The 72,089-nt window shown below is 36.9% G+C and overlaps 3 protein-coding genes across 3 annotated transcripts; 1 reads left to right on the top strand and 2 right to left on the bottom strand.

The window, feature by feature from the left end:
* Positions 1–37,135: 37,135 nt before the first annotated feature.
* LOC131145454 (uncharacterized) lies at positions 37,136–44,872 on the top strand. Its single transcript, XM_058094538.1, has 3 exons — positions 37,136–38,096; positions 38,621–38,692; positions 44,617–44,872. The coding sequence occupies exons 1-2, from the start codon at positions 37,259–37,261 to the stop codon at positions 38,653–38,655; spliced, it is 873 nt and encodes a 290-aa protein (XP_057950521.1). The 5' UTR covers positions 37,136–37,258; the 3' UTR covers positions 38,656–38,692; positions 44,617–44,872.
* A 1,022-nt stretch (positions 44,873–45,894) lies between these two features.
* On the bottom strand, positions 45,895–46,635 carry LOC131146445 (transcription factor MYB44-like). Its single transcript, XM_058096057.1, has one exon. The coding sequence runs from the start codon at positions 46,633–46,635 to the stop codon at positions 45,913–45,915; it is 723 nt and encodes a 240-aa protein (XP_057952040.1). The 3' UTR covers positions 45,895–45,912.
* Positions 46,636–49,007: 2,372 nt separating this feature from the next.
* LOC131145897 (agamous-like MADS-box protein AGL61) lies at positions 49,008–49,421 on the bottom strand. The gene has a single exon (XM_058095077.1). It carries the CDS (start codon positions 49,419–49,421, stop codon positions 49,008–49,010), a length of 414 nt encoding a protein of 137 aa, XP_057951060.1.
* Positions 49,422–72,089: the final 22,668 nt, after the last annotated feature.

The following is a 72,089-nucleotide window of genomic DNA, read 5'->3' as shown; positions in this document are numbered from 1 at the left end:
GAACCCTTGACTACTGAAGAGCCTTGGCCGGTGAGGTAGCTGTCAATGATGGAGTTCGAGCTGCGATGACCGAAGCAGAAGAAGTTGTTGCCAGGAGACTTGACAACAATGGCGATCTCCACGCCGCAGAGTACGCACACCTCACTCGCAGCCTTAAAGAGGCCTTGTCGGCGCTTTGAAAACGTAACTTGGCGCTTTCTTTTATCTTCAATCTTCTTCATTGCTACCTTTCTTCGACCTGCTGTTTTCTTCTTTTTCGAATTATCCATCGTCTGTACCTTTGTGAAAACCATAACATGCATGCATCATAGAGATATCATTTTTTAAAATAAATAATCCATGGTTTAATAAATAATTAAAATCATGATGGTAGAGAATAGTGGTGAAAAAAGGAAATTATATATAAAAGCTAATTTTACTTACGTTGGAACACCCCAAGAAATCAGCCAAAGGAAATGAACAAAAAAAAATCAATAAAATAGCATGTGCCGGAAAATTGCTACAAACTTTTTCTTGGAGTTGAACCAGCTCGGGCTTTTAGGGCTTGCAAGGTAGGTTTTGTAATTTCCATGTTCTGTTAGGGGTGACTTTGGACGAAAATTTCTGCCTTTTAATTCCTGTTGTTTTTTTTTTTTTTTTTAAAAGATTCAATTAAGTAAGATGTAATTCATTAAAAACCTAATACATTACATTAATAACGATATGCTGCAGGAATTATATGTAATTCATAAAAAAAAATCAGAATTGCTAAAACTGATAATCAATCAAATAAGTAGAATTGATCAAATTCACCAATTGAAAGAACAACGATAATTTTCACAAAATAATTAATTAAGGAGAAATGTAGAGGAATTAATTTTTTTGGGAATAAATGATAGCAGAAAAAAAATACATATATTACCGATAGAGAATTATTGGAAACATTCCGGTGGATCGTCTGATCGACAACAGAGGAAGAAGTGGAAGCCATGGAGTACTCTAAATTAGATTTCGGATTGTTAAGCATAAATAAATTCCAATCTTCTTTGGGTTGATGATCATCACTCCTAAACAACAGCTCGTCGTCGTCCATCCTGCCCGTGATGTCAACCACCATCTAATATTTATTTAAACATATTAGGACAACAGTAAAATCTCATATATATATATATATATATATATAGCTAAATTAGAGCTTGAGTCTTAATATATAGACATAAGACGGAAGCACATTTTTTTCGTATTAAATATTATTAAAAATAAAATTTATTTCAACATAATTAAAAATTAAAAATCAAATACTAATTGTGTATAAAATTAAAGTTTTATTTGTTAATTTCCTATATATTTTGTTTTCTTTCCATTTTTTTAATAATTAAATATAAAGATGAATTCTTTAATTTTTGAAAAATATATTTTCTAGATTTCAACGGGATCTTAACAATCGGTAATTCGACATTTGCATTTTTTGAAAAAAGAAGAAGAAGATAAACATAGAGAAAGTATAACATGAATAAAGATAGGTAGTATATATATATATATGGCTTACAAAGCAAAATAATGATTTAGGAAGACAGCAACAACTGTACAGATCGATGCCTTCTTGCGAGTCCGGCACCAAAACTGGATCAAAACAATCTGTGCAAAACTTTTGTTTTCAAGAGTTTTTTCTGAAATTAATTTTAATTTTATTCATGTGCACTTCCATGTCGTCTCCATCCTCCGCACCCAATCTCCTCCGCCGCCGCCGGTCGGGTCCAGCGACTAGAGCATCGCCGAGTAGAACTTGAGGCCGTTGACGAAATCCCGGCAAAAAGAGGACGTGCCGGCGTCCGCCCACTCTTCGCCGTCCACGAACACCACGACGCGAGGCGAGAGGCGCCGGAGATTGCTCTACAACTTCACGATTCATCAGAATTCCCTCGGCGGCCGGATGAGTTGTTGGGTCTACCCTGTGGGGTTGAGGATACTTGTAGAGCATCCGCCGCCGCTGGTGCTCTGGTTCTGCCTTGCAGGGCTGCTGCTGCAGCGCTTGAGGCCGACGAGAGACGACTGAACTGACGAAGGCTTCGAGAATTTGAGCTTTGATGCGGCCACTCACCTCTGTTCTGGACGTCCGCCGGAGCCCCAGCCCCGCCGCAGACGTTCCGCCTTCTGCTGCTGGAATACTGGCCTCGCTGCCCGACGCGTTGGCCCACTCCGACGACCTTTGGCATGGTTCAATCAACGGTTGCAGACTCCAGCCTGGAAGCCCCCCAAAAGGGCTGCGTTCTACTTCAAAGAAGCTCTTCACTCTCTCGTCGTCGGTTCGAACTGGCCTAATCGTTGTTCTTCTTCTTCGGAAATCGTTCAGACGATCCGAGCTTACAAGGCCTTCTCCGGCATCTCCCCAATTCCGATGTTCTCTCATTTTGCCGCCAATCAAGACGGCCGTTCACATGTCGCTGGCGACCCTCGCGCGCCTAGCCCGATGAACGGCGTCGCCGCTTTCCTGACCAATCTCCGGCTCCTGTCTCCTCGCGTCGTGGTGTTCGTGGACAGCGAAGGGTGGGCGGACGCCGGCAGTCATCGTTTTGCCGGGATTTCGTCAACGGCCTCAAGTTCTACTCGGCGATGCTCGAGTCGCTGGACGCGACGGGCGGCGGCGGAGGAGATTGGGTGGGGAGGATGGAGACGAAAGTGCACATCAATTGTGGAAATAAAGTGCTACCCAAACTTTTCTTAAATATTTTAAATTAAATTAAAATCAATTTCAGAAAACACTCACAGTTTCAAGGCAGAAACAGGAACGGAGGAAAGCGAACCGGAGGTCTGAAATTTGTAGACTTTCACCAAAAAGAAAGCAGGCCTGCAACTTCATCAATTATATTAAACCAACCAGTTTCGTAACAACATTATCCAGCCAATCCATTGTTATGAAGTGCGTACCTCAAATTAAAAAAGCTTCACCCGCTAATCCAGACACGACTTGAGATCAGAGAGAGTGAGCGAGGGATCAAGAGAGAGAGAAGCTTCACCGGCAAAAGCTGAGGCCGCCGGATATATAGGGACACTATGTCGGTGGCCACTGATCGCAACGGTTAGAAAATAAAAAAAATTAGAAAATAAACCTACTTTTTTGCAAGGTAGGTTTCGTAATTTCCATGTTCCATTAGGGGTGATTTTGAAATTTTAGCCTTTTAATTCTTCTTGTTTTTTTGTCACCACTAGCCAAAAATATTTATAGAAAAAAAAAACACATATTTATAAATTAAGATTAAGAAAACACATATTTATAGAAAAATATGAATATTTTATTACCATTATAAATTAAAGTTCTGATAAATATTTACTAAAAATATACATCTATTTTAAAAGTATTATTCTTTAATAAATAACATATTTCAATTATAATTTTTTAAAAAAAAAGCTAATTATGATTAGCAATTGCTTGTTAACATGAAATATTAAAAAAATATTATAAGAAAAAGACAAGATATATATAATATCATATTACTCTCAGAAAAATTATTATTATTATTATTTTTAAATGGAAAGAAAAATCTCAAGTGATAAGGAATGAATGTTATAATTATGTATATCACATGCATATCCCTTTAAATACTAAAAATTATCCTATGTTCAATTCATCCTATTGTAATTTATAATTGTTGGCTATGAATTCGATCATAGTTTTTAACAAGCAATTCCCTTTAAATACTAAAAATTTATTTAGGCTGTTCAGTTGGGAAAAAAAAATTCCAATTTGATTGAGAATTGGACAAAACTAGATAGATTTTAATTAAGTATTGTTCTTTTTTCAACCTCCTGCAACTTTTTTTTTTTCCCATTAAGAGAACTATAAATAGGCCTACAAAAAACTAGAATTCGTTAACTTCCTCTCTTAAATGAACTATTAACAAATGATAGATATACTGATATTCAAGTTAAATTCATGAAAGGTCCTGTTCTTTCTAATTTATTTTTTGATAATAAACTTGTTAGCTCTTATATGTTAGCTATTTGATTATTAATGTATTCAATGTAGTGATCTCATGCATGGTTACATTGAAAATTTAGAAAAGTGAAACAATATTTGGTATCTTTTGATTTTAATAGGATATCTAATTTAAAAGGATTGATTATTAGATTTTATAATTTGTATGAAAACACATGAAAGATTTTTAAGTAGAATATTATTGTATGCATTGCTCAAAATCAAGGAGGTACCAAACCAAATACAACAATTGGGAAGAGATTCACATAGACACCAAAATTACAAATAAAAGAAATAAGTTGCGCATACCTCATTTTCATTTATACTATCTATTTGAATATCTTTTTGAGCCTCTATAACCCACTTTTAATTTAATTGTTACCTGTTTGATATAATGCTAGTTCTCAAGGTTAATTTTGTTTCAACGCCTAGCCTTTTAAGGATTGTTTAATTTGCAAGGTCAAGACCTTTGCTTGGAAAAAAAATAAAAAAATAAAAAATATTTTTTTATTTTACTTTCTCTCTGTATCAAATACTATTATTAAAACATATTCTAATATGATTAAAAATTAAAAATAATTAAATATTAATGATGTGTAAAATCAAATTTTTATTTAATTTAACATGTAAGTATAGATCATTTTCCTTCTCTATTTCCTTGATAACCAAACATGAAAAATTGATTTGATATTCTTTCATATTTTTCTTATCTTTCCAATTCCAAACTAGGGCTTAGTGTCATGAAAATTGTAATAATACGTAGCTATAGGTCCCAACGATGAAATAATCTCGCACTAGTTAGTTTACTCTCATGGTTATCCAAAACTTACTTAAAAAAAAAAAAAAAAAAAAAAAAACCCTTTAGTGATGGACGAAAACCATCACTGCTACTTAATTGTGACAACTTAGTGACGGGTCAAAATTGATTACTATATTGACCATTTCAACTGACTATTAGTGATGCTTTCAAGAAACGTCATTACTAGGTAGTTAATAGTGACGGTTCTAACCCACCACTAAAAATAGAAAACTATTACTAAAAACTAAAATTTTTTGAAACAAAAATTCATCACTACTACAATGATGAGAATCAATAAGCACCATGGAAGGATCGATTATATGTTTCAGTTGGGCCTATCATCAAAGCGAGATCCAAGAAATCAAAGAAATACTTCACGGGCTGATTCAAGATATTTGAGCTTATTCAAAAATGGGGCACTCCAAGCATGGCCCAAAGAAAGATGAAGACTTACTTAACTTAATTCAAGTTTGTGATGGAGCTAATCTTGCTTAATGGCTCTAATCTCCTTATTAATAATTGTGTGCTAATTCAAATATGGGATTTGACTTAATGGTATTGCAAGACAACTTAGCTTGCATAGGTTTTTAGTAAGTTGTGAGAGTCATTAATGTGTTTAGTAAGTTGGTATATTTAATGTCCTTGTCTCCCATGTTTGTGTGGGAATTGCTATGTATTTAATGTCCTTGTCTCCCATGTTTGTGTGGGAATTGTTATGTATTTAATGTCCTTGTCTCCCATGTTTGTGTGGGAATTGTTATGTATTTAATGTCCTTGTCTCACATGTCTGTATGGGAATTGTTAAGTGTTTATTATCCTTGTCCCCCATGCTAGCTATATATATAGCCATTGTAAGAGCTAAATTATTCATCGAATAGAAATCAAGAAAAGTGAGGATTTGTTTCTTCTTTGGTTCTTTTGAGAACTTGCGAACTTATCAAGGATTCTTCCTTGTGGCGTTCAAATTTTATACCTTCGGTTCATGATTATTCTATAATCATTGGGTCGGAGTTTGTTACTTTATACTTACGGTTCACGTTTCACTTATAAACGTTGGGTCGGAGTTTCCTATCAAAATCTGAATTTTAGCTTTCTTGGGCAAGCATTCCAACATTGTTTGCTGGGTCTCAACGCGTGTCGTTTGGGGTTCGCATCATTTGGTATCAGAGCTTAGGCACTAAAATCAGGTTTACTATCTTTTATCTTATGTTTTGTTTCATTGTTCTTGTTTTGTGACGTGTAGCAAGTTGGAAAAAAAAAAAAGAAGATACGTCAGAAAAGAAAAAAAAAAAAAAAAAAAAGGAGACAGTCAAAAAGAAAAGAGAGCAAAAAGATTTTTTTTTTTCCTACTCCTTTGATTCGTTGTTTCTACAATATTTTCTTGTCTTATTGGTTTAATATTACATGGAATGGATTCGAGGTCGAATCCTTTTGAAGAGTGGGGGAATGATGAGAATTAATAAGCACCATGGAAGGATCGATTATATGTTTCAGTTGGGCCTATCATCAAAGCGAGATCCAAGAAATCAAAGAAATACTTCACGGGCTGATTCAAGATATTTGGGCTTATTCAAAAATGGGGCACTCCAAGCATGGCCCAAAGAAAGATGAAGACTTACTTAACTTAATTCAAGTTTGTGATGGAGCTAATCTTGCTTAATGGCTCTAATCTCCTTATTAATAATTGTGTGCTAATTCAAATATGGGATTTGACTTAATGGTATTGCAAGGCAACTTAGCTTGCATAGGTTTTTAGTAAGTTGTGAGAGTCATTAATGTGTCTAGTAAGTTGGTATATTTAATGTCCTTGTCTCCCATGTTTGTGTGGGAATTGCTATGTATTTAATGTCCTTGTCTCCCATGTTTGTGTGGGAATTGTTATGTATTTAATGTCCTTGTCTCCCATGTTTGTGTGGGGATTGTTATGTATTTAATGTCCTTGTCTCCCATGTCTGTATGGGAATTGTTAAGTGTTTATTATCCTTGTCCCCCATGCTAGCTATATATATAGCCATTGTAAGAGCTAAATTATTCATCGAATAGAATAAAAATGTGAGGCTTTGAGGCTTTGTTTCTTCTTGGTTCTTTTGAAGAACTTTTCGAACTTATCGGGATTTCCCGCGGCGTTCACCAATGACTTATCAAACGGCTTTCCACCACCGTTTGTGGCGTCTTCCTTATACCAAGGTTCGTGTTTCGCACCAAACAACGGGTTGAGGTCGTATATACCAAAGTTCTTGTTTGTCGTAAACCACGGGTCGAGGTCTACCATTCGTATCTATCCAAAAATCTGAATTTTAGCTTTCTTGGGCAAGCATTCCAACTTTGTTTGCTAGGTCTCAACGCGTGTTGATTGAGGTTCGCATCAACTGGGCTTTAGTTAAATTCGTCACTACTACTTGACTTTTAGTGATGAATTTGAAACCATCACTAAAAGTACAATAATAGTGACGAATTTAAATCCGTTGGTAAAAGTTTAATATTAGTGATACATTAAATCCATCACTAGTGTTGGATTTTTAGTGATACTTTCTAAAAGTCGAGTAGTAGTGACGATTCCTCGTCACTAAAAGTCCACTTGTAGTGATGAATATTAAAGGATCACTAATAGGCCTATAGTTTAATAATGACGAATTTAGATACGTCACTACTTAATTAGAAAATTCCAAATTTTTTTTTTTTTCGAATTCAGGCATTCTAGTGAAAACCCTGTAAATAAGTATTATTTATTATACATCCTTCAATTATAATTCTTGGTCAATTGATAATCATCTAGAAAATAGAAGATATGTACATAAACATAGGAATTGTTTAAGTTATTTTACATGTATTCATACTTATAATTCAAGTTTAATTAAAATATTAGAATGTATATAATCACATCTAACATGCATGACCTAACTAACTTTCAAACCAATGTGAACTTTGGGGCACTGTGAGTTCCGACACTTCCACACTGACCTTATGGATGTGTTGGAACTAACTCACTCAATTTAGGCATCAAATGCTTGACTTGGATACTTAAGCTATAAAATGAATAAAATATGTAAATTATGGTACTTGTTTAAATTCAAAGTATCTAACTTTCAAATCTGGAAGTGTTTTCAAGTATTGTTAGCTCCAACAAATCCATTTTGACCTCACAGATGTGTAGAAATAGACTCTACTTAATTTGGACTTCATTGGGTACAAGAGTTTCAAATGAACTAAGTAATTTTAACATTGAAAGCTAATTTGATTTTAAGTATTCAACCTTAAAACTAAGATAAATTTTAGGGCATTGTGAGTTTTGACACTTGCGGTTTGATGCTATAAAAAGGGGGGGGGGGGGGCAGTCCGGTGCACAAAACTCTCACGTATGTGGGTTCAGGGGAAGGGCGGACCACAATGGGGTCTATAATAGATAGTCTTACCTTGTATTTTTGCAAGATGCTATTTCCTCGCCTCGATTGACCCCATTCAATTTGGATCTTGTATGCCTGATTTGGATACTTGAATTCAAAATGAACAAAGTACCAAAACTATAAAATTGAGCTTGGTTCTAAGTGTTCAACTTTCAAATAAAGATTAATTTTGGGTATTGTGAGCTCCAACACTTCCACTTCGATGTCATGGACATGTCAGAATTGATTCTATTAAATTTGAATCTCTTATACTCGATTTGGACACTTGAGTTTGGAAATGAATTAACTACCTAAACTATAAAACTCATTTTGGTTTTAAGTCTCTAACTTTTGAGTCGAAAAAAGTTTTTAGGTACCACGATCGATCTCTAAACTTCCACTTTGATCTCATGGATGTGTTTGAACTGATCTTAGTTTATTTGGATTTTGTATGCCCGATTTGGATACTTGAATTCTTAAGTGAATAAAGTACTTAAACTATGAAACTCATTTTGATTTTAAGTGTCTAACTTTCAACTTGAGAAAAGTTTTGGTTGAAACCTTAGTTCAAATTTTTGGAAAAATTTTGAGCGGAAGCCAGATTTGAAAGAGCATATCTATTAAAAAAAACTCACATTTTTTAACATTCCCACACTTTTACATCCTAAATATCATCCAAACAAGTAAAGCCATGCACACCTTCGTTCAAACCCAAATTAGAAGATAATATATTAGAAAAAAGGAAGAAAGGGTAAGCACGAGAGCTACTGTTGCTATGTCTTGCCTTATGCTACAACACTTTCATTGCTACTACCTGATCGCCACTGCATCTTGTCATCACCGATTAGTCCGAAGGTTTACCCTTCTTCTCCTTTTCCCTCTTTCTTTCTCTACCTCTCTCCTCTCTCTCTCTCTCAAAAGATCTTCTCTAATGATGATACATAAAAGAATCTTCGTGCAATTGCATATGCAAACTTTCGGTGTAAAAAGCTGCTCTGATGAAACCCTAGCCGCCATCATGACGAGGAAGACGACGACGGCCTGGAGCGCTGTTCTGTGATGACGGCGTTGGTTGTTGGGTGTCCTTTCTCCGGCGTAATTTCTAGCTGATCGAGAACGTCGACAGAGTTGGGAGTTTTTCGCGATAAGGAAGACGAACCATGAGCTGTCGCCGTGAAGGAGACGACGATGACCTAGAGCGCTGTTGTGACGATGGTGTTGGTTGTTGGGTGGTCTCTAACCGATGTCAAGAACGACGACGGAGTTAGGACTTTAGCGACAAGGAAGACGACGAGCCGAGAGGTGTTGTTTCTTGTCGCCGTTGCGAACAACGGCGGAGAGTTTCGTCTTCTCTGGCTGCACGCGTTGGAGCTGTCACCTAGACGGCGTTTAGGGGTCCACTCTGACTCTCTTTCTGGCTGTGAGGTTATTGTGTATCTCTTGTCGCCGTCGCGACCCACGAAGACGTAGGTCTACCGCAGGTTTGGTTTTTTATTATTGTTTATTTGTTATTTTGTTTTTTTGGTATTCAATATGGAATAGATATTAGATATGACCACGCCGTCTATGGTAGATGTTACCGAAGGGTTGAGGGGAGGTGTCGACGCTAGTTTACCGGTTGAGGGGAGTAGTTCGGGGGATAATAAGGTCGAAAAGGGGGAAGGTTTCGCTGGGGGAAAATCATTTGCGGAAGCCTTGAAGAGGCCAATCCCAGCTTCAAAATTCAAAATCTCGTTGAGGAAATCGGAACTAATTAATGGAGAATTAGGTTTTGTTTTCTAAGATGTGGAGATGGAAAAGGCTGTTGAGGATCTAAAGTTTGCGTTGGTTCTTAAATTTCTTTTTGCAAGGTCGTCTATTGATGTCCTTCGGAGGCATATTATCCAATCCTAGGGTCTCTCTGAAGTCCCAATGATAAGTTTTATGGACAACTACCATGTTCTGTTGAATTTGGTAAACGAAAAGGATTACATTCATGCATGAGCACGAGAAGGAAGATGGGTGGCAGGGTGCCAATTTCAGTTTTTTAATTGGTCTGTGAATTTTGATGTAAACAAGGAGCCATCGATCGCACCTCAGTGGATTTTCCTACCAGGTTTGCCTTTACATTTATAAAGAATGGACTATTTGCAAAGTTTGGCCACTAGGTTTGGTAGATTCCTGGGGATAGATAATGCGACATTATATAGAACACGAGCCACTGGTGCGAGATTATGTGTCGAAGTGGACTTGCGGAAAGATCCTGTGGAGGGTTTTCCATTGGTGGTAGAACAAAAGCAGAATTGGCAAAGGGTAATATATTTGAAAAGAGGTTTCTATTGTAATAAATTTTGTAGACAAGGTCACACTAAAGTAGTATGCCGATTTGGAGTTAGGCCTAAGGATAAAAGAAAGGTAGGTATGAGGAAGGAGGGAGATGAGAGGATTTGGAAAGAAGTGGGTAGAAAAGAGAATATGATAGTTGAAGAGGAAGGTCATGTTTTAAAGATTCAGGTTCAGAGGATGGAGGAGAAGAAGGATGGAAACGTGAGTGGGTTGTCGAATAAGATTGAGAAAAATAAAGAAATTGTGAATGAGGTTAATAATGTGGGCACTAAAAAAGTTGATGAAGTTAATTTGGTAGATAAAAAGAGTGGAGAGAAAATCAATCATTGTCAAGACCAGAAGTCAGAGGTGGTAGGGGTGCAAGTAGAACTGGGAGGTTGCTTTAGGTCTGCCCAGGAAATTGGAGTTGCTGATGAAGGAGAGAGGGGAAAAGTTGAAAAGGACAAGGATGGGGAGGTGATTTTGGTGGAGGAGATGGATGAGAGAGAGAGAGTGATGTGGAGGGTGTAGGGTGTAAAGAGAATTATGATGTGTTGTTTGAGGGAGATATGGAGGTTTGCATTGATACTCAAAAAGAATATCATTCTGATCCAGTTAATGTGACAATGGGTGAGTCGGAAGGAAGATATAAAGATAATGGTCAAGTGAGAAAGTCTAAGACGGTTAAGGTAGTGCCTTAAAAAGTTGAACTTATGATGGAAAAAAATATGTTTTGGAATTTAAGAAGGTTGGGCACGTCGAAGAGAAGATTGAAACAAATTGTGAAAGATCAGAAAATTTCGATTTTGGAAGTTTCAAAACCTTTTCAAGATATAGAAAAGATAAGAAGGTGGGTAGTGTTTTTACAATTTACTATATTTTGCTTTAATGTAGAGGAAGGTGTGAAGATTTGGCTATTTTGGAAAGAGGATGTTCAAGTGGAGTGGGTGGGTGCCTCTAATCAATGTGTGACAGTTTTGTTAACATAGGATAGAGGCCCCTTGCTTCTTACTTTTGTATATGCCAAATGTTATCATATTGAGAGAATAGAGTTATGGGAACAACTTCAGGGGCTATCGAGTTTTGGTGTGGCTTGGGTTGTTATGGGGGATTTTAATGTAATTCGGTCAGATGAGGAAAGGGTTGGAGGTAGACCTCGCTTGGGTTCTTCTATGGCTGAATTCAATGGTTGTATTAATAGATGTGGTTTATTGGACCTCAAATTCGAAGGAAGTCAATTTTCATGGTGTAATGGCCAACAAGGTTTGATGAGAAGCTGGGCGAAACTGGACACGATGCTGATTAATAATGTTTTTTTCTATAAAATATGGTGAAGCTAAGACATCTTTGTTGAAAAGAAATACTTCAGATCATTCTCCTATCATTTTACAGCTGTGTGTGGATATGGAGAGGTATGGGCCAACGCCTTTTAGGTTCCAAAACATGTGGATGTTGCATGGGGATTTTTTGGAAATAGTTGAATCTTCTTGGAAAGAACACATTGTGGCAGATTCAGGATTGTGTAAATTGGTGGGTAAAAATTGAAAAGGTTAAAACAAAGACTTAGGGTGTGCAATAAACAGACTTTTGGGCATGTTGGTGGTTTTATTCAAGAGTTGGAGGAAAGGGTGGAAAAATATGAGAATTTACTACAGACAGAGTACTCGGAATCGGTTGAAGAAGAGTTCCTTGTTTCTAATACTGAATTGGAGGTTTGGTATAAAAAGGAAGAGGCTAGGTTGGCTAAGCAGGAAAAATTGAAATGGTTGATTGATGGTGATCAGAATTCAAAGTTTTTTCATGCTGTGATTACGTAAAAAAGGCGTAACTCTTGTGTTAATTCAATGGTGCTCCCTGATGGTTCGATGTTGGAAAATATGCAGATGGTCCACAATGAAACTGTAAATTATTTTGAGCAATTCTTGTGGCAAAATAGTTCTGTGCAAAGGTCAAATCTAGACGGTCTTATCCGTCCAGTGGTTTCTGAGGAGGCTATAGGTCCGTTGAGGGAAGGACCGATTGAGGAGGAGGTTTATGAAGCTATTTCTTCTATTGCCATGAATAGTAGACCGAGACCGAACGGGTTTGGGTCTTCTTTCTATAGTACCTGTTGGAGGATTATTAAAAATGATGTGATGGATGCGGTAAGAGAATTCTTCAGAGGTGATATGTTGCCTCGATATTTTTGTTCCTCTTACATAGTGCTTATTCTTAAAGTAAAGGATCCTCAATCGTTTGATAAATTTCATCCGATAAGCCTTTGTAATGTAATTTATAAAATTTTCTCTAAAATCCTTGTTGGTAAGCTTTCGTTGGTGATGGGTGATTTAATATCTTTAGAACAAGGTGTTTTTGTGAAAGGGAGGAGTATTTTTGAAAATATAACGCTTGCTCAAGAGATGACAAAATTATTACATAGGCGGGTGAGAGGAGGTAATATAATGTTAAAGCTTGATATGAGCAAAGCGTATGATCGAATGGAGTGGCAGGTGGTAGATCAGATCTTCCATTCTTTTGGTTTTCCAGACTGGTTTTGTAAGTTGATTCAGAATTGTATTTCTACTCCTTGGTTTTCTATCATGATGCATGGCACGTATAGAGGCTTCTTCAAGTCAAAAATGGGCTTGAGGTAAGGTGATCCATTGTCGCTATATATTTTCATCATCATGGAAGAAGTTTTTTCTAAATTAGTTAAAAAAAGGATATCTGAGAAGAGGATTTTACCATTTGCACATCCGTGTGGTGCACGTATTATATCACATTTAATGTACGCGGATGATGTTGTTATATTTTCTAATGCTGGAAAAAAATCTGTTAGACAGATAATGGAGGTGATCAAGGAGTATGAAAGTTGGACTGGCCAAAGGGTGAATAAAGATAAATTAGCTATTTTTTTCTCAAAGAAATTGGGTGTTCTGAGGAAAGGAGAAATTCTTCAAGAAACTGGTTTTAGTGAGGGTAAATTTCATTTTACGTATTTGGGTGTGCCAATAGTGGATGGTAAATTGAAGGGCTGTCATTTTGACCCTTTAATTCAAAAAATAAGTAAGAGAGTTGAGGGCTGGAAAAGTAGACTGTTGTCTCAAGGAGGTCGCCTTGTTTTGTTGAGACATGTGTTGTCGAGTATGTCATTGCATTTGTTAACTGTTTTAAATGTCCCAAAACTGGTGTTAAAAAAGATACAAGGTATGTTTGCTTCTTTTTTCTGGGGTTTTAAGGATGGAAAAGAAAAAATGAAATGGAGGGCTTGGAATAAATTGTGTGTTCCTGTACAGGAGGGGGGCATAGGAGTTAGGGACATTTCGGAAATGCAACGGTCTTTGTTCATGAATTTTGGTTGGCATTTATTAACTCAAAATTCTTTATGGGCTAGATTTTTTAGAGCTAAATATGTGAAGGGAGGACACATTGCTCTTTGCAGACCTCATGGATCAGATTCTTCCTTTTGGAGGAAAGTTCTACAGGGTATGCCTGAACTTTTAAATAAATCTAAGTGAAAGGTTAGAGAAGGAGATATAAATTTGTGGTATGATATGTTTCTAGATTCGGGACCTTTGGTTGTAGAGTGTCCATATGGTGCACATTCTCATATCAAATTAAAAGACTTGGTTATTAATAATGCATGGGATGTGGAAAATTTACAGAGAATTCTGGGGTTTAATAAAGCGGAAGAAGTGATGGAAAAGGTGGGAAATCTTAGAAACTCTTCGGACATACTACTTTGGCTCCCGAAAAAGGATGGTTGTTTTAATACAAAGTCCGCTTGGGATGTTATCAGAGTTAGAGCTCCAAAGTTTGAGTGGGCAAAATGGGTTTGGAATAAATGGTTATCGAAGAAAATTGCTATCTGCATGTGGAAGGCCGCTTTTGGGTGTTTTAGTGTTGATGAAAAGGTAAGAAGGGCGGGGGTTTCGTTAGTTTCGGCGTGTAATTGTTGTGAGATGAGGCAGCCAGAAGATATAGAGCATGTGTTAAATAAGGGAGACTTTGCTACTGAGGTTTGGAGGAAGGTTTCAGTGTTCCTTTCCTTAGACAACAAAGTTGGAAAGAAAGAGTCCAAATGTGGTTTAATAGGGCTTCCAGATTTTCTCAATTGGGATCATTGATGGGTTTGATTCCTTGTTTAGTAGTTTGGAGGCTGTGGAGAACAAGATGTTTAGCTAGAATAGAGGGGAAATTGGAGAATAGTTCAGATGTGTGGCTGTCCATTAAATATTGGGTGGGGATTTTGAGCAGGAACATGATAGGATTGACTCAGTTAAAGGATGCTGATTTTTGGATATTACAGAATCTGGAAATGCAAACAGTGAATAAAAGAAGTAAAACTATGCAATGTGTGAGATGGCTAAAACTGGGGCAAGGGAGGTTGAAACTAAATTTGGACGGAAGCAGTTTGGGGATCCCAGGGCTGGCGAGTGGTGGTGGCATCCTTAGAGATCATACAGGTACTTTTGTGTTTGGTTTTTCAAAATATTTTGGTTCTTGTTCAAATAATAAAGTTGAATTGAGAGCTGTGTTAGAGGGAATAAAGATTTGCAAACATTTGGGTCATACTAGTATTGATATTGAATGTGATTCGAAGATTGTTGTAAATTGGATAAGAACATGGAGGTGCTGCTTGTGGTATTTATGGGATTTTTAGGAGCAGTTGATGGGTTTATTGGAGGGAGTAGACTTTTCGATAAAGCATTGGTACAGAGAAGGAAATAAAGTGGCAAATATCTTGGCTCATCAAGGTGCTAGGGGGAGGAATAGGTTGTTTACAAATAGTAGTCAACTCCCTAGAGTTATCAATGGGTTATATAAATTGGAGAAGATGGGTACGGCTTATTTGAGGTATGTTTAGCTGATTTCCTATTGGTTTTGGTCTATGCTTTATGTTATTTATCTTTTGTTTGTTTTGTTGTGTGATATTTGGTTTGTAGGTCCTTGTTTTGTTTTGATTTGATTGGTTTTGTAATCTTATTTTGGCTCGATGTTGGTGTTGTTATTTGGGAGGTCTTTAAAGGTTTGTCTTTTGTCCCTCCCTTTAAATATCTTGTAACCATGGTATTCCTCTGCTAAAAGTGAGGGTTTATCAATAAATAAATAGAGGTTCTGCCCTTCTTTAAAAAAAAGAAAAAAAAAGAAAAAAAAAAGGAATCTTCGTGCATTATGATTTTTGCTTTTATTTAATATTACAATTATGCCCTTGTTATATTTTTATTTACCATTATGTCACCTCCACTAACCCATCCATTCTCATATATATATATATATATATATATATATATGTATGTATATATATATATGTATGTATATATATATATGTATGTATGTATGTGGGTGTGCATTAGTTTTTATTTATATATATTCATTATATCCATACCTGCCTATATATATTTGGGTGTGTATGTGTGTGGGGTGTGTAGGTTTTAATATATATGTACAAAACTATAAATGATGGGTGGAGGGGACTCACTTAATCATTGGTTGTGATTGAATTTAGTGAGGAATTGCATAATTGCATAAAAAAACACTCAATTTAAATTTCAATATTAATCTGAAACAAAATATAGAGAACTCTCAAATAACAATTCTCTCTTCTCACTAGTTAATGTCCCTCCCTACACCACATAACATTACACACACACACACACACACATCTATTTATAGCAATTTCTAGAACACTAGGTGGGAATTAACTTCAACAGAGGTGGGCTGGTAGGTGGAGTAGGTTACCTACAGCTTAATAATTTCAACATAATTGGCTGGGTTGGTGGAGCTGCTGCCAACCAAGTTTACTAAGTCAAGTTTAATTTTCAACATCCCCCCTTAAACTTGACTCTCTGAACTTTATCATTCCGAACATTGTCTTTAGCCTTGCAAAGATATCATGCCTGAGTGGCTTTGTGAAAATATCAGTAATTTGATCATACATTCTGCAAAATATCAGCTCCACTTCTTTCTTCTTGACGTGCTTCTTGATAAAATGATACTGAGTATCAATATGTTTACTTCTTTCATGGTAAATTGGATTCTTCGCAAGTGCAATCGTTGATCGGTTGTCGATGTAGACTTCTGTGGGGTTATCTTGAAGAAATCCCAGATACATCAATACATTCCTGATCCATATGTCATGACTAACAGCTGAGCTGGTAGCAACATACTTAACTTAATATGATGATAGCGTTACGATGGGTTGCTTCTTTGATGACCATTAAATTTTATATCTTCCATGAAGAATGTGAATCCAGTCGTGCTTTTTCTTTCATTAAGATATCTTCCCTAATCGCTATCTGAATAGCCGATAAGTTTGCAATCACCTCTTAATGAATAGAACATACCATCGGTGATGGTATCCTTGGCATAACATAGTATTCTCCTTGCTGCATTCAGATGGGACTGGTCAAGAGTCTCCATTTACTTGCTGACAAGTCCAACTCCATAGAGTATGTCTGGTCAAGTGCACGTCAAATATCTCAAGCTTCCAACCAGACTCTTGAAGTATGTGGGGTCAACATCTCCTTGCTTATTCTTTCTTAACTCCAATCCTGTTTCAACTGGAGTTGTCACAAGATTGCATTTGTCCATTCCAAACTTCTTCAGTACTTCTTTTGCATAGTGGCTTTAGGAGATGAAGATTCCCTTCTCGCTTTGCATGACTTCTATGCTAAGGAAATGAGCCATCTAGCCAATATTTGTCATTTCGAATTCTTTGACCATGATTCTCTTGAAAGCATCAAACATCTTTGGATTGTTTCCGGTGAAGATCAGATCATTAACATATAGGCAGACAATCAACATGCTTTCGTCTGTCTCCATTTTATGCATAGCGCATGCTCGTAGGGACACTTCTTAAATCCATTCTTCTAGAAATAGTCATCAATCCTCATGTTCCACGTACGAGGTGCCTGCTTCAAGCTATAAAGTGCTTTATTTAGCTTGTACATTCTATATTCTTTTCCTTTCTTCATATATCCAGGTGGTTGATCGATATAGATCTCTTATTCCAGAAAATCGTTTAGAAATGCTGATTTCACATCCATCTGGTAAATCTTCTGTTTGATTTGGTGTATTCCTAAGAGGGGAGTGAATTGGATTTTTAAAATTTCTCTCCTAGGTTCAACTAAATTGCAGCAGTATATCCATAACCTAGGGTCTGTCTATACAGTTTCAAATGCGCAGATAAATATAACATGTAGAAATTAAATCATGAGCAACATTCACAATATAACATACACGTGTGGTAAATAAATTTGTGGAAATATAAACAGTGCACAAACGATATGTTATCGGGGTTCGGCCAATACTGCCTACGTCCCTACCTCTAGCTCGCAAGTTCGAAGATTCCACTAATGTCCACTTAATGAGTGGAGCGGCACCGTTTACAATTAGGTCAATTAGCGGGGCTGACCTTAACCTACACCTTACTCGGATGGTGCACTTAGCTTCCCTAATCGGGTCTAAGATAATCCGGGACTATTCAACAGGGCTAGTCTCCCTCTTCAGGCCTATGCTTGGAATACATATGATATAAAATTTGTGCACAAACAAATGCTTCTTACACAAGCTGATATGTACTACTACGCACTAGTAATCATCAATGCACATCAATATGTATGAACTATAAGCTCGGTGCTCTACGTGTGCAATTAACACTCAAGGATATGTCTATAGTCTATCAAGCACAAGAGTGTTTTACAAGCTAATCTTTGAAAGCAAAGTATATCAAATCTCAATATCAGATTAGTGTTTCAAAGATGCTAGCAACTATATTCAAATTAACTCAAAAAATATTTTCCTCAATGAAATATGGCACAAGAGTTTTTTGAAAAATTCTATAGCTTGTGAAAATATTTGTGTGATGACGCAAAAATATATATATATGATTAAAGCACAATAATAATAAAATAATAAAAATGGTAATTGAGTTAATATCAATACAGATGTGTTTTTCTGTAGGATCCTTGATTTCATGTTTGATGCCTAAGAAAGGCCTTGTCAAAGCAAGTGCTCAGAGACCATTGCGACTCAGTCGCTCCCTAGAGGTCGGTCTGGTCAAAATGGAATTTCATAGGATAAAAAGGATAGACACTGTTTGTACACGTAAATAAATATATATACATAAAATAGTATTTTGACAGATATAATTTGTAGAAATACATAATAAGATGATAATAATATAGGTATCATATGTGGGGCCCACAAGACTATATGGGGTCCACATGAGTCCCGGAGCCACAAGACACTATTTATATACGTAAATAAGTATATAAAATAATGTTTTGACTGATATAATTTGTAGAAATATGTGATAAAATAATAATAATATAGGTATCCTATGCGGGGTCTACAAGACTGTGTGGGGCCCACATGAGTCCTGAAGCCGTATGGAGGTTTACACGAGTCTCAAAGTTATGTAGGATGCATAAAATCGTATGAGAGTTATTCGAGTCACGTAGGATCCATTTGGGTCTCGAAATTGTGTGGTGCCCACAAGACCATGTGGGGCCTACATGAGTTTTTCAAAATTTAAATTTAATTCTTATTTAAAAAAATAAAATAAATAAATACTAAAAATAGTTTAAAAGTAATAACAATGATAATAATAATGATAATAATGATTAAGAAAAATAATGAAATAATAAAATAATTAATTAACTAATTGATTAATTAGGTAAGTGATTAATTAAAAAATTATTTAATGGGAATGGTGGCAAGCACTCCCACATGGCCTCCATCCCCATCCCATACTCAACCCATACCTTGCCCATTCTTTAAATTTAAAAAAAATTATAATTTCACCAATCTCCCCACACTTTTATAAATTTCATTTCTTCCCCAAAATTTTCCTATAAATAGGGAGCTCTCAACCTTCATTTTTTACAACAATTTTCCAAGGAAGAGAAGGATTAGTGAGTGAAAGAATTTGTGGTGGAGAGAGAATTTTTGAATAAGTTCTCAATCACCCACTCTTTTCGATCTCATTTCTTAGAGATAGTTATAGTGTTCGTAAGGAAGAAGGTAAGTAAATTTTGATTATGTTAGTTTTTTTTTTATTATTTAAAATTTATACCCGAGTTTATTTTATAAGTAAATTTCAATTATGTTAATTAGTTCCACAAAATTTCCATGAGTTTATTTTTACGCATATTTAATCATACCAGTTCTATCTTTAATATACTTGCATTTATTTTTGGGTTAAGAAATGTTCTAATCCCCTCGGGTAAATTTTCAGCATTTCTTTCTATTCAAAAATAAATTATATATATTTTTAACACAAAAATTGTGTGGCATGAGTTTATTTTTACGTTGCATTTTTTTTGAAAATATGAGTAAAGATGAGATTTTTACGATATTATTTTAAATTGCATAAATTATAATAAGATGATTTTAAAACCCCTTATGGTAACGAAAGTTCAAAGTTACAGATGTTCGGTACCGCAGCTTAAAGTTTATACGGATCAGAGTGCACCCACACTGTTTACAGAGTGGTTATTTATGTTAGTGGATTTCTCCTGAGTGCACACCTGGTTCTAGACTAGGACTTAATAAGGAAAATCTTACTTAAAGTTTACGTACGTTGATTTAGTTTGGTCGGCCAGCAAGCTAAGTCCAGTCTTCAAACCGCACAACCCAGTCATGGGGGTAAACATGACTTACAGCAAACAAGCCTAAGGGTGGTTTTTATAATATATGTTTATACATATTTAATTACGTGTACAATTTACTGATGATTTGAAGGAAAAGTGTAAGCTTACATGAAAAGGATTATTTTGGTGCTTAAATGACGATCTAAGGAAAACGTATAAGAAAAAGTATATGTATGTTTATCATTAAATATTTTTATAGTTTTAAAGTTAAAAGTTTAATTTAACAGTTATAGTATATAATTATAAAATTTTACTGTTGTAATTGATGACAAAAGTTTTATACAGAAATTTTAAATTTATATTTATTCTAAAAGAAATTTTGAAGTTATAGTATTAAATATTGTTTTACAAAATTTTTTAAAAATCTCATTTTGGCCACACACTAATAATAATCTTATTTACTTACTGAGCATCGTCTCACTCCAATCATATTTTTATTTCAGATAACTCTGAAGAGCATGTTGTAAATCAGGCTTAGCAAGCATGCGGGTGGAGATAGAAAAATAAAATTTTTTTTAGAAATATTAGTATGATGTCAGATATTTATGCTTGTGTAATTTTTCTTCTTTTGAAATAAATGATTGTAATATGGATAATTAGCACTCTGGTTCAATGAAAATTGAGTTTATTTGCTTCTGCTGTAAATCAATAGTAAAAAGTTAATATCCAGCCCCTCGGGGTCGGGGTGTTACAATTTGCAAACAAAAAATATAGTTATAGGAATCTTGCAATGACAATGCAAAGATTCTCAAGCTACTTAGTTTATCCCAATGCAAGATTTATTAAATTTAAATCTTTGGGATAAACTTAGCTTAACTCCCCAAAATAAATACCAACCAATCAAGCAAACAATGGGAGTTCTAGTCAATTAATAATATAGCAATAGCACACTAGATACTCTCACAATGTTAGGATATATCAAAGGAATGACGGTATGAGAGTATTTGAAAGTAGAATGGACAAAATAAGGTTATGGATTTTCAGAGAATTTTTGCCCTAATTTTTTTGCTAATCCCTACTAATTTTGACAAATGATTGGGTATATATAGAAATGGGGGAAAAATAACCATTGGGGGACATACTGGGAATTTTTAAAAATGTTTTAATTATGTTTAGAAAAATTAACCTTGTTTAACCGACTTAACTACAGTAAAAAAATAAGCAACCCGAGAGGTTTCGGGTGGCTGAACCTTAGTTCGGTCACCCGAATAAACTCAACTCAAAAAGCTATTTTTAAATGTTCGGGTGCCCGAGTCTGTGTTCGGTTGGCTAAACCAAGGCGATTTTCCTACTGTCCGTGGTTTGGGTGCCCAGTCCAACATTTGGTTAACTGAACTCACAAGTTCAGTCGCCCGAGGGAGGTACATTCATTACTGGTTCGGTCGCCCAAAACTAGGTTAACCTGCTGACTTCCCAATGGTTTGGGTGCCTGAGGTTTTTTGAACACGAACGGTTTGATCATCCGAATCCTTATGATTTTGATCCTTTAATTCCAATTTTAAATCGATTGATTCCGTTGATTATGTAAGTGATATGGGGACTGATTGAGCAGATAGACTGCACATGACACTGCTTCAGCCCAAAAACTCTTGGGCACATTCTTATCCTTTAACATGCTCCTGGCCATGTTAAGGATTGTGTGGTTCTTCCTTTCGGCTACACCATTCAACTGGGGAGTGTAGGTCTGTGTAAACTGTGTTTGAATCCCTTGTTGCCTAAGGAATTCTAGGAAAGCTTCATCTTTGTACTCTCCTCCTTAGTTTGACCGGAGTGACTTGATGCTGTAGCCACTCTGTTTCTCCACAAGAGCTTTGAACTCTTTGAACTTGTCGAACACCTCTGACTTCTTTTCCAGAAAGTAGACCAAGGTCTTCTTGCTGTAGTCATCGATGGAGGTTAGGAAGTATCGATTCTGTCCATTCGAAAATGGTTTTAGTGGACCACACACGTCTATGTGTATTAGCTGGAGCGGCATGGTAGATCTCTAGTCGGCTTGTTTTCCAAAGCTGTTTCTGTGTTACTTGCTCAGAATACAAATTTCACATATTACATTTGGATGGTGGATATTTGGTAAGCCTTTCACCATCTTCTTGCTTCCCAATTGTTTCAAACTTTCAAAATTCAGATGTCCGTACCTTAGATGCCATAGCCAGTCTTTGTCTCTGATGATAGTGCTCAAACACCTTGGCATATCATGTTGGATGGCGAGCTGAAACATTCGATTCTTTGCCATTTGAACTTAAGTAACAAGCTTTCCTCGAGCGTCTATAATCACCATCTTTTTATCACTAAGGCTAATTCGGTAGCCTTACTCGACAAGTTGTCCGAGACTTAAAAATTTAGTCGTCATATCTGGCACGTAATAGACGTTGGAGATGTAAGCATGATCTCTAGACTTCTGTTTGATCAAAACATATCCTCTCCCTCAGACTGGGATTTTTGAATTATCGCCAAAAGAGATCTCCCCCTGAACTTTCTCACCAAGTTCAAAAAATAGGTTCTTTCTTCCAGTCATATGGTTGTTGGCTCTAGAGTCAAGGTACGAAACACTTTGGTCCTGGGGAGTTAAATCATGTGCCATTAGCATTAATGACTCTTCATCTGCATGTTCAGTTTCAGCAAGATTAGCCTCCTCGCTAACCTTTTCTTGTTGTCTCCCCAACACTCATTGCTATAGTGTCCGTACTTATGACAGTTGTAGCATTGAATGTTTCTTTTGTCTACGTTCGGGTGATTATTGTGTCCTCCTCTTATGCCTTGTCCTCTGCCTTGTGGGATATAGTTTTGTTGATTTTGTCCTCTTATAGTGGGACCTCTTCTACCTCTGCCACCTCCTTTGGAGTCAAAATTTCCATAATTTCTTTCGCAAGATCCTCAGCCTCATCCTCTTCCTTGCTGTGATGTCCCCCTTTTGTTGTATGTATCTGCAGTGAGGGACAACTTTGTTTGGAGGGCTTGCTCCAGTGCTTTATCATCACTCATTCTATTGACTTTCTGCTCATGTGCTTGGAGTGAGCTCATAAATTCTTCTACGGACATGGTTTCCAAATCTTTTGTTTCTTCCAGGGTCACAGCTATATAATCATATTTTGGATCTAGAGATCAAAATTTTCTCACAAATTCTCTCGTCATTAAGAGTCTCTCCATTTCTTCTCAATTGATTTGATACTACCATAACTCATGTATAGTAGTTAGCAATAGATTCAGTAGATTTCATTTTTAGAGATTCGAACTCACCTCGCAATGTTTGAAGACGAATCTTTTTCACTTTGTCTGCACCTTTGTTTGTTCGATGGAGAGAGTCCCAAACTTCTTTGTATGTCTTGGCGGAGGCAATGATTTCAAACATGGCCTCATCAAGGCCTTTGTAGATTATGAACTTTGCCTTGAAATCCTTCTTTCGATCGGCTCGCAAGGTCGTTCTTTGAACATCCGACATAGTTGCTTCGACTTTTTTTTGATGGAATCTCTCTGTATCCATCTTCAATGATTTCCATGACATCCTGAGCACATAGAAGGGCTCTCATTTGAATAAACTAGTTGTCATAATTCTTCCGGATCAACTTTGGAATGACAACTTGGGTAGCATCGTTTGCCACTGAATTTTATATATAAAAAAAGAGATATGGGGGTCGATTTTGGCAAATCTTATGCCACCAATGTGTTTAGAAGGTTGAAAAACCTTAGGAACCAATTTTTGGTTACAATGAACTAGTCCAAAAAACACTGAACCGACTACAAGAATTTCGGGTGGTTTTTAAACTAGCCAGTTTAACTTAACGTCCGTTTAAATGGCGTTAGCAATTACTGTTGGGCCATGTGGCCGCTTTTGAATGTGCCGCGTGTCAGCGATTGTACGCGGGTCGGGTCTTGGGTACGGATTCGGGTTGCGAGTCGCAGGTTGCTGGCTGGGTCGGATCTCGCCAAACGGGCGAGGAAGACACGTGCGAGGTGCATGGAGCGCATGTCGCCGGTTGCCGGAGTCTACGTTGGTGTGTGGGAAAGGTACTGACAACGCTGGAGGCATGTGTGGCACCTCCCGATGTCCGTTTGAGATGTGGTTTTCATTGTTGGAATCATCTTGATGCAAATTTCACAATGGTATGCTCAATTTCAGATTTTGAGCAACTTCAAATCTAAGAGAAAAAATGAATTTTTTCTCCATTTGTATCTATTTGGCAGATTTCAGCGTTCCTGAACGCTTTGATACCATTGATGGGTGGAGAGGAACGCTCAGTTATTGGTTGTGACTGAATCTCAGTAAGAATCAATTGCAATAACAATATATTTCAATCTGAAATGAATACAGAAAACTTCAAATCAGAACTCTCTCTCTCGCTCACTAGTTTTACTCTCTCAGCACACCATATAATACATTGCATACACACACCTGTTTATAGCAAATTGTAAATCAAATAATCAACAATTGTGGGAGTAAATCTTCAATGGAGTTGGGCTGGTAGGTGGAGTAGGTTGCCTAACCGACTCCAAAAAAATCAACAGCGGTTGGCTGTTGGCCATCTCCAGTCAAGTTTACTATTTCAACATCCCCCCTTTAACTTGACTCTGCTAACTTTGTCATTGTAAGCATTGTCTTCAATTTCGCAAAAATATCATGCCTAAGTAGTTTCGTGAAAATGTCAGCAATCTGATCATACGTTCTGCAAGATATCAATTCCACTTCTTTCTTCCTGTAACCTTTGGCAACATGTTTTGTTTTGTATCTATGGACTTCTCCTTGACTGTTCTTCTTGGTCTTATAGACCCTTTTACACCAATAGTTTTGCAGCCCTTCGGGAGATTTGTCAACTCCCAAGTCTTGTTCTTGTCGATGGATTGAATCTCCTCATCCATTGCTTTTCTCCATTTGTCTTCTTCGTTAGCTTCCTCAAAGCTAACCGGGTCGCTGGTCAACAACATAAAATATAGAGTAAATACTCTTCTATTGGTTCTTTAGTTTCATACGGGTTAGCTAGATTTCGAGCTCCTCTAGGTCTCATGTCTAAAATTTCACGCTCTATTGGTGATGGGGCTTCACTCCTCTATGGTGAATCATGTGGAGGTGTCTGCAGCTCGGGAACTTGTGACTCGATAGCCACTTCTCTTGTCTGTGTAGGTTCTTCTCCTTCAAGTGTCATTTCAGCATGTTTGGAACATTCAGCGTAGTCCCATTTCTAGGATTAATTTTCTTCAAAAATGACATCCTGACTATGAAAGACTTTCTTGTTGATGGGATTGTAGAGTCGATATCCCATGGTGCTATCGCCGTATCCAACAAGGATACACTTCTCTCCTTTATCATCCAACTTTTTCCTTCTTGCTTCTAAGATCTTGGTGTAGGCTATGAAGCCAACACCTTAAGATGACTCACACTGGGCTTGTGAGTGCTCTAGGCTTCATGTGGTGTCTTTGTATCAAGACTTTTTGTAGGACACTGATTGAGCAGATAGACTGCACATGACACTGCTTCTACCCAAAAACTCTTGGGCACATTCTTATCCTTTAACATGCATTCTAATCCTTTAACATGCTCTAGGCCATGTTAAGGATTGTGCGATTCTTCCTTTCGGCTACACCATTCAACTGGGGAGTGTAGGTCGGTGTGAACTGTGTTTGAATCCCATGTTGCCTAAGGAATTCCAGGAAAGCTTCGCCTTTGTACTCACTTCCTTGGTTTGACCGAAGTGACTTGATGCGGTAGCCACTCTATTTCTCTACAAAAGCTTTGAACTCTTTGAACTTGTCGAACACCTCTGACTTCTTTTTTAGGAAGTAAACCTAGGTCTTCCTGCTGTAGTTGTCGATGGAGGTTAGGAAGTATCGATTCTGTCCATTCGAAAATGGTTTTAGTGAACCACACACGTCTGTGTGTATTAGCTAGAGCAGCATGGTAGATCTCCAGTCAGCTTGTTTTCCAAAGCTGTTTCTGTGTTGCTTGCTCAGAATACAACTTTCACATATTATATTTGGATGGTGGATATTTGGTAAGCCTTTCACCATCTTCTTGCTTCCCAATTGTTTCAAACTTTCAAAATTAAGATGTCCATACCTTAGATGTCATAGCCAATCTTTGATGATAGTGCTCAAACACCTTGGCGTATCATGTTGGATGGTGAGCAGAAAGAGTCGATTCTTTGCCATTTGAACTCGAGTAACAAGCTTTCCTCGAGCGTCTGTAATCACCATCTGTTTATCACTAAGGCTAATTCGGTAGCCTTTCTCAACAAGTTGTTTGAGACTCAAAATGTTAGTTGTCATATCTGGCGCGTAATAGACGTTGGAGATGTAAGCATGATCTCTGGACTTCTGTTTGATCAAAACATATCCACTCCCTCGGATTGGGATTTTAGAATTATCGCCAAAAGAGATCTCCCCCTGAACTTTCTCATCAAGTTCAAAGAATAAGTTCTTTCTGTCAGTCATATGGTTGCTGGCTCCAGAATCAAGGTACCAAACACTTTGGTCCTAGGGAGTTGAATTGTGTGCCATCAGCATTAATTACTCTTTATCTGCATGTTCAGTTTCGGCAAAGTTAGCCTCCTCGCTAATCTTGTGACGACCTGCCTAATTTTCATTATTATATATATATTCAACATCAATGTCACATTTCTCATATCCCAGCTCAACAGATCATAATCCACCTGGGCCCGTGGGTACCAGGGATAAATCATAACACAAACTGAAGCCTAAGCAGTAGGAAACATACAACCACAATACAATAAATACAGAAGCATCCATCACATTACCATAACTACCAAAGTCACTATAGCCACTGTATTTCCATATATACAACCCAAAAATGAGATCTAGGAATATTTCCCACAAAATCTAACTGTCCCAACAAAACTTACCCTCCCAAGGGGCAAATCTATCGTACTAGATCAGTGGGCTTTTACCCGCTCTCCTATCAGGGACTCTTGAAAAGTTAATAAAATTTAGGGGTGAGACACCTCTTAGTAAGGGAAATAAACAAATACTAGTGTGTGGCAACATGAGTAAACTGTGTTATACATATACCATACAGAACATATCCAACAACTTTTTTGTCAAATTTGGGAAAAACACATACATATCAAATCATGGAAGAACATATAGCATTTTCATAAACATATTTCATCTCATATAATAATAACAACATAAAAACAATCCTGGTAGGTTAGCTGGCTGTTGTCATGTATTACCCCCACATGACTGGGTTGTGTGGCCCGAAGGTGGGACCTGACAATGGTTGGCCGACCACTCCCAAGTCAAACATATAGTCTGTAGGTCCGATGGGTCTGCCTGGCCTGGTCCGTACACCAGGGGCGATCACGCACATTTCTTAATAACCACATCGACCATCCAATCTCACACCACTCCGTACAGCGGCGTTAACACAAATATCATGATCACGAAGACTATGGACACATAGCAATGGTACCGTGCAAGTGCTAGCCTAGACCAATCCAACTAGGTATTGATACCATATAACATATACCGAAAATGTGATACTTGGATATTTCATATCATAAATTTTTACATCAATTATAACATTTGCATATATACGTATATCATGAAAATCATCGGCCCGTACGCCGGTATTACACATTTTATCATAGCACGGCTAGTACGCCGGCAAATCACATCATAACATGGCTCGTACGCCAAAAAACATATCATAGCACAGCTCATACATTGGCAAATCACATCATAGCACAGCCTGTACACCGACAACCATATCATAGCATAGCCCGTACGCCGGCAGACTTATCATAGCATAGCCCGTATGCTGGCAAATCACATCATAGCACGGCCCGTACGCCGGCAAACATATCATATATAAAAATCTCGGCCCGTACGCCGGTTTTCCCATTATAAAAATCCATATCACCATCCCATTCTAGAAAACAGTAATTCATAACATTTTATACTCATGCCACACTGAACAGATTTTCCATATTCAACATATCATCATTTTAATAATAATTTCCTAAATAAAAATCATATATACATATACACATATTTACTTTTTTTGAAATTAGATGCTATAGCAGTATACATAATTCCAACAAATACTAGCTTAGTTTATCCCCTTACTTGGTTACTGAAAAAGCCCCCAAAACAATCTAATCTAACTCCCGTAAGATTTTCTGACCAATACCCTGAAAATGAAAACTTCAAGTATTAAAATTTAGTATTTCTACGTGTCCATCATTTCTTACTACTACCATAAGATCAAATTTGGCTTAAAAATTCTTACCTCAACTTAGGGATGATTTCCTACTTCGTTTCACCAACGATCCGCTCCGGCAGACTTGCAGAGAACTTCGTCAGGAGTGTTGTGGTGGCTACGGATCATCGATCCAGCGACTGTCGGGGCCAGAATCGAAGAGAGAAGAAAGAGAGAGAGACTTAGAGAGAGAGAGAGAGAGAGAGAGAGAGAGAGAGAGAGAGAGAGGAGAGAGAGGGGCGTTGAAAATGATAAAAATATCGATTTTCCACTATTTATAGGGCCAGATTCGTCAACGAGACACGTAACTTTGTTGACGAATCATTCAGTAAATTCATCAATGAAGCCCTGTGTTCGTCGACGAAATTCAAAGTAGCCAAAACCACCTCTTGGTATTTCCTCATCGACGAACACAGGGGTTCATTGACGAAATCCTTAAAGCCTTCATCGATGAAACCCTGTGTTCGTCGACGAAGTTTGGCAGCTTTTCTTCTGTTCCTGTTTCCATTTTTCCTCCCTCTTTATTATCTAAATTTCACCTTTATTCGGGTTGTTACATTCTCCCCTCCTTATAAAATTTCACCCTCGAAATTTACTGTTCACGTAACTTGTCATCCCTTAATAAGAAAAAGGGAGGGGTCTACTTATCTTATTACTTACCCTCACTTATGGCGGAGGAATATTGTGGTTACATCCCGAGTTCTGGCAGATTACACATACAAAAGAAAACTTCTCCCAAAACTATTATGCTATACCAATTAAACCATTACATGTACCTGCAAAAGAAACTACCTAACCACTTACATTTTATCCAACCAACCTTCTTGGAATAGATGCGGATACTTCTGTTTCATTTGTTCCTTAGATTCCTATGAAGCCTTTTCAATTGCATGATTCTTCCACAAAACTTTTACCTGAGGAATCTTCTTGTTACGTAGCTCCTGTACTTTCCTATCTAGAATTTGCACTGACACCTCCTCATACACTAGTGAATCATTGAGCTCTAACTCCTCATAGCTAATAATATGAGAAGGGTCTGGGACGTATTTCCTTAACATGGCAACATGGAATACATCGTGGATCTTGGATAACGCAGGTGGTAAAGCTAGCCTGTAGGCTACTGGTCCCACTTTATCTAGAATCTCAAATGGATCGATAAACTTAGGACTAAGTTTACCCTTCTTCCAAAATCGCATAGCCCCTTTCATCGGAACTATCTTAAAAAACACGTGATTACCCAAATCAAATTTCAGATTAATGCAGCGATTATCAGCATAACTTTTCTGTCAGCTCTGAGCTGCACTGATCCTGTCCCTAATAAGCCGAATCTTATCACGTGCTTGTTGCACAAGCTCCGGCCCCACTACTCGCCGCTCACCCACTTCATCCCAAAACAAAGAAGATCGACATCTCTTACCGTACAAAGCTTCAAAAGGTGCCATGCCAATACTGGACTAGTAACTGTTATTATACGCAAACTCCACCAGTGGCATGAACTGAGTCCAGCTACCCCCAAAATCTAATACGCATGCACGAAGCATGTCCTCTAGTATCTATACCGTCCTTTCAGTCTGCCCATCTGACTGCGGATGGAATGCCATGCTAAACGATAACTGAGACCCTAGAGCCTCTTGCAAGCTCCTCCAAAATCGTGACGTGAATCGCGGGTCTCAATCTGACACAATAGATACAGGCACCCCATGAGAACGAACTATCTCCTGAATGTAAATCTCTGCTAAACGGCTGAGGGAGTAGCTGATCTTGATAGGTATAAAGTGGGCGGTCTTAGTCAAATGGTCAACAATCGCCCAGATGGCGTTTTAGCCATGTAATGCTATCAGCAGTCCTGACACGAAGTCCATAGATATATGATCCCACTTCCACTCCGGGATAAATAACGACTGCAACTGCCCTGCCTACCTCTGGTGCTCAGCCTTTACCTGTTGGCACGTCAAACACTAGGCTACATACTCGGCGATCTCTCTCTTCATGCCACTCCACCAGTACGACTCTCGCAGATCCCTGTACATCTTCGTACTACTAGGATGAATTATATACAAGGATCTATGAGCCTCTTCTAAAATAGTCTTTCTAATCTTAGTATCTGCAGGAACACATAATCTGGAATGGAACCGCAAAGTTCCGTCATCTGCAATACTGAATTCCTCCCCCTGATCACTCTGTACTCTGTCTATCACCTCTGCTAATTCTGAATCTTCCTTTTGAGTGGCTTTAATTCTTTCTTGTAGAGTAGGCTATACCATTAAACTGGAAATACACACTGGAAGATCACTCTCTACCAATTCTATGCCGAGTCTCTCCAGATCCATAATAATCGGATGCTGGATCTCCATAGCCGCCAATACCGGTTCCTTGGATTTTCTGCTCAACGCATCAGCTACCACGTTTTCTTTCCCAGGGTGGTAATTGATGGTACAATCAAAATCTTTAATCAGCTCCAACCACCTTCTCTAACTCATATTCAGTTCGTTCTGCGTGAAGAAATACTTTAAGCTCTTGTGGTCAGAGAAAATATCACACTGCTCGCCGTACAGGTAATGCCTACAAGTTTTTAATGCATGTACCACTGCAGCCAATTTAAGATCATGTGTAGGGTAGTTCTTTTCATATTCTTTAAACTGCCTAGATGCATACGCCATTACCCTACCATGCTGCATCAATACACAACCAAGTCCCTTTAAGGATGCATAACTGTAAATGACATATCCCTCACCTCCTGATGGAATAACTAATACTGGTGCTGTGACTAGTCTTTGCTTCAGTTCTTTAAAACTCTGCTCACAGCTATCATCCCACTCAAATATGACATTCTTCCTCGTCAGTCGTGTTAAGGGTCCAGACAAGGCTTAGAATCCCTTAACGAAACGGTGATAATAGCCAGCTAGCCCCAAGAAACTCTTGATCTCCTAGACATTTCTCGATCTAGCCTAATTTACTATCGCCTCAATCTTGCTAGGATCCACAGAAATACCATCTCCAGAAACAACATGCCCCAAGAACACGACATTCTCAAGCTAGAATTCACATTTACTGAACTTGGCGTACAACTTCTTTTCCCGAAGTATCTGTAAAACTTGCCTCAAGTGCGTCTCATGCTCCTTATAGCTCCTCGAATAGACCAATACATCATCAATAAACACAACAACAAACTGGTCCAGGTATTGGTGGAAGACTCTATTTATCAAGTCCATAAATACAGCAGGAGCATTCGTCAGACCAAATGGCATAACAAGAAACTCATAATGCCCATACTTGGTCTTGAAGGCCGTCTTCGAGACGCCTTCTACTTTCACTTTTACCTGATGGTAACCAGATTTGAGGTCAATCTTTGAATACACCTGTGTACCCTGGAGTTGATCAAACAAATCATCAATACGGGGTAGAGGATACTTGTTCTTGATTGTCACTTTATTAATCTCCCTATAGTCTATACACATCCTCATGGTCCCGTATTTCTTCTTCACAAATAAAACTGGAGCTTCCCACGGGGATACACTGGGTTGTATGAAACCTTTATCAAGAAGATCTTGCAACTGATTCTTCAACTCTGCTAACTCCACTGGCGCCATCCGGTATGGTACTTTAGAAATTGGCACTGTACCGGAAGGTAGATCAATGGAGAAATCTACCTCACGATCAGGTGGCAAGCCTGGTAACTCATCTGGGAAAACATCCGTAAACTCCTTTACTGCAGGCATGCTAGCAAGTTTCAATTCATTCTCTGACATCTCCTTCACAACAGCCACTAACCCCTGACAACCACTCAGCAGTAGTCTCCTGGCCTGAATAGCTGAAACTAATTGAGGCGGGGATTGCACTCGCGACCCTATGAACTTGAAGTATGTTTTCCCCGGAGGTCTGAATATCACTTCTTGTGCTCGGCAATCTATGCTGGAAAAATTGGTCGCTAGCCAATCCATGCCAAAGATAACATCAAACCCGTGCATGTCTAGCACTATCAAATCAGCCGACAAAGTCTTTCCTTGAATATCAACTGGACAACCTCGAAGCATCCTATTACACCTCACTGCTAACCCAGTCGGTGTAGATACCAACAATTCAACATCTAATGATTATGTTTCAGTCCCACATAATTTAAAACACCCCGAAGACACGAGCGATTGCGTAGCTCCTGAATCAAATAATGCAATGACTTTAAAAGAAAACATAGCAACCATACCTGTCACCACGTCACCCACCGTCTCAGCCTCACCTGGCGTCAGATTAAACACCCTAGCTAGAGCCATATTCCTCTGATGGTCCCCATGGGACGCTTGATAACCTCCCCGGAATGGTCTGGGAGCTGGAACTGCATCTGGTGGGGTAGGACAGTCTCACACCATATGCTACCACATTGATAGCATACCACACCACCATCTGGTGGTGTAGGACAGTCTCGCACTATGTACCCCGATCTACTGCACCGATAGCACACTATACCACCAGCTCAGCACTCTCCTAGTGTCTCATACCACAAGTCTGATAGATTAGAGGACCCTGCCTTGTCTGTACCTTGCGTCCTCCCGTCTCCTACCTTCGTCCTTTGCTGTGATTTCCTCTCCTCCACTGACTCGTTCTATGTCCCTACTAGTAGCCGGTAGATGCAGATCTCTTCCTCTGTCCTTGATCCTCTGCATCAAGATGCTCACTAATCTCTGACAAGGCTACCCTGTCGACTAACTCAGCAAAGTCTTGAATCCGAAGCACCACCACCTGCTTGAATATGCTCCATCTCAAGCCTCTCTCAAACTGCCTGGCTTTCCTCGCTTCATCAAGAACACTGTATGGGGCGAAATGAGATAGCTCGATAAAACGTGCCGCATACTGCTGGATGGATAGCTGTCCCTGCTTTAGACTCAGGAACTCTTCTACCTTAGGCTCCCTGACAGCAGCTGGAAAATATCTGTCAAAGAACAAATCTTTAAACCGGTCCCATGTTATGGCTATCGAAGTCACCCTCTATTGCTCTAGCAGCCTCACCGCAGTCCACCACCTTTCAGCCTCTCTTGTCAATTTATAGGTGGCGAAGAGGACTCTCTGTTCCTCAGTACATTGCAATACAGCCAATATTTTCTTAGTCTCTTGCATCCAGTTCTCAGAAGCTACGGGGTTTACTCCACCTGAGAATGTCAGAGGATTCATCTTCATAAACTTTTCTTTAGTGCACCCATGGCCAGCTAATGGACCACTATGCTCCCTCGAACTCCTAGAGATCTCAGCCATAACCTGCTGAGCCACGCTACGTAATACCGCATTAGAGTTGGTCCCAACTGCGCCTGATGGTCCTGCTCCATCACTGCCACTTACATGGTCACTATTCCCTTCTGGATCCATCCTGAAAACATCAACCACAACTTAGGAATTCTATCTTTAAAATTTACCCACCTATCCTCACCACTTATCTCAACATTTCTAACTCATTTCAAATCCCCAGTCCTACATTCTAGGAACACAACCCGACAATAGCTTACTATAGTTTTCCTAAAATCGTCACCCCAGGAAAAGCACAAAAACTATCACGGAAGTCCTGCCTCTAGACTATAGAACAACCTTAAATCTTTTCCTACACTCTGGTATCGTTTCTGCTGCATTCTTGAGTCTACAGAACCTAACAACCTAGGTTCTGATACCACACTGTGACGACCTGCCTAATTTTCACTATTATATATATATATATATATATATATATATATATATTCAACATCAATGTCACATTTCTCATATCCCAACTCGACATATCATAATCCACTTAGGCCCGTGGGTACCAGGGATAAATCAAAACACAAACGGAAGCCTAAGAAGCAGGAAACATACAACCACATTACAATAAATACAGAATTATCCATCACATTACCATAACTACTAGAGTCACTATAACTACTTTATTTCCATATATACAACCCAAAAATGAGATCTAGGAACATTTCCCACAAAATCTAACTGTCCCTACAAAACTTACCCTCCCAAGGGGTAGATCTATCGTACTAAATCAGTGGGGCTTTACCCGCTCTCCTATTAGGGACTCCTGAAAAGTTAATAAAATTTAGGAGTGAGACACCACTCAGTAAAGGAAACAAACTAATACTAGTGTGTGGCAACATGAGTAAACTGTGTTATACATATACCATACAGAACATATTCAATAACTGTTTTGTCAAATTTGGGAAAAACACATACATATCAAATCATGGCAGAACACATAGCATTTTCATAAACATATTTTATCTCATATAATAATAATAACGTAAAAACAATCCTGGTAGGTTAGCTAGCTGTTGTCATGTATTACCCCCACATGACTGGGTTGTGTGGCCCGAAGGCGGGACTTGACAATGGTTGGCCGACCACTTCCAAGTCAAACATATAGTTTGTAGGTCTGATGGGTCTGCTTGGCCTGGTCCGTACACCAGGGGTGATCACACACACTTCTTAATAACCACATCAACCATCCAATCTCACACCACTCCGTACAGCGGCGTTAACACAAATATCATGATCACGAAGACCATGGACACATAGCAACCATACCGTGCAAGTGTTAGCCTAAACCAAGCCAACTAGGTACTGATACCATATAACATATACTGAAAATGTGATACTTGGATATTTCATATCATAAATTTTTACATCAATCATAACATTTGCATATATACGTATATCATGAAAATCATTGGCTCGTACGCCGGTATTACATATTTTATCATAGCACGGCTCGTACACCGGCAAACCACATCATAGCACGGCCCGTACACCGGCAAACATATCATAGCACGATTCGTACGCTGGCAAATCACATCATAGCACGGCCCGTACGCCAGCAACCATATCATAGCATAGCCTGTACGCCGGCAAACATATCATATATAAAAATCTCAGCCCGTACGCCGGTTTTCCCATTATAAAAATCTATATCATCATCCCATTCCAGAAAATAGTAATTCATAACATTTTATACTCATGCCACACTGAACAGATTTTCTATATTCAACATATCATCATTTAGCCAATAATTTCCCAAATATAAATCATATATACATATACACATATTTACTTTTTCCGAAATCAGATGCTATAGTAGTATACATAATTCCAACAAATACTAGCTTAGTTTATCCCCTTACCTGGCTACTGAGAAAGCCCCCAAAACAATCTAGTCTAACCCCTGTAGGATTTCCTGACTAATACCCTGAAAATGAAAACTTCTAGTATTAAATTTCAGTATTTTTACATGTACATCATTTCTTATAACTACCATAAGATCAAATTTGGCTTAAAAAGCCTTACCTCAACTTATGGATGATTTCTTACTTCGTTTCACCAACGATCCGCTTCGGCAAACTTGTAGAGAACTTCGCCAGGAGTGTCGTGGTGGCTACGGATCGTCAATCCGGTGACTGTCGGGGCCGGAATATAAGAGAGAAGGGAGAGAGAGACGTAGAGAGAGAGACGTAGAGAGAGAGAGAGAGGAGAGAGAGAGGGGTGCTGAAAATGATAAAAATCCTGATTTTTCACTATTTATAGGGTCAGATTCGTCGACTAGAGACGTCACTTTGTTGACGAATCCTTCAGTAAATTCGTCGACGAAGCCCTGTGTTCGTCGATGAAATCCTTAAAGCCTTCATCGATGAAACCCTGTGTTCGTCAACGAAGCTTGGCAGCTTTCCTTTTGTTCCTGTTTCCATTTTTCCTCCCTCTTTATAATCTAAATTCCACCTTTTATTCGGGTCGTTACAAATCTTTTCTTGTTTTCATCCCCAACACTTATTGCTATAGTGTCTGTACTTATGACAGTTGTAGCATTGAATGTTTCTTTTGTCTACGTTCGGGCGATTATTGTATCCTCCTCTTCTTCCTTGTCCTCTGCCTCGTGGGATATAGTTTTGTTGATTTCGTCCTCCTCTAGTGGGACCTTTTCCGCCTCTGCCACCTCCTCTGGAGTCAAAATTTTCATAATTTCTTTCACGAGATCCTTGACCTGTGGAATGAAGAGATGGTCATTCTGGTTACTTTTTTTTTTCTTGTTTCTTTTTCTTTTTCTTTAGACGGTATCGAAGGCCGCTCCCTTCACAAATATTATTTCATATGCACAACAAATTTCGCTACTTGGTGTAGTGAGATTTAAACAAATCTAGCCACACCAAGTAGCGAGATTTAAATGACAGCTCAATCTGATCTAAACGCGTGTCAAGGCAAATCTCACTAGACCAAGTAGCGAGATTTGCCGATAGTTTTCTTGGGCGTGACACATGGCAAATCTTACTACTTGATCCAACGAGATTTGTTTAAATTTCGTTAGATCAATTAGCGAGATTACGTTAAAGTCATTTCAAAAATTATTTTTCCAAAAAAAATATTATTTAATATATATATTTTTAAAAAGATTAATTGGGAAAAAACTCAGTGAAGACTTGTAGGTCTACTTTAGCATGCAATAATTTTCTTCAAATTACAAATCCATGTTTTTTATATCCTTGAGAACTGTAGGCATGTACACAGATAAGACTGAATGTCCGACAGCCTGTTTTGTACCATGTGCTTAAACAACTTACCGCCATTGTTTGGGTCTGTCTTAACCTAGTGTTGCTTTGAATATTATTCTAAATATACTGTTGGTGGAAGTTTAGTTTTTATATTTTATTGTTTAGGAATTCAAAATTCTTTTAATAGATATCCTACTTTAAGTTTATTAATGTTAGTGGTTAAATATAGTGTTAATGAAAGTTTGATTGCTTATGTTCTATGATTTTTAGGTGCTAGTGTTGTAGAATTCATCGTTTGTTTAAACCAACATATTTTAGCTATTAAATAATATTTAAAAGTGACACTATTTGTTTCCATATTTAGAGCAAAAATTATATTATAAGTAAATTGTATTGGCTTGTAAAAAGTTATTTAAGAAATACAAAAATTCCATTTTGATTTCATGGTATCAGAGATTAAACCTAGCTATCAATGGCGGAAACCGCCGGCCAAAGTAGAGGTTCAATGACCTCTTATAAGGTCCTCCAACAGAGTTCCACAAGGTTCGAGAACTCCATAGATTTCTCTTTGTCACCGATGTCGCTGCATCTGGCCATCTTCATTTTGAACGGTGCCTCCGCCAAAGCATCGCCAAGGCCCTCATCGCATTCTACCAGAAGTCGTACCAGGCGCTGGAACCCATCCTCCTGCTCGGCTGTCACCGCTTCAACAGCATCGACATGCACATCCGCCTCAAGGGTGAAGGCCACACCTCCCAGATCTACGCCATCCGCCTTCTACATTGACAAGCGCAACATCGACCAGGTCCACCACCAGATTCCTCATCCACCTGTCCGGATGCCACTTCAAGGTGAGCTTGCGGTAAGCTGTATAGATGTTGGAGAAGGAGGCATTGCGGCGAATCTCGAGGAAGGCGTAGTAGGAAGATCTGGTGGATCCTCCTTCTCGATCCATGCTCCAGTCGATCAGACTCCCCCTCGAACCCCAATGGACGCCATCAATGGTGTTATCCCGAGCTCGTCTAGCTTCATCGGCCGCCTTCGCCAACCTCCTCCGCCGCAGTTTCTCCTCCGATGCCGTCGATTTGCTCTCTCACAGCACCGTCACTTCGCGCAAGAGCCTCATGATGAAGCAGATCATCAATCTCGACATGAACTCCCAAATCGGAAGCTGCATGCCCCTCTTTGTGATGTGAATCAGAACATCCATCCACAACATCGAGGTCCGACCAGGCCAAGGCGCCAAGCTCGTATAAGCCGTCGGCACGTTGGCGAAGATCCTCAAAGAGCCCACTTCGCGACAAGTGTTGGTAAAACTAGAGTTACAAAAAGCGAAGCAAATTGGCTACAAAACAACCATAGATAAAGAGAGAGGAACATAGAGATGAAAATTTCAGAGAGAAAAAAGCAGCGGCATGAGAAAAATATCTTGTGGGGAGTGGACCAGACCTCGTTTAGTTATTAAAAAACTTCATCTTATACAAATATTTCTTAGGGTTCTTTAGTCAAAAGAGGTATTTTTTTACATGTCTTGAATATAATTTCTAAATCCAAAACTCCTTGGATTATTGATTCTGGTGCTTTTGACCACATGATTGATGCCTATCATCTTTTCTCATCATATTCACCTTGTGTTGGAAATTTGAAAGTTAAAATTGCAGACGGATCCCTCTCGTTTGTCGTAGGCAAAGAGAATATTTGACTCTCTGACTCCATTACACTAGAGTCCGTTCTTCATGTTCCTAATTTATCCTACAACTTACTCTCCGTTAGCTAGCCGACTAAGAATTCCAATTGTTTTGCTAAATTTCTTCCCTCTCATTGTGTTTTTCAGGACCTATCATCGGGGAAGACAATTGGCAGTGTTAAGGAATGTGAGGGACTCTACTACTTTGAGGAGAAAAATGTGAGTGAACAATGTAAAACTGCTATTTGTGATTCTGCATTTACTTCTGGAGATAGTGAAATTTTGTTATGGCATTCTAGGATAGGTCATCCAAATTTTCAATATCTAAGAAGTTTATTTCCTTCCGCTTTTTTCAAATAAAACGTCTTATGAACTTTAGTGTGAGATTTGTGAACTTGCAAAACACCAACGTAATTCCTTTCCAAAATCCACATACAAACCATCCAGACCCTTTACTATGATTCACAGTGATTTATGGGGGCCCTCACGCTCTCTTAATCGTACTCACACGAGATGGTTTGTTACTTTTATTGATGATCATACTTGTATTTGTTGGGTTTACTTATTGAAAGATAAAACTGAAGTCCGTTCTATTTTTTCCAGTTTCCATTTCATGATTCAAACACAATTTCAAACTCATATTCAAATTTTACATACTGATAATGGTACGAAATATTTTAATGATATCTTAGGACATTATCTTCAAGAAAATCGAATTGTTCATCAAAGTTCTTGTGTGGATACCCATCAACAAAATGGGGTTGCTAAACGTAAAAATAGGCATATTCTTGAAGTAGTTCGGGCATTATGTTCACTACAAATATGAAAAAATAATTTTGGGGCGATGCCATTTTAACAGCTACACATCTCATTAATCAAATGCCTAGTTGAGTTCTTTCTTTTGCCACTCCTCTCCATAAACTCTTGGAATGGTTTCCAAACTCTTGGCTCCACTCCAATCTCGTTTTGAAAATCTTTGGATATACTGCATTTGTTCATGTTCATGCTTACAATCGGGATAAATTGGAACCTCGTGCCATTAAGTGCGTTTTTATTGGATACTCTCTTACTCAGAAAGGCTACAAATGTTATAATCCTGTCACAAAAAAAATTGTTTGTTAACCTTGATGTCATGTTCTTTGAAACCACTCCCAAAACCCTCTCTTCAAGGGGAGAAGTGAAGTGAAGATCAGTTCTTTGATTTCTGTTGATGAATCTGTGCCATACACTGAGTCTACCATTGCATCATTTCTTGACCTGTCATATACAAAAGACCACTTAAACTCAGGGGGAGATGCAAAAAAATAAAAAAACACAAAAATACTTGTTTACTCAAGAAAGCCAAACACAAAGAATAGGGAGAATCTCATACCTGAGGCACCAAGAGAGTTGGAACCGGTAATAACTCCGAGCAATCATGAGTCCACACCCAATCCCCATCAGGTAATAGATGGCCATGAGTTCCCTTCTGATAAGCTTGTACCTGATGACATCAATTTATCCATTGCAGTCAGAAAACAAACCAGATCATGTACTCAATATCCGTGGTCAAAATACATGTCTTATAAAATCCTGTCTACAAAATATCGTGCTTCTACTTCTAACCTTGACAGGATTCAAATTCCAAAGAATATCTAGGAAGCTTTGAAGAATCCTGAATGGAGGGAAGCTGTAATGGAGGAAATGTGGGCTCTGAAAAAGAATGGAACTTGGGACGTTATGCATTTTTCGGGAGGGAAGAAGCCAATTGGTTGTAAATGGGTATTCATAGTGAAATGTAGAGCAGATGGGATAGTTGAATACAGTTTGGGTTCTACTGTTCTTGATAGCCAACTTGGATTGGCCACTGCAGCAACTCGACATTAAGAATGCGTTTCTAAATGGCAAGTTAGAAGAAGAAGTCTACATGACGATATCTCCAGGTTTCAGTAAGAGAGGTGAAGAAAAGAGGGTATGTAAACTCAAGAAGTTCCTGTATGGACTCAAGCAATCTCCTAGAACATGGTTCGATATATTTTCGAAGGTGATAAAACACCAAGGATACCGACAAGGGCAATCATCTCACACTATATTTTTTCATCAGTTTGAAAGTGATAAGAAACAAATTTTGATTGTATGTTGATGATATAATTCTAACTAGAGATGATATAGTGGAGATGGAAAGATTGAAGAAAGTCCTAGGTGCTAAGTTTGAAGTTAAAAACTTGGGACAAATGCGATACTTCTTAGGAATGGAAGTTACCAGATCAAAAAAGGGTATTAGTGTCTCTCAATGGAATTATATCCTTGATCTCTTAACTGAAACTGACATGCTTGGATGCAAACCTAGTGAAACCCCCATCACAGCACTAAAGAGAGTTAAAGAGTGCGGAATATTAGTTGAAAAGGAGAAGTATCAAAGATTGGTTGGTAAACTCATCTATCTATCGCATACCAGACCCGACATTGCATTTGCAGTTAGTGTGGTAAGCCAACACATATATTCACCAAAAAAGACTCACCTAGATGTCATGTACAAGATCCTTAGGTATCTTAAGGGCTCTCCGGGCAAAGGACTCTTCTTCAAGAAGTGTGAAAGCAAGGAAGTAGAAGTTTTCACAAATGCAGATTACGCAGGATCAATTGAAGATAGAAGGTCTACAACCAGATATTGCACCTTTGTATGGGGAAATTTGGTGACTTGGAGGAGTAAAAAATAGAATTTAGTGGCTCGAAGTAGTGCCGAGGCTGAATTCAGGGCAACTGCACAAGGGATATGTGACGGACTGTGGTTATGGAAACTCTTGAAAGAATTATAGATCCTAGTAAAATTCCCTATCAAATTCTACTGTGACAACAAAGTGATGGGTGGAGAGGAACGCTCGGTCACTGGTTTTAACTGAAACTCAGTGAGAATCAATTGCAATAACAATATATTTCAATATGAAATGAATACAGAGAACTTCAAATCAGAACTCTCTTTCTCTCGTTCACTGGTTTTACTCTCTCAACACACCATATAATACATTACATGCACACTCCTATTTATAGCAAATTGTAAATCAAATAATCAACAATTGTGGGAGTAAATCTTCAACGGAGTTGGGCTGGTAGGTCAAGTAGGTTACCTACCGACTCTAGAAAAATCAACAGCGGTGGGCTGCCGGCCATCTTTAGTCAAGTTTACTATTTCAACATCTCCTATTAAACTTGACTTTCCTAACTTTTTCATTATGAGCATTGTCTTCAGTCTCGCAAAAATATCATGCTTGAGTGGTTTCGTGAAAATGTAAGCAATATGATCGTACGTTCTGTAAGATATCTATTCCACTTCTTTCTTCCTGTAACCCTTGGCAATATGTTTTGCTTTGTATCTTTGGACTTCTCCTTGAGTGTTCTTCTTTGTCTTCTAGACCCATTTTACACCAATAATTTTGCGGCCATTTAGGAGATTTGTCAACTCCCAAGTCTTGTTCTTCTCGATGGATTAAATCTCCTCATCCATCGCTTTTCTCCATTTGTTTTCTTATTCCTCAAAGCTAACCGGGTTGCTGGTCAACAACAGACAATATAAAGTAACATACTCTTCTATTGATTTTGTAGTTTCATACAGGTCAACTAGATTTCGAGCTCCTCTAGGTCTCATGTCTGAGATTTCACGCTCTATTGGTGATGTAGCTTCATTCCTTTTTTGTGAACCATGTGGAGGTGTTTGCAGCTCGGGAACTTGTGACTCGATAGCCACTTCTCTTGTTTGTGTAGGTTCTTCTCCTTCAAGTGTCAATTCAGCATCTTTGGAACATTCATCATGGGCCATTTTCAGGATTCATTTTCTTTAAAAATGACATCCTGACTATGATAGACTTTCTTGTTTATGGGATTGTAGAGTCGATATCCTATGATGCTATCGCCGTATCTAACAAGGATAGACTTCTCTCCTTTATCATCCAACTTTTTCCGTCTTACTTCTGGGATCTTGGCATAGGCTATGGAGCCAAACCCCCTAAGATGACTCACACTGGACTTGTGAGTACTCTAGGCTTCATGTGGTGTCTTTGTATCAAGACTTTTCGTAGGACACTGATTGAGCAGATAGACTGCACGTGACACTGCTTCTGCCCAAAAACTCTTGGGCACATTCTTATCCTTTAACATGCTCCTAGCCATGTTAAGGATTGGATTGTGCAGTTCTTCCTTTCGGTTACACCATTCAACTGGGGAGTGTAGGTCGGTGTGAACTGTGTTTGAATCCCTTGTTGCCTAAGGAATTCCAGGAAAGCTTCATCTCTGTACTCTCTTCCTTGGTCTAACTGGAGTTACTTGATGCTGTAGCCACTCTGTTTCTCCACAAGAGCTTTGAACTCTTTGAACTTGTCGAACATCTCTGACTTCTTTTTCAGGAAGTAGACCCAGGTCTTCTTGCTGTAGTCGTCGATGGAGGTTAGGAAGTATCGATTCTATCCATTTGAAAATGGTTTTAGTGGACCACACACGTCTGTGTGTATTAGCTGGAGCGGCATGGTAGATCTCCAGTCGGCTTGTTTTCCAAAGCCGTTTCCGTGTTGCTTGCTCAGAATACAACTTTCACATATTACATTTGGATGGTGGATATTTGGTAAGCCTTTCACCATCTTCTTGCTTCACAATTGTTTCAAACTTTCAAAATTCAGATGTCCATACCTTAGATGTCATAGCCAGTCTTTGTCTCTGATGATAACGCTCAAACACCTTAGCGTATCATATTGGATGGCAAGCAGAAACATTCGATTCTTTACCATTTGAACTCGAGTAACAAGCTTTCCTTGAGTGTGTGTAATCACCATCTGTTTATCACTAAGGCTAATTTGGTAGCCTTTCTCGACAAGATGTCTGAGACTCAAAATGTTAGTCGTCATATCTGGCACGTAATAGACGTTGGAGATGTAAGCATGATCTTCGGACTTCTGTTTGATCAAAACATCTCCTCTCCCTCGGACTGGGATTTTAGAATTATCGCCAAAAGAGATCTCCCCCTGAGCTTTCTCATTAAGTTCAAAGAATAAGTTCTTTCTACCAGTCATATGGTTGCTGGTTCCAGAATCAAGGTACCAAACACTTTGGTCCTGGGGAGTTGAATCATGTGCCATCAACATTAATGACTTTCCATCTGCATGTTCAGTTTCGGTAAGGTTAACCTCCTCGCTAACCTTTTCTTGTTGTCATCCCCAACACTCATTGTTATAGTGTCCGTACTTATGACAGTTGTAGCATTGAATGTTTCTTTTGTCTATGTTCGGGCGATTATTGTATCCTCTTCTTCCTTGTCCTCTGCCTCGTGGGATATAGTTTTGTTGATTTCGTTCTCCTCTAGTGGGACCTCTTCCACCTCTGCCACCTCCTTTGGATTCAAAATTTTCATAATTTCTTTCACGGGATCCTCGACCTGTGGAATGAAGGGATGGTCATTCTGGTTACTCTTTTTTTTTTCCTGTTTCTTTTTCTTTAGACAGTACCGACAGCTGCCCCCTTCTCAAATATTATTTCATATGCACAACAAATTTTGCTACTTGGTCTAGTGAGATTTAAACAAATCTCGCTGCACCAAGTAGCGAGATTTAAATGGCAGCTCAATCTGATCTAGACGCGTGTCAAGACAAATCTCACTAGACTAAATAACGAGATTTGCCTATGTTTATCTTGGGCGTGGCACGTGACAAATCTCGCTGAATCAAGTAGCGAGATTACGTCAGAGTCATTTTGGAAATTATCTTCCCAAAAAAGGTATTATTTAATATATATATTTAAAAAAAAAAAGACAAACTAGGAAAAAACTTAGTGAAGACTTGTAGGTCTACTTTAGCATGCAATAATTTTCTTCAAATTACAAATCCATGTTTTTTATATCCTTGAGAACTGTAGGCATGTACACAGTTAAGACTGAATGTCCAACAGCCTGTTTTGTACCATGTGCTTAAACAACTTACCGCCATTGTGTGGGTCTATCTTAACCTAGTGTTGCTTTGAATATTATTCTAAATATACTATTGATGGAAGTTTAGTTTTTATATTTTATTGTTTAGGAATTCAAAATTCTTTTAACAGATATCCTACTTTGAATTTATTAATGCTAGTGGTTAAATATAGTGTTAATGAAAGTTTGATTGCTTCTCTTTTATGATTTTTAGGTGCTGGTGCTGTAGAATTCATCATTTGTTTAAACCGACATATTTTAGCTAGCTGATTTTTTTGGGGGTTGAAAGTTCATGGTTTTTTTATTTGATAAAGTTGGGTATATTTTTTGGTAAGTTTATAGTACAGTAGATTTGATACGATAAATGTGGTCTTGGTGGCATTTTTTTTCCTATTGTTCAATCTCTTTATTTTTCCGTACTATTTGTCATAACTGTTGCACATATTATTCGTCATAATTGTCACACATATTATTGAGAATTCCACTTGTGAGTTAGTCTCATATTAAAAAATTTGAGTGAATGATAAGTGTTTATACGTATGGTTAGGCTTAAGACCCAACAGTCTTAAGCTTTTAAATCGAGTTGATGCTCATTCATGTGTATCAATGTCTACTCATAGACTCCTTCAATGCTAACATTTCCAACTCAATCAAATTAACAAAAATTCAAATTCAAACTCTAAATTTTATTTTTATTTAATCTTTTGACAAATATTTGATCAAACAATTAGTGGAAAGGGGCATATATCATTGCACAAACAATGCTTTTCCAAAAAAGAGAGCCACCTTAACACATAGAGAGGCTTAAGATTAGGGGCCTATATGCCTATTGCATACTACCTAATCTTTACTAAAGCACAAACTACCATAGGTTAATGTAGTAATCATCCTCTCTTCAACTTGACCTGCCATGTAAATTTTAATATGACCTAATATATATATATATATATATATATATATATATATAAGTTTCTTATTTTATACATACAAAAATTTATGTATATATTCTATCTGTCTCCCACATCAATGTGCGGTAATCATACCATCTTCCCCAACTTGAGAGTTGGAACTCTCCCATAAATATATTATTATTAAGAAGAGAGAGACGCCAAAATATTAACTGTTTTATCACTTTCACTTTCCAATGATTCTATGTAGACTTAGAAATTCAGGTTTTACAATCTAATTTTTTTTTCATTAATTTATAAATAATTTTAAGGTAATTACACGGCCGTTTCTTCAGGGTTAAGAATGCAAAAACTAAGGAATTATAATGGTAATAAAGAAAGAAATCTTTTTCAACTTTTTCTTTATTTGCTCGGAAGATTAACCGGCTGGCCGCACGGATTCCACAATCATTATTCTAAAAATAAAAAACCTTTTCAACACTACATATTAATTGATTTACCCTTCAGATTATACATATATATATATATATATATGTTTCCAAACAATTTTTAAAAAAAAAAAAATTAAGAAAACGAAACCCGAACCAGGACCCGAATCCATACTAGTGAAACCCGCCAGAGGGCTCCGAGAGCGTGGACGTCACATACTGCCTCACCTCCCTCGCAATTACATCCCTCATCGCATCCCAGAAACCCGCCGGCAAGCTCCCCGCCCCCGGCTGTGCCAGCGACAGCGTCGTCTCTGGGTCGGGTTCCGTCGGCATGGAAGAGTGGGGAACGTTAACCGAGACAGGCCCTCGGACAGTATGATCAATTAGATTACTCCTACCCGTCATCATCGCCATCACACCGTCGTCATCGGCGGCGGCTACTGGCTGCGAGCGGTGAGCCAGGAGGCGGCGCTTGAGAGTGGAGTTGCAGTGGTTCTTGACGGCATTGCCGGTGCGGCCGGGGAGGAGGCGGGCGATGGTGGCCCAGCGGTTGCCGTAGCTGGCGTGGGCGGCGAGGATGGTCTCGTCCTCGGCGGCGGAGAAGGGGCGGTGCTCCACTGCGGGGCTGAGCTGGTTGCACCAGCGGAGGCGGCAGGACTTTCTGGAGCGGCCGGCGATGTAGCGGCTGATGAGGGACCAGTTGCGGGTGCCGTAGCGCTCCACCAGGCGGGTCAGCACCTTGTCTTCCTCCTCGCTCCACAGGCTTTTGATCTTCTCCGGCTTGTCGCTCGGTCTGACCCTCTTCCCGCTGCGGTCACCAGCGGCCAACGACGACTCCGACGAAGAAGAATGGGAAGAAGACGTCGAGGACGAGCACGTATGGAATGCTTCCATGCTCGGAAGAGTCGGGAAACCGGCGGAGCGTAAGAAGGTGTGGTCTATAGATATAGTGAGCGTCCGTGTATACATAGGAATTAAGCGTTTGGGAGTGACGAGAGAGAGAGAGAGAGAGGGAAACAGATTCCTTCGGTGACTTAAATTTTTATTTCCTTAATAAAAAAAAAGAAAAAGGAAAGCGCATGGTTCTTCTTGGAAACACCCTTCTGCAAAGTGAGTGGGAGGTGTTCCGTTCTAACCTTTTGATATATCCTTTTGATTCTAACCTTGTAGGGGTGTAAAAAAATTACCAAAAATTGGACCAAAATCGAATCGAAATCACAAGCAGCTTGATTTTTGGTATTCGATTTCCATTTTGGTTCCAGAAAATGTGAATTTTTTTGTTTCGGTTTCATAAATATAACTTAACCGAAATATTGATTTAAATATAAATTAATATAATTAGTATGTATGAACATATGATTGGTCCATTATCCTAATAGTATAGTAGGCTGCCTCATACTGGATTCGGTCCCTTAATATAAGTGAATCTAGGGTTTCTTCTTCTCATTTCTCAATCTCAAGCTCTCACCCGATCCCCTCCGCGAGTGCTGCTCTGCCTTTGAGCTGCGCCGCTGCCGCCCTGCGGCTCTGCCTCCCTCTCTGGTCCCCACTCGGCCAGGCCAGCGACGACCATCGCTGCAGTCTGCAATTCGAAGTGAAAGCCTCCAAGTCTCCAACCTCGCAGGCAAAAGCCTTGATCTTGGACTTTTCCAGAGGCTCGAGGGCTGCCGCCGTTGCCACCCTCCGGCTGCGGATCAACCTCCCTCCCCAGTCCCAACTCGGATAGGTCAGCGATGGCCATCTCTGCAGTCTACAAATCGATGCGAAAGCCTCCAAGTCTCCAACCTCAAAAGCGAAAGCCTTGATCATGGCTTTTGCCGGAGCCTCAAAGGCTGCCACCGCTGCAGCATTGTGGCAATTTTTGAATATTTAAAAAATCGGTTAAAAACTGAAAAAGGGAATGAAATTGATATTAAGTTCAGTTCGATTTCGGTTTCGATTTGGCAATACTAAAAACTGCAAAGTTTGATTCGATTTTTAGTTTGACCCATGACTGAATCGTTATGAGCCGTAATGTGGCTAGTATTTCACTAAAATCTTTTACGAATTCAATTTCTCTCTCTTCTATTGATGAAGGTAGATGATCATTTATAGTCATGATATCTTGTGCAAATTAAGCTGTTCCCACACCTATTTATTTTTAATGTTTGTTATTAATAGCATTACGAGTGTTTAACTAATTTACCAAACTTCAGGAACAAGTTTGTACTGGATTTTAATTGTTAAACGAACAAGAAAAGCATGTAATAAATTGTCTTTCTGTTAGTGTGAATATTTCTTTTGTTAATGTCAGGATCACATTTGTCTGTTTGCAAACGTGAAATCGAGGCAATGCATTTGAATTTGGATTTAAAATTAATTATCCACTGATATATGAATTTCAAATCAAAATCCTTCAACAAAACTGCTACCATTTTGTTTTGATCTGCATTTTATGTTTGAAATGTGATTTCTGCCTAGAGTCTGTTCTAATTCTTCTCCTCGGGGTTAAACCTCAATAAAAATGGTGACAAAAAATATGCATGACTACCTAGAGAATTGGGGTCATGTTTAGTTGTAGAAAATAGTGTTTTCAATTTTTTTTTTCATTTGAATTTTTTAAGAAAGGCAAGAGTATTTACTTGAAATAAATAAATGATAAAAAATTTGGGAAACATCTGTTTTTTTTTTTTTTAATTATTTTTTTAGATTTTTAACTTTTACTTTACATATGAGAGCATGAAATTTAGGTATTGGCCTCTAATTTGTGTGGATTTTGTACTAAATTTCTTATAAATTTGTACAAATTCAAATTCAAATATCAAAATTCATTATATCAAATGGTACCTTATATCATTTTTTGAAAAATTGAAAAACTTATTGTCTTTTTTTAATAATTATTTTAAAATATAGAAATAAAAATGGAAAAAATTATTTTGCACATTTAAACAAACTCTTTCCTATTTACTCTTTCGATAAGAATCTTAAAAAGAATTATAAAAATAAATTAAATTTTTATAATTTTTAAAAATAAAAATATTTTCTGCAACTAAATTACTATAGATTTTTTTTTTTAAATGGAAAGAAAAATCTTAAGTGATAAGGAATGAATGTTATAATTATGAATCACATGTAGCTATATGGATGCACTCATTGTATGTGGTCAAAAAAAAAAATTTAGTTACAGATTATCTCATCAGTCAACCCTAAAGTGAATTTATATGGATTTAATGCAAAAAGTCTTATCTCATCAGTCAACCCAACCAAAGAAAGAAAAAAAAAAAAATTTATACATCAACATCTACCAGAAGTGAAGCTTCTTGTTTCAAATTCTCCAGTTCAGCTTGAAATTGCTCCAACTCCTCAAATGTCATTGCATCAATAGGCTGCTCCCACCAGGACCCTCCGCTACCGCCACATGTTGGCGCAGGAGAACCCTTGACTACTGAAGAGCCTTGGCCGGCGAGGTAGCTGTCAATGATGGAGTCCGAGCTGGGATGACCGAAGCAGAAGAAGTTGTTGCCAGGAGACTTGACAACAATGGCGATCTCCACGCCGCAGAGTACGCACACCTCACTGGCAGCTTTAAAGAGGCCTTGTCGGCGCTTTGAAAACGTAATTTGGCGCTTCCTTTTATCTTCAATTTTCTTTATCGCCACCTTTCTTCGACCTGCTGTTTTCTTCTTTTTCAAATTATCCATCGTCTGTACCTTTATAAAAATCACAACATGCACACATGATAGAGATATCATTTTTTAAAATAAATAATCCATTGTTCAATAAATAATTAAAAGCATGATGGTAGAGAAAAGTGGTGAGAAAAGGAAATTATATATAAAATCTAATTTTATGTACGTTGGAAAATCCCAAGAAATCAGCCAAAGGAAATGAAAAAAAAAATCAATAATATAGCATGTGCCGAAAAATTGCTACCAGCTTTTTCTTGGAGTTGAACCAGCTCGAGCGTTTAGGGTTTGCAAGGTAGGTTTTGTAATTTCCATGTTCTGTTAGGGGCGACTTTGTGATGAAAATTTCTGCCATTTAATTCCTCTTGGTTTTTTTTTTAAAAAAAAAAGAAAAAGAAAATTCTATTAAGTAAGATGTAATTCATTAAAAAACTAATACATTACATTAATAACGATATGCTGCAGGAATTATATGTAATTCATTAAAAAAATTAGAATTGCTAAAACCGATAATCAATCAAATAAGTAGAATTGATCAAATTCATCAAATGAAAGAACAACAATAATTTTCACAAAATAATTAATTAAGGAGAAACGTAGAGGAATTAATTTTTTTGGGAATAAATGATAGCAGAAAAAGAGTACATATATTACCGATAGAGAATTATTGGAAACATTCCGGTGGATCGTCTGATCGACAATAGAGGAAGAAGTGGAAACCATGGAGTACTCCAAATTAGATTTCGGATTGTTAAGCATAAATAAATTCCAGTCTTCTTTGGGTTGATGATCATCACTCCTAAACAACAGCTCATCATAGTCCATACTGCCCGTGACCTCAACCACTTCTATCTAATATTTATTTAAACATATTAGGAGAACAGTAAAATCTCATATATATATATATATATATATATAGCTAAATTAGAGCTTTAGTCTTAATATATAGAAAAAGCACATTTTTTCCGTATTAAATATTATTAAAAATAAAATTTATTTCAACATAATTAAAAATTAAAAATCAAATACTAATTTGTGTATAAAATTAAAATTTTATTTGTTAATTTCCTATATATTTTGTTTTCTTTCCATTTTTTTTAATAATTAAATATGAAAGATGAATTCTTTAATTTTTTTAAAAATATATTTTCTAGATTTCAACGGGATTTTAACAATCGGTAATTCGACATTTGCATTTTTGAAAAAAGAAAAGAAGATAAACATAGAGAAGTATAACATGAATAAGTGTAATATATATTATATGGCTTACAAGCCAAAATAATGATTTAGGAAGACAGCAACAACTGTACAGATCGATGCCTTCTTGTGAGTCCGGCACCAAAACTGGATCAAAATAATCTGTGCAAAACTTTTGTTTTCAAGAGTTTTTTCTGAAATTAATTTTAATTTTATTTATGTGCACTTCCATGTCGTCTCCATCCTCCGCACCCAATCTCCTCCGCCGCCGCCGGCGGTCGCGTCCAGCGACTAGAGCATCGCCGAGTAGAACTTGAGGCTGTTGACGAAACCCCGGCAAAACGAGGACGTGCCGGCGTCCACCCACTCTTCACCGTCCACGAACACCACGACGCGAGGCGAGAGGCGCCGGAGATTGCTCTACAACTTCACGATTCATCAGAATTCCCTCGGCTGCCGGATGAGTTGTTGGGTCTACCCTGTGGGGTTGAGGAGACTTGTAGAGCATCCGCCGCCGCCTGGTGCTCTGGTTGTGCCTTGCAGGGCTGCTGCTGCACCGCTTGAGGCCGACGAGAGACGACTGAACTGACGAAGGCTTCGGTTCTATTCGGCGATGCTCGAGTTGCTAGACGCGACGGGCGGCGGCGGAGGAGATTGGGTGGGGAGGATGGAGACGAAAGTGCACATCAATTGTGGGAATAAAGTGCCACCCAAACTTTTCTTAAATATTTTAAATTAAATTAAAATTAATTTCAGAAAAAACTCACTAAACTCTTGGATTCGCCGACTAAAACAGCGTCTTGCAAGTAAATTAAAAGAAAACAAAATGAAAAAAAAAAGGGAAAATCAATCTTGATTCAAAGGATACCTCGTATGGATAATTTCAGTTTGAAGCTGCACAACGAAAACTTCCAGTAATAAAATTGATTCTTGGGCAACGAAAAGCTGACGTGGCCTGAGAGAGAGAGAGAGAGAGAGAGAGAGAGAGAGAGAGAGAGAAGCTTCACCTGCAAAAGCTAAGGTCGCCGGATATAAAGGGATACAATGTCGGTGGGAACGGGAATTTTTTCTGACCGACCTCGTTGCAACGGTCAAGAAATAAAAATTGCCCGCTTGCCTGAACGCCTGTGAGGGCAATTAGCATTTTTGAATTTTTTTTCTCAAATAATATTAAATTTTAATTATTCCTGAAATATTTTCCTTAATATTTTCAATTATAAAATTTTATCTTCAGTTTGTACATTGGATTTTGTTAGGTACCAAGGGTGTAGTATAATATTAAGGAATCTATTTTTTCTTTTGGTTTATATATTTTAAAAAATAAAAAAAAATAAAATAAAAAATGCTGAGCAGATTATATGTATAAGCAATTTTTTACATCGATTTTACATCCCATAAGCCACTAATTTTCTTAATTTCCATTTATATTAGGTAAATTAATTTTCATCATCTCTACTTGCTCATATATTTAAGATAGAAAAGAGAATAAAATGAAAAAAAAAAAAAAATTAGTTTTCATCTGATTTTATATATTTCCTTTCCTTTTATCTCACAAAATTCTTATATGATGTCAATCAAACAAAGCCAATCAAAAAATGTTTTCTAATATTTTTCATATATTAAATATAAATATTTCCTAAAAAGATAATTTAATTTTAATGCAACACTAATAATATTATACGCTACTCCTAATTAAATGCCAAAACCCCATTCATGGTATATATAATGGCGAACCAAGAATTTGAACTTAAAGGGAGTTGTATTAAAAAAAGAAAAAAACTAATTTGTTGATCCTAGCTTCAAATTCTTTCTATTCTAATTTATAATTGTTGACTATGAATTCGATCATAGTTTTTAACAAGTAATTTCCTTTAAATGCTAAAAATTTATTTAGTTGTTTAGTCAAGAAGAAAATTCCAATTTGATTGATGAGACTTGGACAAAATTAAGTATTGTTCCTTTTATTCCCATTAAGACAACTATAATTTCCTTTAAGTTATTTTACAAGTATTTATACTTATGATTTAGGTTTAATTAAAATATTAGAATGTATATAATCACAACTAACATGCATGACCTAATTAGCTAGTCCACATAACAAAAAATGAATAAAAAACTTCACAACTATATAAGTAAAAATTAATTGAAATACAAAAAATTATTACTAGTTAACAAGTGATATAGTTTTAAGTGTCTAACTTTCAAACCAGGATGAATTTTGAGGCACTGTGAGTGAGTTCTGAAACTTCCACATTGACCTTGCGGATGTATTGGAACTAACTCACTCAATTTAGGCCTCAAATGTGCGATTTGGACACTTGAACTATGAAATGAATAAAATATGTAAATAATAGAATTTATTTTAATTCTAAGTATCTAATTTTCAAACCTAAAAGTGTTTTGAGGTATTGTCAACTCCAACAAATCCATTTTGATCTCACAGATGTGTAGGAATATACTCCATTCAAAAAGCGTGCACACACACACACACACACACACACACACACACACAAATTCTCAAGTTAATTGATTATGATCCTAATATTTTATAGATTTATAGGATGATAAGACACCCACAAACTTTAGAGATGAGTAGTAAGTTTTGTGAAAACATAAGAATTTGTTTTAATAATCTAATCCATACTACACTGCCTAATGCTATATATCTTTCAATCAAACAATTATCATTCTCATCAACAAAGATAAATCCAGGCTCTTGTCGCTACTGGTTGAACAACTACTACAAGATGAGTCCAGCTCTAGTTGTTGCCATCAAAATACACAAATTAACGTATTGTCATTCTCATCAACAAAGGACTTGGTTTTTTCGATTAAATAGATTTGGAGAAATTTGAACTAGAAAAATGTCGCTTTCTGATTTTTTTAATTTTAGAGCCTCAATCACATTACAACAAATCCCTTGAAAGGTGTTTAACTTTTTATCAAACAATATTCAAATGTCTATAAATTAATAGCATTGAAAATATAATCTCTGCAGATAAAGAATTACAATTTACTACGCCTTGTAATGAGTTATAGGCAGGCTAATGCAATTTAAAGTTGGCTCTATAGGCCGACTCTTGCCCTCTCATAAATTAAAATTAAATTTCATGAGAAACATCAAGATGTTTTATGGTTTCTCTATTACATATTGATACAGTACATAACTAAGTTTAATAATCTTGGTAAATTATCCAATGACGTGATCTGTTCAATATATAAGAATAGAAATACAAATAATTAAGTACTAATCAATATTATTTTCTTTCCTAACCTTTGATTTACATTTACAACACAGTATAATTCATGTCCGATACATATTGCATTAAATATAACTAATAAGGTTGTCTTCGTAGAAGATGTTTGGAATGTCAAACAGGTTCAGATCCGATCAGATGAGAGCATATATCAACAAGCATATTCAAACATTCAGCATGTATACAGCATATATGAAGGACCAGTTCAGCCACAATATGCTAAACGAAAACACAAAAAATGAAAACAAAATCTGATCCGATCCGGAATCTGAATAGACAACGCCCCCGCACATCGACGGAATAAGCAGTGGCAAGCAGGGATGTTTTGCGAATTGCTGCCAATTTCTTTGCCAGAACATACATAGAAACTAAACGTGTTTGAACAAACTCTTGGATTCGATAGCTAAAACAGCGTCTTGCAAGTAAATTAAAAGAAAACAAAATGAAAAAAGGGAAAATCAATCTTGATTCAAAGGACACCTCATGTGGATAATTTCAATTTGAAGCTGCACATCCAATCTAATGAAGAAAACTTCCAGTAATAAAATCGATTCTTCCGCAACGAAAAGCTGAGGAAAAAACGCGAGAGGAAAGTGGGCAGGCGCAGAAGAAGGATGACAACAGCCTGGGGAGAGGCAAGCCGGGGAGGGGGGAGAGGTTGAAAGGAATGATGAGATGTCAGGCGTGCTTATCACTAACGGCAGCAAAAGCCACCCCACCGGAGAGAGAGAGTGAGAGAGAGAGAGAGAGAGAGAGAGAGAGAGAGAGAGAGAGAGAGAGATGAACTTTAAATTGGATTAAAATACACTAAACAATATAAGCACATCCTTAAGAAAATTACCATAGTTGCCATTGAAACGGTGAAAATCAGAAACAATAAATAGCAATACAAATCTGTTGGGAAGCCATATTTGAAAGAGCAGATGTATAGGAAAACACTCACAGTTTTCATCGCCGCTGCCTGACTGTCACCTCATGTTGCCATCACCGATTAGTCCGAAGACACGGCCCAAGATCAGAGGGAGAGAGCGAGGGATCAAGAGAGATAGAGAAGCTTCATGGGCAAAAGCTAAGGCCGCTGGATATAAAGGGATACAATGTCGGTGGCCGACCTGATCGCAGCGGTCAGAAAATAAAAATTGCCTGTCTGCCTGAACGCCGGTGATGGAAATTGGCATTTTTGAACAATGGTCACAAACCCTAATTTTACGTTTATTCGGAAAACCCCCTAATTTTATGTGAATTCGGAAAACCCCAAGAAACCGGCCAATGGAAATGATAAAAAAATAAATAAATAAAAAGTATGTGCTGGAAAATTGATACCAGCTTTTTCTTGGAGCTGAATCGGGGATTTAGGGTGGTTTCATAATTTCCATGTTCTACTGGGGGTGATTTTGGGATGAAAATTTCTGCCTTTTAATTCCTCTTGCTTTTTTGTCACCACTAGTGAAAAATAAAACAATATTAAGATTAAAAAAACTCATATTTATAGAAAATATGAATATTTTATTACCATGATAAATTAAAGTTCATGATAAATATTTATTAAATATATACACATATTTTAAAATTGTTACTCTTTAATAAATAGCATATTCCAATTCTATATTTAAAAAAAAAAAGAATTATGATAAGCAATTGCTTGTTAAGATGAAATATTAAAAAATTATAGGACAATAATACAAAATCTAAAGTCTAACCAATTCATAACATATTTTAGATTTTTCAAATTTATTTGATTCACGCTACTCATTCTTTTGTAATGATTTCTTAATTTGATTTCATTATTTCTTTCATTTATACTTAAAATTTCTTAGTAATGATTGTAATTTTTTTTAAAAATAAAAATGGTAGCACAAGCCTGGACACCTATCCCATGATCCGCACATTGCGATAATCACCAAGGTGATAAATTGTATGAAATCATCATAATTAGTCACAAGCTATACATGTTGTTCATGTTACTAAAAGGATTAGAACTATTTGAAGCAAAACCAAGTCGGATGTTTTGAGGATCACTAGAAAAGCACGAATGCACATGGTCAAACTCGGCCTAAGCTTGTGAGTCTACTAGATGGTTATGAAAAGACTCGAGAGATTTCGCTTAAATTTCTCTGATACCAAATAATTAAACAGTGGAAAATCTCCAAGCATATTACCAAAGTTGCTAAAATATCCCAATATAACAATAAATCCATCCCAGTATTACAATGAAGTTCTGAACTTATCAAAAACATAAATAAAATATCAATAATATCTCCAGTATCAATTTAATACATCCTTAGGAATTTTAAGATAAACTAAGATAACAAAATAAACTTTTAATCTAAACCTCTCTATCTAGTCTCACCCATGCTTCCATTGCGCTACTTTGATTACTGTCATACTCCACAGGGCATCTGAAAAATGTTAGAATATTCATGGGGTGAGACACCTCTCAATAAGTCGAAATAAATTATTGACAGTGTGTGACAATGTGAGTTTTAGTGTTTCAAATATACTTTCATAATTTGTCTTTTTCTTACTCTGTGAACTCATATGAAATCATACACATGCTCAAAAAAATATAAATATTTTTTTAAAAAATACATGCCTTTCTTTCAAATCATGCTTTAAATGAAATAAGTATCTCGAATAAGTAAATACAAATATGCATAAATATAAATATATTTTCAAAAGTATTCATTTCCCTAGAACATGCTCCAACTCAATGTGTAACCACGTCTATGTAAATCCACATATAAATATTTTACATAATACAACCGATCACATACTTTCAATTTTCAACCCATACTTACTTCCATACTAAGCAGACCTCCCCATTGGCATCAGTAAGAACAACACAACACAATTATCATACTGAGCATACCTCCCCATCGGCATCAATATGAACATCACAACACAATTTCCATACTGAGTATACCTCCTCATCGGCATCAGTAGGAACATTACAACACAATTTCCATATTGAGCATACCTCCCCATTGGCATTAGTAGTAACATCACAATACAATTTCCATACTGAGCATACCTCCCCATTAGCATTAGTAGGAACATCACAACACAATTTTCATACTGAGCATACCTCCCCATCAGCATTGGTAGGAATATTATACCACAATTTCCATATTGATTGTTAGCTTTACCGTAATCCCAAGACGGGGGGTGAATTGGTATTTTCAAAATTGATGCCCTAGGTCAATCCCCTAACAGCAGCATTACACAACCTTAAGGTCACACTAGTGTAGATAAATTAGCTTAATTTAAATATACAACGGAAATTAAATTGTACAATTAAATTAACCAAGCATGCACACGAGTAACGCCCCAACCTGGGTCTGTCAGGGAGCACTGCGTCTCTCCTCCTCCACCTGGACCAGACAACAGGGGGGGTGGACCTTATTAGACTAATGACTGACCCCACAAACCAACACGTGTCATTTTCAGTGTGTTTTGTCCTCACTCACACACTTCCTGAGAAAACTTCCCAAGTGGTCATCCATCCCAAGATTGTTCCAAGCCAAGCACGCTTAACTATGGAGTTCTTATAGGAAGGCTCCCGAAAAGAAAGGTACACCTTATTGATATGGGTAGTATCCATGGGGTATCACATTCTCCCCCACTTATAGAACGTAACGTCCTCGTTGTGAACCCACATTTCCAAACCTAGGCGATGTGAATCTCATTACACTTCCGGTTAGGTGTTGGCTTTGATACCATTTGGAACGCCCCAAACTGGGTTTGCTAGGGAGCACTGCATCTCTCCTCCTCCACCTGGACCAGACAACAGGGGGCGGGCCTTATCAGACTAATGACTGGCCCCACAAACCAACACGTGTCCTTTTCAGTGTGTTTTGTCCTCACTCACACACTTTCTAAGAAAACTTCCCAGGTGGTCACCCATCCCAAGATTGTTCCAAGCCAAGCACGCTTAACTATGGAGTTCTTATAGGAAGGCTCCCGAAAAGAAAGGTACACCTTATTGATATGAGTAGTAACATCTAATATTTTAAGTCTTTCATCCATGAGGTATCACAAAAGCTATAAATAAAGATGACACTGAGAAATGTTATCGAGGTTTGACAAACTGCCTACGTCCCTGCGTTGGCTAACAAACACAAGGATTACCACTATAAGACTCACTTAACGGGTAGAGCGGCACCTAAACAATCAGATCAATTAGCATAGGGCTGACCTCAACCTTTACAAACAATCTTTACCGAGCTGAATTACAGCCCCCTCAAGTCACGCCTGGAATACAACAATATTTTTTACCATATAACCAGTACAATGATTATGCTTCTTAGTAAAGCATATATGTACCAAATGTAATCAATCACATGCATAATAACAATATAGGTTATGTAAACTCAGTGATATGTATTTTGTGCAAGCAACGCTCAACAAGATATGATTGCAAGAATGTTCAAGAGTGTTCTAATCAAGCTATATCTTTGAAATAAGTTATATCAAATCTCAATAAAGAATCAAGGTTTCAAAGATGCTAATCAAATATTCAAACTAACTCAAAATATTTTCCTTCAATGAAATAAGCATAAGAGTAGTTTGAAAATATTATAACTTGTGAAAAATATTTTGCACAACAAAATGTAGCTCTAGGAATATTGCAATGACAATGCAAAAATCCTAAAGCTTATGAGTTTATCCCAACACAAAATTTATTTTATTCTGTGGGATAAACTTAACTAAACTCCCTTAAAATCAATATCAATAATCAACCAAAGCAATGAGAGTATTAGCAATATCTAATAAGCACTAGCACAATTAAAGGAACTCTCACAATGCTAAGATGTATCAAGGGAATGAAGAAATGAGAGTATTTGGGCAAAATATGATTTTGAAATAGAGAGAATTTTTGCTAATCTGTTTCTAATCGTCACAAATGAACTCATATTTATAGAAAAATGCTAAAGTATAATCGTTTAGGACATGTAGGGAATTATTATAATTGTTTTAAAACAATTTAGCAAAGTTAACTCTGTTTAAATATTTTTAACCTTGGTAAAAAAAATTTTCAACCTGAGAGTACCGGTTGACCGAACTTGAGGTTCGGTTGACCAAGTGCCTGCGTTCGGTTGACCGGGAGAAATTTGAACTGAAAGGATGGTCGACCGGAATTGCATGGTTTAAGCGATTTTCCAATTCCGTGCGGTTCGGTTGACTAGGTCAATTTGAACTATGATATATAGTTGACCGGGCGGTTGGCATTTCCCACTTGGGGGTTCGGTCGATTAGGGCATTGCCCATATAAACTTGGTTGGTCGATTGAGCGGTCAATATGTTGTCCCATGGAGGTTCGGTCTACCAAGCTGAATAAACTTGGCTAGGTTTGGTTGACTGTACTGTGGTCAAACAGTTGACCACTAGCCAGTTCGGTTGACCAAGCTGAATAAGCTTGGTTGGGTCGGTCGACCGAACATACTTATTTTGTCCAATTTATTTCAAGTTGATCCCCTGATTGTATAAGTGATAATGGGGACTCATTTGTGCATATTTGTTGGGACCTAAGGTCTCACTAAGGTTTTACTGAACTTACCATATATCCCATATGCATGATATGCAGATAATTATTACAGACCTTTTCTCCTAATTACTATTATAAATCATCATTGAATTAAAATGAGGTACAACATGAAAATAGTCTTCAGGGTCTTCATGCTTTGCTTCAAGTGCCATTTCTTGATCTGCTAATAAAAACCTGCACATATACTTGATAGCCACTAAGTACTTGAGTATTTATCATTATCAAAACTGGGTGTGACTTATGAGGTCAACATTCTCCCCCTTTTTGATGATGACAAATACACCATGAAAAAAGTGGGTATAGGCTTGAAAGACTCCCCCTGACAATATGCATAATGTAAAGAATTTATCAATGCTAATTCAAGTGCTAAATACTACCCGATATTTGTCTCTTATCACTATCTCCCCCTTTTGGCAACAGAAAAAAGGGTCGTTGGCCTAGCTAGATTTACGACTCTTGATTTTGATGATAACAAAGTAAGGCTATCTAATTTGCTTCAAAGTGGTGATATTTTAGTTAATGAAGGCAAAGTGGATTTCAGATGATAAAATGACAATCCTGAAAGCTCATGTCAAAGATCAAGGATCAAATGAAGCTTAGACCTTAAAATGACATATCTTGAAAGCTCACAAGGATCAAGGTACATGAAAGGCTCATGTCAAATTAATGATCCATAATGAAAGCTCAAAGAAGATTGAAAGATCAAGGATCAACAACAAAGAGATAAAAATTCAAGAGAGTCAATAAGAGATATATTGTAAATACTTCAAACATAATTCAAGTATGGTTTTTCATTTTGAAGCTCATTAGGAAAAAAGACCTAGAAACCTTATTTTTAAGTCTTTGAACATATTTTTCAAAGAAAAAAAAATTGATATTCTAAGATTGAATAAGCAAAGAAGAGAGAGAATAAAAATATTTTAAAATAAGAAAAAATTATTTGATAGGCGATTGACTGCATATGATCAGTCTACTGTCATGTTTAGACTATTAAGTATACAGACAGAAACATAACAATCAACTGTATAGAACTTGACAGGCGACTGCCAGTGTAATTTGAGACGACTGACTGAGTTTTGACAGCCAACTGTCACCTTTCTACTCATCTTTAAAAACTTGGTTATTCAGTGATGGGCGCCTGACCCCATGTTGACAGACGACTGCCACCCTACTACTTGTGTATTTTATATGAGTAATACAGTGACAGGCGACTGACAGAGACCTCATAGTCAACTACCACGCGGTAAAATTTAAAATGCATAATGGACATATTTTGAAAAATTCAATTACTTGAGGTTCAAACTTATTTAAATCTTCGACCCTACTCCAAGTAAACTTGGGGAACAAGCTAGATACTTTTCTACTTCTATAAATACACCCAAGTTAAATTAATTTAATGACCAAGAATTAAATTCAACATTCAAATCTCTCTCAATTGCTCTCAAATTCTCAAGGCTCTCTCTTGCTCTCAACTTACACGAAACTTACTGAGTTTTTGCTGATTCTCACTCATTGATATTGTGCTACAAATACTAACCAATTCTTTCATCCATTGAAAGAATCATCGGTGAAATACTTTTAGAGCTTCAATCTAAATTTCATATTTTGAAATACATTGAAGTATATTGTTTTGAACTGTACTAATCAGCTATTTTACGAGCAATTCTTGTACATCTTGTTTCAAATCTCTTTAGCAGATTGATTGATGGTTCAAGTGTTGAATCATTGGACCGAACGAGGGTATATCGTTTGGAGAGGCGGACTCTAGCCTAATCGAAGGAGTGTTGTAAACGGTGTTGTTCCATCCGGCAAAGGAACTGACCTAGTGAATCCTTTGGTGGTTTGCCAAAGGCGAGGACGTAGGCTGGGTATAAACCAAACCTCGTAAAACCTTGTGTTCCTCTCTCTCTCTTCCCTATTCTTTACTTTTCAACGCACTTTATAAACTACGTGGATGCTTTATAATTTCTGAATTCTGAGTGTTTGACTGTTAAATAGACTGGAAGATAATTTTTTTTAGTTTGATCAGCATTGATTGCGGAAACCGAAAGGGACTACGTTGGTTGATCATCCTAAATTTATTAAATTGAAGGGTTATTTAAAAGTTGAACCTTGGGAAGAAGTGTGATTGTGAATTTCAAGCACAGGGCTTATACAAATCAAACAAGCATTGCATATTACTATAGGGCTATTGTTACAAGAATCAAGTGCTTGGTTATTTTGTTTTGATTGTGGTTGATTTGAATTGATTTTGTGATTATGTTTGAGTTGTGTTTATTATTGTAATACAAAAGCTTTGAAAAAGAACATAATTTTTTTTAAAAAACCCAATTCACCCCCCCTTTTGGGAACTATATCCTATTTTCAATTAGTATCAGAGCTTAGTTATAGTAAATCTTAACAAGAAGTTATAAAAAGATCGAATGACACACTTAGGAGTAGCTCCCTTTGAAGAGGGCCAATCCTCAACCCGACTACCTATCTTTTGCGGACGTAACTACACTTTTTTGGAAAAAATGAATGCAAATCTATCTTCAACATATGGATTGGAAAGCTTGGGAAGTTGTTATGGATGGAGATCTAATTCCTACAAAAATAGTGGATGGAAAAAAAATTCCTAAAGAGAAAAAGGACTTGACTGATATAAACTACAAAATGCTACAAATAAATTCAAGTGCCATAAATGCCTTGTATTGTGCTTTAGATGCTGATGAATTCAATAGAGTCATGGCCTGCAAAACGGCCAAAGAAATTTGGGACAAGTTAGAAGTAACTTACGAGGGAACAGTAGATGCTAGGGATAATAGCATTGATATGCTTACAAGCGAATATGAAGCTTTCAAGATGAACCCGGATGAATCAATTACAAATATGTACGCAAGGTTCACCCACATAATAAACTCACTCAATGCCTTAGGAAAAACATACACTACGTATGAAATAATCAGAAAAATTCTTAGAGGGCTGCCATCTATATGGGAACCAAAAGCCACTGCCATAACGGAAGAAAGAAATTTGAAAAACACCTCCTTAGACGAACTTATAGGTTCTCTCCTCACATACAAAATGACAATGAATGAAAGAAGTGGAAAAACTAAAGCCCAAGATTCTATAGTCTTCAAAGCTTCAAACTCTAGTAGTGAAGAAGGAATGGATGAAGATGAATTAGCCTATATATCCAAAAAGCTAGCAAGAATACTAAGAAGGAAAAATAAATTCAAAAGAAAATCCAAATCTGAATCAGATGAAGAAAAAGAAGAAGAAATTAGTAAAAGGAAATCAAAAAATAAAACTCCTACATGTTATAATTGCAAAAAAGATGGACATATAAAACTAGAATGTCCACTACTTAAGAAAGATTCTAAGAAGAAAACCAAAAAGGCCATGAAAGCCACTACTTGGGATAATTTGAGTACAAGTAATTTGAAATGTGAATCAAGTGACCAAGAGGTTGCTTATACTTGCTTCATGGCATGAGATGATGATAAAGAATAATGTTCCTCATCCAAATCAGATAATGAATATGATAGTGATTCATCTAATGAATACAATAATGAGAGCATGCCATCTTATGAAGAACTTCAAAATGACTTATTCAAGGTGCATAAGATGTTAATTAATGTGACTAAACGATATACTTCATTGAAGAATAAGAATGAAGGTATAATGAAAGAGTTAGAATCCCTTAAAACTGCTGAAAGAGAAAAGGATTCAAAAATCAAGAAAATAGAAAATAAGAATGAAGCTATAACAAAGGAATTATAATCTAAAAATCTTGCTGAAAATGAAAGAGAATTGAAAAGTCAAGAAATTAGAAGGTAAGAATGAAAAGATGATGAATGAAATAAAAGATCTTCAATCCTTATCCTTTATGGAATATGAGAAAGACATATATATATATATATATATATATGAATTAAAGGATAAGATCAGAAAAATGTCTCAAGAACTAGAGAAATCTCAAAAGAATGTTGATGGCAAGAAAGATATTGAGATAAATGATCTCAAAAATTAAATTAAAGATAAAGAAAAGATCATTTACAACTTCACAAAAGGAAAGGAAAACAAGTTGACACTAAACATTACCGAGAAATGATAGGAAGCTTATTATATCTAATAACAAGTAGACCCGACATCATGTTTAGTGTATGCATGTGTGCTAGGTTTCAATTAGCACCTAAGGAATCACATCTAGTTGCAGTTAAACGAATACTTAGGTACTTGCTAGGCACACTCGATCTAGGCTTATGGTATCCAAAGGGAACTTATTTTGAAATGATAAGCTATTCAGATGTGGATTATATAGGGTGTAAAATAGATAGAAAGAGCACTAGTGGGACTTGTCACTTTCTAGGACCCTCACTAGTCTCTTGGTTTTTAAAGAAATAAAATTCCGTGGCATTATACACAGCTGAAGCAGAATACATAGCACCTGGGAGTTGTTGTGCTCAAACGTTACATATGAAACAGCAATTAAATGATTTCAAAATTCTATATCAAACAATTCCAATAAAGTGTGACAACACAAGTGTCATAAATATTTCAAAAAATCCAGTATCACACTCAAGAAAAAAACATATTGACATACGACATCACTTCTTGAGAGATAATGTTGATAAGGAAGAAATAATTCTTAAATTTGTCAACACACATGATCAATTAGTTGATATATATACAAAATCACTCACAGAAGATCGATTTGTATTTATCAGACGTGAATTGGGAATGTTACATATACATGAAGTCAACTAAAAGAGAGAAGAAATGGCAGGCGATTGCCAAAGTACTAGGCAGGCGCTTGATAGGCTACTGTCTATATGGAAATTCATTTGACAGCCGCCTGTCACCTTGAAGACAGACGACAGTCTCGCGATGGTTTAGCTAACGTATAAGTGAAAAACATATATATATTTTTATCTCAGACGCCTGTCTACTCGTCCAAACCTCACTAAAATATTTTCTCTCCATCTCTCCACTAAAACTTGCTTCTCTAAACTTCTTCCTACTTCATTCTGTCAAACCCAAATTCTCCTCACATAGGGTTCTTTGGTTTCCAATTCATCAACATGCCAAGAACTAAGATAGTTGGGCACAAAGACAAGGCATCTTCTTCATAACAAACTAGCAATGATGAAGTAGAAAAATGGTTGGTCTCCACTCAAGCAAAATCTTTATACTGAAATCACATCTCCTCTATCGATCTAATATTTGCTAAGGTACTTGATGTCTCCTTTTTTAAAACTGATTTCCTTGAAATTCTTGAGTTATTCAAAGACATAGGATGGGAAAAATTCATCAAACACCAAGTCAAAGGATATTATACTAATCTGGACAAACGTTTTTTTTCCAACTTGGTGAAGAACGACATTGGTTTTTCTACCGAATTGTTAAGCCAAAAAATCACCCTTACTCCACCATTGCTAAGAAAAATCCTCCACATAAAAAGTGGTGATTTTGAGTGTGATCCCATTGAAAAACAATGGACAATGGAGCAGAGATTTACTCCACCAGAATTTTTACCTCTAATGATGAATGATCCACCTATTTATTTTGGAAATCCTCCACAGTATAAACAACTCACCTTACAAGCTCAAATCCTTCACAAAATTGTTGCTTATAATATTCTTCCTAGAGCAGGATCCTATGATCACATTTCCTTCTTAGATTGTTTTATCATGTGGTGTGTACTCAAAGGCAAGAAACTGGATTTAGCGAGCCTTATACTAAAGTGGATGGTCATGAAGATAGAATCTCTTAGAATTGGACTTCCCTATGGGGGCATACTCTCTTTAGTCTTTGCTCACTTCCAAGTCCTCACTCCATCCTCCAAGATAGTGAAATGAACCCATTATCATCTATTTTCCTCCTTTACTCTAAAAAGGATGGGTTACAAGAAATACACTCAGGGATGGTTGTATAGAGGAAATAGGCCTGAACGACGAGAGCCAGAAGAACCTAATCCAGCTCCTGAAGAAGCTGATATGTTTGCATGGTTCCTTCCCTTCTATCAGCATTATTCCAATTTTAGTTCTAACAAGAGGGTTGGCTTCACTTCCCTTCAAGACAAAATCTCACATATTGATGCTAAGAACTCTTCACTGGATCAGCGTCTTGAAAAAATAGAGCAACATGTCACTAGTACAGCACCTATGGATATTAGTTCAGCACAAAATGATACTAATTCAGATAAAGAGAGTGAAGAAAATGATGAAGGCTCACAAGAAAAATCCGATGAAGGCTCACAAGACAAATAAGATGAAATCTCAGATGAAGAAGAAGAAGAAGAATCTCAAGCAAAAGACTCTAAAGGAAAAGTAGTTGCTGTAGATAATGATACAACATCTGATGCTTGATTGAGTTTTTCTACAGTGTTTTTTTTTTTTTGTATCTTTTAAACTATGACTTTTTTATGTTTGTATGATACACTTGCTCCGCTTATAATTGTATTACTCCTTTTTGTTGATGTCAAAAGGGGGAGTATGTGTGTATGAGAAAAATATTATGACATGATGTGTTTTAAAATGTGTTTATGCGTTGAAATTTTATGTGTTGAAATACCATGATGTTTATATGAGTATGACATGGTGATATATTATGAAATGCTTATTGAAAGGGGGAGCTTTACATTAACTTTGTATGCTTATTGAAAGGGGAGCTTTACATTAAAGTTATATGCTTATTGAAAGGGGGAGTTTTTTTCAAAAAGGTTTACTTATCTTTACTCCTTATTTGTCATCATCAAAAAGGGGGAGATTGTTGACCTAGTTAGGCTTACGACTCTTGATTTTGATGATAACAAAGTAAGCCTATCTAATTTGCTTCAAAGTGGTGATATTTTAGTTAATGAAGGCAAAGTGGATTTCAGATGATAAAATGACAATCTTGAAAGCTCATGTCAAAGATCAAGGATCAAATGAAGCTTAGACCTTAAAATGACATATCTTGAAAGCTCGCAAGGATCAAGGTACATGAAAGGCTCGTATCAAATTAATGATCCATAATGAAAGCTCAAGGAAGATTGAAAGATCAAGGATCAACAACAAAGAGATAAAAAGTCAAGAGAGTCAATAGGAGATACATTGTAAGTACTTCAAATATAATTCAAGTATGGTTTTTTGTTTTGAAGCTCATTAGGCAAAGAGACCTAGAAACCTTGTTTTTAAGTCTTGGAACATATTTTTCAAATAAAATCAAATTGATAATCCAAAATTGAATAAGCAAAGAAGAGAGAGAACAAAAATATTTTAAAACAAGAAAAAATTGTTTGATAGGCGACTGACTACACATGGTCAGTCTACTGCCATGTTTAGAGTTTTAAATATACAGACAGAAACATGACAGTCAATTGTTTAGAACTTGATAGGTGACTGCCAGTATAATTTGAGATGACTGACTGAGTTTTGACAGTCAACTGTCACCCTTCTGCCCATCTTTAAAAACTCAGTTACTCAATGACAGGCGCCTGACCCCATGTTGACAGGCGATTGCAACCCTACTGCCTGTGTATTTTATATGAGTAATACATTGACAGGTGACCAACAGAGACCTTATAGTCAACTGCCACACAGGTAAAATTTAAAATGCATAACAGACATATTTTGAAAAATTCAATTACTTGAGGCTCAAACTTATTTAAATCTTGGACCCTACTCCCAGTAAACTTGGGGAACAAGTTAAATACTTTTCTACCTCTATAAATACACCCAAGTTAAATTGATTTAATGACAAAGAATTGAATTCAGCATTCCAATCTCTCTCAATTGCTCTCAAATTCTCAAGGCTTTCTCTTGCTCTCAACTTGCACGAAGCTTATTGAGTTTTGGTTGATTCTCACTCACTGATATTGTGCTACAAATACTAATTCTTTTATCCATTAAAAAAATCATTGGTGAAAAACTTTTAAAGCTTCAATCTAAATTTCATATTTTGAAATATATTGAAGTATATAGTTTTGAACTGTACTAATCAGCTCTTTTAGGAGCAATTCTTGTACATCTTGTTTTAATTCTATTTAAAAAATTGATTGACGGTTTGAGTGTTGAATCGTTGGACTGAATGAGGGTATATCGTTTGGAGAGGCGAGCTCAAGCCTAATCGAAAGAGTGTTGTAAATGGTGTTGCTCCGCCCGGCAAAGGAATTGACCTAGTGAATCCTTTGGTGGTTTACCAAAGGCAAGGATGTAGGCTGGGTATAAGCCGAACCTCGTAAAACCTTGTGTTCCTCTCTCTCTTCCCTACTCTTTACTTTTCAACACACTTTATAAACTGTGTGGATGCTTTATAATTTTTGAATTATGAGTGTTTGGTTGTTAAATAGACTGAAAGATAATTTGTTTTGATTTGATTAGCATTGATTTTGGAAACCGAAAGGGACTACGTTGGTTGATCGTCCTAAACTTATTAAACTTAAGGTTTATTTAAAAGCTGAACCTTAGGAAAAAGTGTGATTGTGAATTTCAAACACAGGGCTTATACAAATCCAACAAGCATTGCATATTACTACAGGGCTATTGTTACAAGAATCAAGTGCTTGGTTATTTCATTTTGATTGTGGTTGATTTGAATTGATTTTATGATTGTGTTTGGGTTGTGTTTATTATTGTAATACAAAAGCTTTGAAAAAGAGCATAATTTTTTTTAAAAACCCAATTCAACCCCCTCTTGGGAACTATATCCTATTTTCAAGGGCTATAAAATAAATAGCTATAGGCATTGGGTATATGATGCATTCATGCACAAGATAAGTTTGGGAAATTTTTAAAAATTTTGGCGGCATACCTTTTGAAAATAGGACATTTACCCAAAAATACCTGTATAAAATGACCCATTTTGTGTTTTAAGATTAACAGTTTATCCACCACTACTTAACTCAAACAGATCCACTATGGCTAAGACGTAAAACATAAATATAATCATTATCATGTAGTAGATATGAGAATTATGCATTACAAAATACAAGTAAATTCATAAAGTCTAAACCAATGAAAGATACCAATAGTTATATCAATTGTTAGACTTAAGATTTGTTAGAAAGCTCCCCCTAAGTTGATGCACTCTATCAAATGTCTAGGAAGCATCTCTACTATGCATGAGACCTAGTTCATGTCTAATTTGTATGAACCTATCTTCTGGAAGTGGTTTAGTGAAAATGTTAGCCTATTGTTCATTTGTGAGCACAAACTCAAGTGCCGCATCACCTTTCTGCACATGATCACGAAGGAAATGATGTCTAATCTCAATGTGTTTAGTTCGTGAATGTGAGATCCAGTTCTTTGAAATATTGATTGCACTTGCATTACCACATTTAATCGGTACTGTATTATAGCGCAATCTAAAATCCATAAATTGTTATTTCATATAAAGAGTTTGAGCACAACAACTTCCAGCCACAATATATTCTGCTTCGGCTGTGGATAAGACAACTAAGTTTTGTTTCTTGGAGAACCAAGAAACCAGAGATTGTCCTAAATAGTGACAAGTGTCGCTAGTACTCTTCCTATCGACCTTACTACCGGCAAAGTCAGCATCAGTATAACTAATAATCGCAAAGGTCGTACGCTCAGGATACCATAATCCTAACTTTATGGTTCCAACTAGATACCTATGGGTTCGTTTAATTGCTAATAGATGAGATTCCTTAGGAGCAACTTGAAACCTAACACACACACACACTAAACATAATATCAGGCTTTCTAGCTATAAGACATAGAAGATTCCAAATCATGCCATGATACAATTTCACATCAACAATGATTCCTTGCTCATCTTTATCAAGTTTGATGGAAGAACTCACAGGAGTACCAATAGTTTTACTATCTTCCATATCAAATTTCTTTAGCAAGTCCCTGACATATTTATATTGACATATGAAAGTTCCATATTTAGCTTGTTTAATTTGCAACCCTAAAAAGAAACTAAGTTCACCCATCATGCTCATTTCAAATTCAATTTGCATACATTTGGAAAACTCATTACATAATTCATCATTAGTGGCCCCAAAAATGATATCATCAACATAAATTTGTACGATAAGCATATCATCATTTTTGGATTTGATGAAAAGTGTAGTGTCAATCTTGCCACTGGAAAATTCATTTTATAGTAGAAAACTACTAAGCCTCTCATACCATACTCTAGGAGCTTGTTTCAATCCATTCAAGACTTTAGACAACCGGTATACATGATTTGGATATTTATGATTTTCAAAACTAGGCGGTTGTTCTACACACACTTCTTCATTAATATAACCATTAAGAAAGACATTTTTAACATCCATTTGAAACAATTTAAATCTTTTAAAAGCGGCATAAGCAAGTAGCATACGAATTACTTCCATCCTAGCAACAAGAGCACATGTTTCATCAAAATCAATTCCCTTTTTCTAATTATAACCCTGTGCAACTAGTCTAGCCTTATTCCTAGTTACTACCCCATTCTCATTTTTCTTATTTCTATATACCCATTTACTTCCAATAAATGTATGATCATTAGGCCTAGGAACTATGGTCCACACTTTGCTTCTTTCAAATTGATTAAGTTCTTCTTGTATGGACATCACCCAAGACTCATCCTCTATTACTTCTTTAATATTTTTTAAGTTCTTCTTGGGACAAGAAAGCAGAATGATTCACTAGGTTTTTCAAGGAAGATCTTGTGGCTACACCATGGGAAGGTTCACCTATGATTTGATCTATTGGATGGTTTCTAATGAATTTCCAATCTCTAAGTAATTCCTAAATTTCATTGTCATTGTTATTATCTTCAGATGATTTATCATTAATTTCTGAATTCTCACTTTCATTGTTTTCAATAGATAACTTGTCTAAGCACTTTCTAATGTCAATGTCATCTTCATCATTTTTCTTAGAAAATGGATTTGATTCATCAAATACAACATGAATAGATAAAGCTTGGCAATGACGACCATACAATGCTTCTGTTGGCCTAACAAGGTTTTTCAATCGGTTTTGGTGATAACAAACAAAGAACTATTTAACATGGAAATGTTGAGTTTTTATGTTTCAGGAAATATAGTTCAAGAAAAGGTCAAGTATGGTTCAAGTAAAGATCAAGTATGAATCAAATGTGGGTCAACTAATCAATGATACAAGGAGAAACTAAGACATTTGCAGCTCAAGCAAAGAATTTCAAAAGTCAGATTGAGGAGGATATCAAGCTTGGCATACAAAGCTTTAGGAAATATATTGTAAGTATTTCAAAAGCTAAAATATCATTTGAAATATGTTTTGAAGCTCTTCCAAGAGATTATGAGGACTTAAGAACCTATTTAGGTATATTCAATCAAGTTTTGTAAAAATCATAAAAGAGCAAATCAGTTTTTAAAGAAAAATATTTTCAAATACAAGTTCTTGGTAGATCAGATGATTGAATTTTTCAGTTTAGATGACTGAAGTGACAACTTCAAATGACTGAACTTCATGTTCAGACATCTGAAGAATTACTTCAGACATTTGAAGATTAAGTGCAGACGTCTGAAGATTTTATGGATTAAAACAGAAACAGGCAGTAGCAGTTCAGACATTTGAACTCGCAACTTCAGACATTTGAACTTGGCACCTCAGACGTCTGAACCCTATCTTCATACATCTGACCCTATATCTAGTTCAATTTTTACATGGTTTCAGGAACTTCAGACGTCTGACCTCGAAACCTCAGACATTTGAACACTGTTCAACGGGCAAATTTTTAAAAACTCTTATTTTTTAAATTATAGCTGTTTGAACCCCAAATTTTCTAATAACTTGGGAAACCCTTTAAGGAAACTCTTGCAACAAGGAAACTTGCTTGGAAGCCTATAAATACATGGTTCTTGTAAATCAAAAATACACCAAGCATTGAAATTCTCTCAAGCTCTCTTGCTCTCAAAATCTCTCCTTGATCAATCTTTTGCAAGCTGAAAGTATTGTGGTTTTGATTTTCTTACTCATCAATTCCTAAAGAAAGATTACTGATTTCTTATCTGGAGAAAAGGAATTTGGTGAAATCTCTATTAAAGCTTCAAAAGTTTATTTCTTTCTTGATATTTATCTTTTGAAGTACATAGTTTCTATTTATACTAATATGCTCTTTGTGTGAGCATCTCTTGTACACCAGCTTTTTGATATCTCTCTTGTAGATTTTGGATGATTCCAGGCTGTTGGATCGTTGACCAAATAAGGGTATATTGTTTGGAGAAGGCGGGCTCTAGCCTTGGCCAAGGAGTGATTGTAAACAAGCATTGTTCCACCCAGTAATGGGAATTGCTCTAGTGGAATCCTTTGGTATTTTGCCAAGGGCGAGAACGTAGGCTGTGTTGAAGCCGAACCTCATAAAAATCTTGTGACTTTTCACTTCTTTACTTTATATTTCCTGTACTAGCTATTATTGTATGATTTAAAAGTGCAGGTTGCAGGTTTTAAAGTGAGAAAGAAACAAAGACTCTTGATACTTAGAAAGTACGTTTTGATTAAGCGTTTGCAAAAACCCAAAAGAGAGTACGTTGGTTAATCTGTGGAATCTTAATCAAGAGAAGTGCATACTAAGAGCTTACTCAAACAAGGTGGCAAAAATTTACAGGAAAATTACCAAAAGCACTAATATTCTTGGTTGAGTGGTTGAATTACTTTTGTTTCATTGATTGGTTTGTTAATTTAAACTTCAGTATTTTCAAGTGTGATTATCAGT

The sequence above is a fragment of the Malania oleifera genome, chromosome 13, assembly GCF_029873635.1.
Source record: "Malania oleifera isolate guangnan ecotype guangnan chromosome 13, ASM2987363v1, whole genome shotgun sequence".
NCBI lineage: Eukaryota > Viridiplantae > Streptophyta > Magnoliopsida > Santalales > Ximeniaceae > Malania > Malania oleifera.
This window is presented reverse-complemented; position numbering and strand designations above follow the sequence as displayed.

Bases quoted from the DNA above. Each gene is read 5' to 3' on its own strand.
- LOC131145454 (XM_058094538.1), top strand. From the start codon at position 37,259: ATGGCGGAAACCGCCGGCCAAAGTAGAGGTTCAATGACCTCTTATAAG. The intron at 38,097-38,620 runs GTAAAACTAGAG...TGTGTTTTTCAG, and splicing joins CCACTTCGCGACAAGTGTTG to GACCTATCATCGGGGAAGAC.
- LOC131146445 (XM_058096057.1), bottom strand. From the start codon at position 46,635: ATGGAAGCATTCCATACGTGCTCGTCCTCGACGTCTTCTTCCCATTCT.
- LOC131145897 (XM_058095077.1), bottom strand. From the start codon at position 49,421: ATGGATAATTTGAAAAAGAAGAAAACAGCAGGTCGAAGAAAGGTGGCG.